Source organism: Rhinoraja longicauda, chromosome 27, assembly GCF_053455715.1.
Source record: "Rhinoraja longicauda isolate Sanriku21f chromosome 27, sRhiLon1.1, whole genome shotgun sequence".
NCBI classification, from domain to species: domain Eukaryota; kingdom Metazoa; phylum Chordata; class Chondrichthyes; order Rajiformes; family Arhynchobatidae; genus Rhinoraja; species Rhinoraja longicauda.
The window spans coordinates 24,656,468-24,727,512 of record NC_135979.1 but is presented as its reverse complement, the minus strand read 5'-3'; the positions used below and the strand labels follow the sequence as shown (position 1 = coordinate 24,727,512).

Genomic DNA, 71,045 nt, shown 5'->3' with positions numbered 1-71,045 from the left:
GTACAATTCAGAGGGAATAGATAGGATGAATGCAAAGAGTCTTTCACCCAGGGCAGGGGAATCAAGGACCAGAGGACGTAGCTTCAAGGTGATAACGGAAAGATTTAAAAGGAATCTAAGGAGTAACATTTTCACTCAGCAAGTGGTGGGGATATGGAAGGAGCTGCCAGAGGAAGTAGTTGAGGCAGGTACAATAATTGAATTTATAGGCAATTGAACAGGTACGTTGAGAGGAAATGTTCAGAGGTTCTAATGCAGGCAAATGGGAGCCGCTTAGATTGAGCATCTGGGTCAGCATGGACGAGATGGCCGAAGGGCCTGCTACCGTGCTCTATGACTTTGTGAGTTGTCAAAGGACATGACCACATCCTCAGAGCAAGAATAACCCAATACATAAACACTTGCCTCTCCCTGGACAAATGGCAGGTCCAGCATCCACTCCCTGGGGGTTTTAGAGGCTGGGGATTCAGGCTACAGAGTGGTGTTTTTTAATATTTTTAGAGATACAGTGCGGAAACAGGCTCTTCGGCCCACCGAGTCTGTGCCGCCCAGCAATCCCCGCACATTAACACTATCCTACACACACTAGGGACAATTTTTACATTTATCCAGTCAATTAACCTACATACCTGTACGTCTCCTGTCATAGAAACATAGACAATAGGCGCAGGAGGAGGCCATTCAGCTCTTCCAGCCAGCACCGCCATTCAATGTGATCATGGCTGATCATCTAAAATCAGCATCCCACATCCCTTGATTCTGTTAACCCTGAGAGTTAAATCTAATTCTCTCATGAAAACATCCAGTGACTTGGCCTCCACTGCTTTCTGTGGCAGAGAATTCCACAGATTCACAACTCTCTGGGTGAAAAGACTTTTCCTCATCTCAGTCCTAAATGGCCTACCCCTTATTCTTAAACTGTGACCCATGGTTCTGGACTCCCCCAATATTGGGAGCATTTTTGCTGCATCTAGCCTGTCCAATCCCTTAAGAATTTTATATGTTTCTAAAAGATCCCCTCTCATCCTTCTAAATTCCAGTGAATATAAGCCCAGTCGACCAATTATTTCATCATATGTCAGTCCTGTCATCCCCAGAATTAACCTGGTGAACCTACGCTGCACTCCCTCAATAGCAAGAATATCCTTCCTCAAATTAGGAGATCAAAACTGCACACAGTACTCCAGGTGTGGGCTCACCATGGGCCTGTACAATTGCAGTAGGACCACATTGCTCCTATAAGAAAATAACTGCAGATGCTGGTACAAATCGATTTATTCACACAATGCTGGAGTAACTCAGCAGGTCAGGCAGCATCTCGGGAGAGAAGGAATGGGTGACGTTTCGGGTCGAGACCCTTCTTCAGACTGATGTCAGGGGGGCGGGACAAAGGAAGGATATAGGTGGAGACAGGAAGATAGAGGGAGATCTGGGAAGGAGGAGGGGAAGGGAGGGACAGAGGAACTATCTAAAGTTGGAGAAGTCGAAGTTCATACCACTGGGCTGCAAACTGCCCAGGCGAAATATGAGGTGCTGTTCCTCCAATTTCCGGTGGGCCTCACTATGGCACTGGAGGAGACCCATGACAGAAAGGTCAGACTGGGAATGGGAGGGGGAGTTAAAGTGCTCGGCCACCGGGAGATCAGTTTTGTTAATACGGACCGAACGCAGGTGTTCAGCGAAGTGATCGCCGAGCCTGCGCTTGGTTTCGCCGATGTAAATAAGTTGACATCTAGAGCAGCGGATGCAATAGATGAGGTTGGAGGAGGTGCAGGTGAACCTTTGTCTCACCTGGAAAGACTGTTTGGGTCCTTGGATGGAGTTGAGGGGGGAGGTAAAGGGACAGGTGTTGCTCCTATACTCAACTCCTCTCGCTATGAAGGCCAACATGCCATTGGTATTCTTCACTGCCTGTTGTCCTGCATGCTTACTTTCAGTGACTGATGTACAAGGACACCCAGGTCTCGTTGCACCTCCCCTTTTCCGAATCTGACACCATTCAAATAATAATCTGCCTTCTTGTTCTTGCCACCAAAGTGGATAACCTCACATTTATCCACGTGATACTGCATCTGCCATGCACCTGCCCACTTACCCAACCTATCCAAGTCACCCTGCAGCCTTATAGCATCCTCCTCGCAGTTCACACTGCCATCCAGCTTCGTGTCATCTGCAAATTTGCTAATGTTACTTTTAATTCCTTCATCTAAATCATTAATGTATATTATAAATAGCTGCGGTCCCAGCACCGAGCCTTGCAGCACCCCACCAGTCACTGCCTGCCATTCTGAAAGGGACGCGTTAATCCCTACTCTTTGTTTCCTGTCTGCCAACCAATTTTCTATCCATGTCAATACCCTACCCCTAATACCATGTGCTCTAATTTTGCCCACTAATCTCCTGTGTGAGACCTCATCAAAGGCTTTCTGAAAGTCCAGGCACACCACATCCACTGGCTCTCCCTTGTCCATTTTACTTGTTACATCCTCAAAAGATTCCAGAAGATTTGTCAAGCATCATTTCCCCTGCGTAGGTCCATCCTGTTGCTGCTATCCAAATGTGCCGTTGTTACATCTTTGATAATCGCGGTACACTCCTAGTGGATGCATTAGTGATAAATTTTCAAAACTCTTTAGATTCTGGAGTAGTTCCTGAGGATTGGATGGTAGCTAATGTAACCCCACTTTTCAAAAAGGGAGGGAGAGAGAAAACGGGGAATTACAGACCAGTTAGTCTAACATCAGTAGTGGGGAAAATGCTAGAGTCAGTTATTAAAAATGGGATAGCAGCACATTTGGAAAGTGGTGAAATCATTGGACAAAGTCAGCATGCATTTATGAAAGGTGAAAAGAGTCTGACGAATCTTATAGAATTTTGAGGGGTCATAGAGTGGATAAGGGAGAACCAGTGGATGTGTTATATCTGGACTTCCAGAAGGCTTTCGACAAGGTCCCACATAAGAGATTCGTATGCAAACTTAAAGCACACGGTATTGTTAGGCGAGTGGGCAAATGCATGGCAGATGCAGTATAATGTGGATAAATGTGAGGTTATCCACTTTGGTGGCAAGAACAGGAAAGCAGACTATTACCTGAATGGTGGCCGATTAGGAGAAGGGGAGATGCAACGAGACCTGGGTGTCGTGGTACACCAGTCAATGAAAGTAGGCATGCAGGTGCAGCAGGCAGTGAAGAAAGCGAATGGTATGTTGGCATTCATAGCGAGGGGATTTGAGTATAGGAACAGGGAGGTTCTGCTGCAGTTGTACAGGGCATTGGTGAGACCACACCTGGAGTATTGCGTACAGTTTTGGTCTCCTAATCTGAGGAAAGCCATTCTTGCCATAGAGGGAGTACAGAGAAGGTTCACCAGATTGATTCCTGGGATGGCAGGACTTTCATATGAAGAAAGACTGGATAGACTCGGCTTGTACTCGCTGGAATTTAAAAGATTGAGGGGGAATCTTATGGAAACGTACAAAATTCTTAAGCGGTTGGACAGGCTAGATGCAGGAAGATTGTTCCCGATGTTGGGGAAGTCCAGAACAAGGGGTCATAGTTTAAGGATAAGGGGGAAGTCTTTTAGGACCGAGATGAGAACGTTTTTTTTCACACAGAGAGTGGTGAATCTGTGGAATTCTTTGCCACAGAAGGTAGTTGAGGCCAGTTCATTGGTTATATTTAAGAGGGAGTTAGATGTGGCCCTTGTGGCTAAAGGGATCAGGGGGTATGGAGAGAAGGCAGGTACGGGATACTGAGTTGGATGATCAGCCATGATCATATTGAATGGCGGTGCAGGCTCAAAGGGCCGAATGGCCTACTCCTGCACCTATTTTCTATGTTTCTATGTTACTACCTGTGGCTGCAATTCCTGGTTGTGATTGAGGGGCTCTCACAAGTAGTCCACCCCATTCATCGAGCCCTGGAAAATGCCACTGTCCAATGCCACATGGGTTTATCTGCTGGAAGGGGATGGAGAACAGTGGGGAGCAGGGACGGTCAGCCGTGCAGTGGAGGCTGTGTGTGGTCCACATACCCAAAAATAGACCAAAACACAGGGACACAACAGTCAGAGTGCTTAATTGTTGCATGTACCGACATGGGACAATGAAATTCTTACTTACAAAAGCCAGCACAGTGATAGAGCTGCTGCCTTTCAGCGCCAGAGACCCGGGGTCGCTCCTGACTGACTGCAGTCTGTACGGAGTTTGTACATGCTTTCTATGTGACCACGTGGGTTTTCTCCAGGTGCTCACGTTTCCTCCCACAATCCAAAGACTTACAGGTTTATAGGTTAATTGGGTTCGGTAAAAATGGTAAATTGTGCTAGTGTACAGGGTGCTCGATGGTCGGCGCGGTCTCAGTGAGCGGAGGGGCCTGTTTCTGCATTGTGGCTCTAAAGTCTAAAGCCTATAAAAGACAATATACATAGATAATCTGTAATACACAAAAGAATTAATAAATAGCCTAATATTAGCACAACAGTACTATTAGTACTCCAGCATTTTGTGAATAGATACTGCCATCAAGAAGAAGGTATGTGAGAACCATGACCACCAGGTTCAAGAACAGCTTCTTCCCAACAACCATCAAATTCTGCAACGCTACACAATACTAACCATAACTATGAACTATGATCTGTGACTCGTGTTGGGGTTATTAATTTACCAATTTTTTTTAATTTCTATTATGTTATCTATGAGTATCATATTTACAGAACTGATATGCTGCTGCAAGTGAGAATGTCATTGTTCCTTGCCGGTGCATATGACAATTAAATACTCTTGACTCGTATTTGTGTTTACTCCGCTTACTTTAAAGTGCAGAAACAAGGAACTTCACTTTGTCAACCTGTCACATTTATTCCCTACTCAGATGTTTAATATTTGTAAAATTGAAAAAAAATGAAATACAGATATTGCGCTCGTTTATGTTGTAACAGCTGATATCAGACAGAGTTCAGCCGTTCCTTGTGGTATCAGGTACCACGGGGAGGGCCGGTACTGATATCACGTTATCTGTGGCATGGACTGGCTCTGAGCCGCCGTTGGAGAGAGTTCAGTTCCGTGTTGTGCTGTGCTGCCTGCGAGCCGCGTCCAGTTTTATCCCGACCGCACGGCTTCAGGCTGAACCCGGGGAACAGGTGACGACCACCGACAAAGCTGCAAACCGACTGACAGTCCACGGGCTCTCATTCAGACAGGCGGGAAGAGAGAGGGGAAGGTATTGACTGGGCTCCAAGGTGCGGGGAGCCTGGGACCAGGAACACTGCTCCCAGGTCCCAAAGACACCATTGAGTGCACACCTTGCCCAGTGTTAGAGCAGACTGCAACCAAGCATCTGTGTACAATTCAGAGGGAATAGATAGGATGAATGCAAAGAGTCTTTCACCCAGGGCAGGGGAATCAAGGACCAGAGGACGTAGCTTCAAGGTGGTAACGGAAAGATTTAAAAGGAATCTAAGGAGTAACATTTTCACTCAGCAAGTGGTGGGGATATGGAAGGAGCTGCCAGAGGAAGTAGTTGAGGCAGGTACAATAATTGCATTTATAGGCACTTGAACAAATACATTGAGTGGAAATGTTCAGAGGTTCTAATGCAGGCAAATGGGAGCCATTTACATTGAGCATCTGGGTCAGCATGGACGAGATGGCCGAAGGGCCCGCTACCATGCTCTATGACTTTGTCAGTTGTCAAAGGACATGACCACATCCTCAGAGCAAGAATAACCCAATACATAAACACTTGCCTCTCCCTGGACGAAGGGCAGGTCCAGCATCCACTCCCTGTGGGTTTTAGAGGCTGGGGATTCAGGCTACAGAGTGGTGTTTTTTGTTTTTTTTAGAGATACAGCGCGGAAACAGGCCCTTCGGCCCACCGTGTCCGCACCGCCCAGCAATCCCCGCACATTAACACTATCCTACACACACTAGGGACAATTTTTACATTTACCCAGTCAATTAACCTACATACCTGTACATTTTCTGTCATAGGAACATAGACAATAGGTGCAGGAAGAGGCCATTCAGCTCTTCCAGCCAGCACCGCCATTCAATGTGATCACGGCTGATCATCTAAAATCAGCATCCCACATCCCTTGATTCTGTTAGCCCTGAGAGTTAAATCAAACTCTCTCTTGAAAACATCCGGTGACTTGGCCTCCACTGCTTTCTGTGGCAGAGAATTCCACAGATTCACAACTCTCTGGGTGAAAGGACTTTTCCTCATCTCAGTCCTAAATGGCCTACCACTTATTCTTAAACTATGACCCATGGTTCTGGACTCCCCCAATATTGGGAGCATTTTTGCTGCATCTAGCCTGTCCAATCCCTTAAGAATTTTATATGTTTCTAAAAGATCCCCTCTCATCCTTCTAAATTCCAGTGAATATAAGCCCAGTCGACTAATTATTTTATCATATGTCAGTCCTGTCATCCCCAGAATTAACCTGGTGAACCTACGCTGCACTCCCTCAATAGCAAGAATATCCTTCCTCAAATTAGGAGACCAAAACTGCACACAGTACTCCAGGTGTGGGCTCACCATGGCCCTGTACAATTGCAGTAGGATCTCATTGCTCCTATAAGAAAATAACTGCAGATGCTGGTACAAATCGATTTATTCACACAATGCTGGAGTAACTCAGCAGGTCAGGCAGCATCTCGGGAGAGAAGGAATGGGTGACGTTTCGGGTCGAGCCCCTTCTTCAGACTGATGTCAGGGGGGCGGGACAAAGGAAGGATATAGGTGGAGACAGGAAGATAGAGGGAGATCTGGGAAAAAGGAGGGGAAGGGAGGGACAGAGGAACTATCTAAAGTTGGAGAAGTCGAAGTTCATACCACTGGGCTGCAAACTGCCCAGGCGAAATATGAGGTGCTGTTCCTCCAATTTCCGGTGGGCCTCACTATGGCACTGGAGGAGGCCCATGACAGAAAGGTCAGACTGGGAATGGGAGGGGGAGTTAAAGTGCTCGGCCACCGGGAGATCAGTTTTGTTAATACGGACCGAGCGCAGGTGTTCAGCGAAGCGATCGCCGAGCCTGCGCTTGGTTTCGCCGATGTAAATAAGTTGACATCTAGAGCAGCGGATGCAATAGATGAGGTTGGAGGAGGTGCAGGTGAACCTTTGTCTCACCTGGAAAGACTGTTTGGGTCCTTGGATGGAGTTGAGGGGGGAGGTAAAGGGACAGGTGTTGCTCCTATACTCAACTCCTCTCGCTATGAAGGCCAACATGCCATTGGTATTCTTCACTGCCTGTTGTACCTGCATGCTTACTTTCAGTGACTGATGTACAAGGACACCCAGGTCTCGTTGCACCTCCCCTTTTCCGAATCTGACACCATTCAAATAATAATCTGCCTTCTTGTTCTTGCCACCAAAGTGGATAGCCTCACATTTATCCACGTGATACTGCATCTGCCATGCACCTGCCCACTTACCCAACCTATCCAAGTCACCCTGCAGCCTTATAGCATCCTCCTCGCAGTTCACACTGCCATCCAGCTTCGTGTCATCTGCAAATTTGCTAATGTTACTTTTAATTCCTTCATCTAAATCATTAATGTATATTATAAATAGCTGCGGTCCCAGCACCGAGCCTTGCAGCACCCCACCAGTCACTGCCTGCCATTCTGAAAGGGACGCGTTAATCCCTACTCTTTGTTTCCTGTCTGCCAACCAATTTTCTATCCATGTCAATACCCTACCCCTAATACCATGTGCTCTAATTTTGCCCACTAATCTCCTGTGTGAGACCTCATCAAAGGCTTTCTGAAAGTCCAGGCACACCACATCCACTGGCTCTCCCTTGTCCATTTTACTTGTTACATCCTCAAAAGATTCCAGAAGATTTGTCAAGCATCATTTCCCCTGCGTAGGTCCATCCTGTTGCTGCTATCCAAATGTGCCATTGTTACATCTTTGATAATCGCGGTACACTCCTAGTGGATGCATTAGTGATAATTTTTCAAAACTCTTTAGATTCTGGAGTAGTTCCTGAGGATTGGAGGGTAGCTAATGTAACCCCACTTTTCAAAAAGGGAGGGAGAGAGACAACGGGGAATTACAGACCAGTTAGTCTAACATCAGTAGTGGGGAAAATGCTAGAGTCAGTTATTAAAAATGGGATAGCAGCACATTTGGAAAGTGGTGAAATCATTGGACAAAGTCAGCATGCATTTATGAAAGGTAAATCATGTCTGATGAATCTTATAGAATTTTGAGGATGTAACTAGTAGAGTGGATAAGGGAGAACCAGTGGATGTGTTATATCTGGACTTCCAGAAGGCTTTCGACAAGGTCCCACATAAGAGATTCGTATGCAAACTTAAAGCACACGGTATTGTTAGGCGAGTGGGCAAATGCATGGCAGATGCAGTATAATGTGGATAAATGTGAGGTTATCCACTTTGGTGGTAAGAACAGGAAAGCAGACTATTACCTGAATGGTGGCCGATTAGGAGAAGGGGAGATGCAACGAGACCTGTGTGTCTTGGTACACCAGTCATTGAAAGTAGGCATGCAGGTGCAGCAGGCAGTGAAGAAAGCGAATGGTATGTTGGCATTCATAGCGAGGGGATTTGAGTATAGGAGCAGGGAGGTTCTGCTGCAGTTGTACAGGGCATTGGTGAGACCACACCTGGAGTATTGCGTACAGTTTTGGTCTCCTAATCTGAGGAAAGACATTCTTGCCATAGAGGGAGTACAGAGAAGGTTCACCAGATTGATTCCTGGGATGGCAGGACTTTCATATGAAGAAAGACTGGATAGACTCGGCTTGTACTCGCTGGAATTTTGAAGATTGAGGGGGGATCTTATAGAAACGTACAAAATTCTTAAGGGGTTGGACAGGCTAGATGCAGGAAGATTGTTCCCGATGTTGGGGAAGTCCAGAACAAGGGGTCATAGTTTAAGGATAAGGGGGAAGTCTTTTAGGACCGAGATGAGAACATTTTTTTTCACACAGAGAGTGGTGAATCTGTGGAATTCTCTGCCACAGAAGGTAGTTGAGGCCAGTTCATTGGCTATATTTAAGAGGGAGTTAGATGTGGCCCTTGCGGCTAAAGGGATCAGGGGGTATGGAGAGAAGGCAGGTACGGGATACTGAGTTGGATGATCAGCCATGATCATATTGAATGGCGGTGCAGGCTCAAAGGGCCGAATGGCCTACTCCTGCACCTATTTTCTATGTTTCTATGTTTCTATGTTACTACCTGTGGCTGCAATTCCTGGTTGTGATTGAGGGGCTCTCACAAGTAGTCCACCCCATTCATCGAGCCCTGGAAAATGCCACTGTCCAATGCCACATGGGTTTATCTGCTGGAAGGGGATGGAGAACAGTGGGGAGCAGGGACGGTCAGCCGTGCAGTGGAGGCTGTGTGTGGTCCACATACCCAAAAATAGACCAAAACACAGGGACACAACAGTCAGAGTGCTTAATTGTTGCATGTACCGACATGGGACAATGAAATTCTTACTTACAAAAGCCAGCACAGTGATAGAGCTGCTGCCTTTCAGCGCCAGAGACCCGGGATCGCTCCTGACTGACTGCGGTCTGTACGGAGTTTGTACATGCTTTCCATGTGACCACGTGGGTTTTCTCCAGGTGCTCACGTTTCCTCCCACAATCCAAAGACGTACAGGTTTATAGGTTAATTGGGTTCGGTGAAAATGGTAAATTGTGCTAGTGTACAGGGTGCTCGATGGACGGCGCGGTCTCAGTGAGCGGAGGGGCCTGTTTCTGCATTGTGGCTCTAAAGTCTAAAGCCTATAAAAGACAATATACATAGATAATCTGTAATACACAAAATAATTAATAAATAGCCCAATATTAGCACAAAGGTCATAAATCTTTAGTGCAACAATCCATTGTTTAGTTAGTGTTTATGTAGTTTTCAAGAGCCTGATGGTTGTTGGGAATAAGCTACTCTTAAACCTGGTTAAAGTTCTGTCTCCTGCACCTTCTTCCTGATGGTAGTTGTGAAATGCAAGTGTGGCCAGGTGGTGCGAGTCTTCGATGATGCTGGCTGCCTTTATGAGGCAGTGTCTCCTACAGATTCCTTCGATGGTGGGGGGACCAGTACCTGTGATGGACTGTACAATGTCCACCACTTTTCATAATCTTTGTACTCTGAATGCATTCAAGAGAGAGCTGGATAGAGCTCTTAAGGATAGTGGAGTCAGGGGATATGGGGAGAAGGCAGGAACGGGGTACTGATTGAGAATGATCAGCCATGATCACATTGAATGGCGGTTCTGGCTCGAAGGGCCGAATGGCCTCCTCCTGCACCTATTGTCTATTGTCTATTGTTCCTGGGCATTCAACTTGTCACACCAGGCCGCGATGCAGCCTACTAATATGCTCTTCCATGCATCTGTAGAATTTTACAGAGTATTTGTTGATATTCCGATTCTCTTCCATCTTCAAGTAGAGGCATTGAAGGGCTTTCTTTATGATTGCACTTTCTGATGTGCTGGGCCCAGGAAAGATCTTCAGATGTAGGCATGCCCAAGAACTTGAAGTTGTGGACTCTCTCCAACACCCACCTGCCCATGAAGACAGGTTCGTGGATCCACCGCTTCCCTCTTCTAAAGTCAACAATGATCGAGATTGCAGCTGCTGGAATCTGGAGCAAAGACCAAACTACTGGAGAAACTCAGCGGATCCAGTAGAATCTGTAAAGGCAGAGGGATAGTCGATGCTTCAGGTCAAGACTCTGCAGCAGGACCTGCAATAACCTGCCAATGCCAGGCATTGAGATCTATCCTGATATACTCTATATCAGGATTCCAAGCCATTGAAATCCCATTGAGTGCAATGGGCTCATTTCTTTACATAGACCGTATTACATATTGAGTCATAGCATTACACAGCATGGAATCAGGCCCTTCGGACCAACTGGCCCGACTTGTTCCTACATCTACTCTGACCAAATCCCTGGAATTGTCTCCCGATAGAGTGGGGGGAGGGCAGGGGAAGACCTGCCATTGGGTGGGGGTTGTTTCTCATCTCTCCCAGGAAGAGTGAATCAGATTGTCTTGTTCCACATCAACAGCCTCATATCTGATGCCAACAGAGCAAGCCGTTGATGTCGACACACAGAGCAGTGGCGGCTCTCTGAGTATCACCCCCTCAGTTCCTTCCTGCGATTGGCTGTGACTGGGTTCAGCAGGATATAAATTGCAGCAGCTTATGCCCAGGGTATTGGACCCACCTGAGGTGAGACCGGCTTGTTGGAGACGGACACAGTGAGTACCAGAGGAGCTGTTTGTGTGTTGCTGACACACGGGACTGGCTGCTGGCTCTCAGTTGCAATGGATTGACACCAAGTGAAATGAAATGAATTGGGGATTTTTTTGTTTCAACAGGTTGGAGACAGGATGAAGCCCTTCGTGACTATTGTGCTTGTGATGTGCATTTACCTATCAGGATCGGACAGTGCAGGTTAGTACTTGTTCTGATGTGAGGAGTTGCTGAGTGCAAGCATCAGTCATGGTGCACCTGAGGAAAGAGGTACTGAGGAGCATGCAGGGCAGGCGGAGATCAGATTCCATTCCCGACCTGTGCCGAGGCAGCAGGCCTCTCCTAGTGGCCCTGAGTCACTAGCAGGAAGACCCCAGGGTCTCCCCAAGCCTGTTTGATAGGACAGGAATGTGACAACACTTTGACAATACTTGGTGGGTGGGAGCCAGTGAACTCATTGAGTGCACTGTATGAAAAACGGTAAAGTGAATCATCAACTCCCAAAGTTTGTTGTTCTTCCCTGCACCAGATTATTTTGATCCTTGTACAGTTATTTCTGGTGGTGAAGAATGTCTGGTTTCATCTCTTTAGCACGGCGAGAATAGGAAGAGGGGACAGGTCGGGTGATACTAGGACAAACTGTGTCATATTTCAGGCAAACCATGAATCAATCACTTGACTCTGCAAAACTCCCCCTGGTCTCAAAATCGTGCCTTTGGTAAATGGCGTTTGTTGCTGAGGAGAAAGGTGGTGAGGGATAGAACATAAAAAAGTACTGCACGGGAACTACAGGCCTCCCTGCACATGGTCTGTAGCCCTCTACTCCTGCTGCCTTTCCCCTTGGCCCACCTCAGGCTCGCGGTTACCCGGTCACGTCCAGGCTCAGGCTCAAGGTCTGGCTGCTTCCCCTGGCACCAGGCCTGGCTCTCCCTCCCCCAAGAGACAGGCGGCCGTGCCCTGCTCAATGGGCCCCAACTGAGCAGGCGTGAATGCGTTTGTTCTACGCACGTGCGGATGCGGCGGCCATCTTACTTAACTACCAGATCAACGGAGCCCCAGCTGCGCATGCGCGGTTTTTTAAACTTTAAAATGTGAATACCTTCAAAAATATAACACCGATTTGAATGAAACTTCTTCCATTGGACCACGGGGTGACGGTGAGTCAGGTGGGCATACATTGTCGTGGTATCATGTACCGTTTTGGCTGTAGTTCAGGAACAAGGGAACAAACAAGAGTTTTAGTATATAGAAGATGAGGGCATAGATGGGGTGAATCAAGTAGATGGCATATGTTTAGGTTGAGAGGGGAACGATTTCATAGGAACCTGAGGGGCAACTGTTTTTTAAACAGAGGGTGGTGGATATATGGAATGTTACAGGAAGAAGTGGTTGAGGCCGGTAGGATGATGCACACAAAATACTGGAGTAACTCAGCGGGTCAGGGAGCATCTCGGTAGAGAAGGAATGAGTGACGTTTCGGGTCGAGACCCTTCTTCAGACCGAGGCAGGTATGATAGCATTTAAGAGACATTTGGACAGGTACATAGATAGGAAAGGTTTAGAGGGATATGGGACATTCTAGGCTTCAGAATATCCTAGCGAGGGAAGGCGATCAACCGGAAGTAGTTGTGCATGTGGGCACGAACGACATCGGGAGGAAGAGGAAGGAGATACTGCAAAGTGAGTTTAGAGAGTTAGGAAGAAGACTGAGAAGTAGGACATCGAGGGTGGTTATCTCTGGACTGTTACCTGTACCTCGTGCTGGTGAGGGCAGGAATAGAGAGATCGGGGATATGAATGTATGGCTGAGGGGCTGGTGCAGGGAGCAGGGATTGAGATTTCTAGACAACTGGGATCTCTTCTGGGGTAGGGGTGACCTGTACAAAAGGGACAGGTTACACCTTAACAGCAGGGGGACCAACATTCTGGCAGGCAGGTTTGCTAGTGCTACACGTGTGGCTTTAAACTAAGTAGTGGGGGGGAGGGGTTGACAAACTGGGAATATGAAGATGGAATTAAAGGGGAAGCGAATACAGGAGAAATTGCAAAGGACTCTCGAATAAATGGGGAGGGAAGTTCTAGATGGGATAAGAGGGTAAGGTCAGGGCCAATTGTGACCGGTGTGAGAGGGGAGGTGAATACCGAAGTTAAAGTGTTGTATTTAAATGCGCGAAGTATAAGAAATAAAGTGGATGAGCTTGAGGCTCAGTTAGACATTGGCAAGTATGATGTTGTGGGAATCACTGAGACATGGCTACAAGAGGACCAGGGCTGGGAACTGAATATTCAGGGGTACACAACATATAGAAAAGACAGACAGGTGGGCAGAGGGGGCGGGGTCGCTCTGTTGGTGAGGAATGATATTCACTCCCTTGCAAGGGGTGACATAGAATCAGGAGATGTAGAATCAGTATGGGTAGAAATGAGGAATTGTAAGGGTAAAAAGATCCTAATGGGAGTTATCTACAGGCCCCCAAACAGTAGCCTCGACATAGGGTGCAAGTTGAATGAGGAGCTAAAATTGGCATGTCGCAAATGTAATGCTACGGTGGTTATGGGAGATTTCAACATGCAGGTAGACTGGGAAAATCAGGTTGGTAATGGACCCCAGGAAAGAGAGTTTGTGGAGTGTCTCTGAGATGGATTCTTTGAACAGCTTGTACTGGAGTCTAACAGGGAGAAGGCAATTCTGGATTTAGTGTTGTGTAATGAACCTGATCTGATAAGGGGATTTGAGGTAAAAGAGCCATTAGGATGCAGTGATCACAATATGATAAGTTTTACTCTACAAATTGAGAGGGAGAAGGGAAAATCAGAAGTGTCAGTATTACAGTATAGCAAAGGGGATTACAGAGGCATGAGGCAGGAGCTGGCCAGAATTGACTGGAAGGAGGCCCTCGCAGGGAAGAAGGTGGAACAGCAATGGCAGGTATTCTTGGCAACAATGCAGAAGTTGCAGGATCAATTTATCCCAAAGAGGAGGAAAGATTCTAAGGGGAGTAAGAGGCACCCGTGGCTGACAAGGGAAGTCAAGGACAGCATAAAAATAAAAGAGCAGAAGTACAATAAAGCAAAGAAGAGTGGGAAGCCAGAGAATTGGGACTCTTTTAAAGAGCAACAGAAGATGACTAAGAAGGCAATACGGGGAGAAAAGATAAGGTACGAGGGTAAACTAGCCAATAATATAAAGGAGGATAGTAAAAGCTTTTTTAGGTATGTAAAGAGGAAAAAATAGTCAAGGCAAATGTGGGTCCCTTGAAGACAGAAGCGGGGGAATTTATTATGGGAAACAAGGAAATGGCAGACGAGTACTATGGATCTGTCTTCACTAAGGAAGATACAAGCAATCTCCCAGATGTTCTAGTGGGCAGAGATCCTAGGGTGACGGAGGAACTGAAGGAAATCCACATTAGGCAGGAAATGGTGTTGGGTAGACTGATGGGACTGAAGGCTGATAAATCCCCAGGGCCTTATGGTCTGCATCCCAGAGTACTTAAGGAGGTGGCGCTACAAATTGTGGACGCATTAGTGATCATTTTCCAATGTTCTATAGATTCGGGATCAGTTCCTGTGGATTGGAGGGTAGCTAATGTTGTCCCACTTTTTAAGAAAGGAGGGAGAGAGAAAACGGGAAATTATGGACCAGTTTGTCTGACATCAGTGGTGGGGAAGATGCTGGAGTCAATTATAAAAGACGAAATTGCGGAGCATTTGGATAGTAGTAACAGGATTGTTCCGAGTCAGCATGGATTTACGAAGGGGAAATCATGCTTGACTAATCTTCTGGAATTCTTTGAGGATGTAACCAGGAAAATTGACAGGGGAGAGCCGGTGGATGTGGTGTACCTTGACTTTCAGAAAGCCTTTGACAAGGTTCCACATAGGAGATTAGTGGGCAAAATTAGAGCACATGGTATTGGAGGTAGGGTACTGACATGGATAGAAAATTGGTTGACAGACAGAAAGCAAAGAGTGGGGATAAATGGGTCCCTTTCAGAATGGCAGGCAGTAACTAGTGGGGTACCGCAAGGCTCGGTGTTGGGACCGCAGCTATTTACAATATACATTAATGACTTGGATGAAGGGATTAAAAGTACCATTAGCAAATTTGCAGATGATACAAAGCTGGGTGGTAATGTGAACTGTGAGGAAGATGCTATGAGGTTGCAGGGTGACTTGGACAGGTTGTGTATGTGGGCGGATGCATGGCAGATGCAGTTTAATGTGGATAAGTGTGAGGTTATTCACTTTGGTGGTAAGAATAGGAAGGCAGAGTATTATCTGAATGGTGTCAAGTTAGGAACAGGGGACGTACAATGAGATCTGGGTGTCCTAGTGCATCAGTCACTGAAAGGAAGTATGCAGGTACAGCAGGCAGTGAAGAAAGCCAATGGAATGTTGGCCTTCATAACAAGAGGAAGAAGGGTCTCGAGTCTGAAGAAGGGTCTCGACCCGAAACGTCACCCATTCCTTTTCTCGTGTGATGCTGCCTGACCTGCTGAGTTACTCCAGCATTTTGTGAATAAATCGATTTGTACCAGCATCTGCAGTTATTTTCTTATAATAAGAGGAGTTGAGTATAGGGGAGAAGGCAGGAACGGGGTACTGATTGAGAATGATCAGCCATGATCACATTGAATGGCGATGCTGGCTCGAAGGTCCGAATGGCCTCCTCCTACACCTACTCCTGTCTATTGTCTATTGGGACAAACATGGGCAAATGGGACTAGCTTGGATGGGCATCTTGCTCAGCAGGGACAAGTTGGGCTGAAGGCCCTATTTCTGTGCTGTATGATTGTTGAAGGGGGGAGAAAGCTGGAAGAGAGGTGGGGGGTGGACAAAACCTGGCGTGATAAGTGGATACAGGAGAGGTGGGGGGGGGGGGGGGGGTCGATTGGCAGACGGGTGGGGAAAGGCCAGAGATGCTTTGTCCCACTTCCTCCACATTTCCAACTTTCCCCCCACCCCCACTTCAACCAGTCTGAAAAAGGGTCACCTATCAATTCCCTCCAGAGATGCAAGGGTTGGACAAGTCTGTGATAATGTTGGCTGCTTTCTATAGATGGAGTCGTTAGTGTGAAGTCTGTGTCTGTGGGATGGATTGGGCTATGCCTGCAACTCTCTCTGCAATTTCTTGCGGTCTTGGGCAGTGCTGCTCCCAGACCAAGCTGTGATGCAAGCCGGCTGTGTGCTCTATATGGCACATCTGTGAAAGTTACTCCTGAGATACTCCTGCACTTCGTGCTGCCCGCAAGGCTACTCGTCCATTAGGCCCACAAATTCCTCCTGATCACAAACTCCACCCTCTCTGAGGAAAAATACTTCTTCTTCCCTGAACACGGGTCACCCATTTCACATCTGATCCAACTCAGAAACACAAGTTCTTTTAGGAAGGAGATGAGGAGAAATCTCTTTCGTCAGAGGGTGGTGAATCTGTGGAATTCCTTGTCACAGAAGGCTGTGAAGGTCAGGTCAGTGGATATTTCTAAGGCAGAGATAGATAGATTTTTGCTTAGTACAGGTGTCACTGCTTATGGGGAGAAGGCAGGAGAATGCGGTTAGGAGGGAGAGATAGACCAGCCAAGATTGAATGGCAGAGTAGACTTGATAGGCCGAATGGCCTAATTCAACTCCTGTTTTTTATGACAAAGACAACCGGTTACATTTCAAATTCAATTAACTACATCCATATCCTCATGTTTTACAGGCTTGCAGGGGAAGTCCTTGATCTTTCCAAAAAGAACAGCTACCAGCTACATCAGAGTATTCCAACGTAATTTCTCCAAATTGACTGCCTTTACTATCTGCTTCAGGGTTGCATCAGATGCCAGCTGGGACTACAGTTTGATCTCCTATGCAACACCTCGCCACCACAACGAACTGCTGATTTGGCAAATGGCTAATGGCTGGGTCTCCCTGTATTTAGGGAATTATATTACTCAGTTTTCCCTCCCCAAAATGAATTCCTTATTGAGACATATCTGTATGACCTGGGAGTCGAGAAAGGGTGCGATAACAGTCTGGGTAAATGGGGAACGCAGTCTGCAGAAGATCGGCACCAAGGGTTTGCATGTGAAAGGTGGTGGTCAGTTTATTCTTGGTCAGGAGCAGGACAGAGTTGGTGGAGGTTTTGACTGCGGCCAGTGCCTTGTTGGGGAGATGAATGACGTTAACATGTGGAGTTATGTTCTAAAACCCAGGGAGATTATGCTGGTAAGTGACAGCTGTTGTGGAATCGGAGGTAACATCATCCACTGGGGAAAAACAAAATATACAGCTGGAGGGAGTGTAGTGATTGAAAACAATAAGGATTGCAAAATTTGAATACATTGGCTGCAAAAAGCATTAAAATGTGCAGAGGGGTGAACAATCTCCTCAAACTGCTCTCGCTGAATATGCTTTGCTTTGCAATCTTTCTTCTCTAAACCAGATCAGTAGTAGAAGTAGTGATGGTGATTCCAGATTAAAGGGGTGTTTATATCAGGGTAAGGGACCACTCACTGACTCCTTCCTGTTTCTCATCTCCCTCACTGACAGGGTAATGGCTTCAAACTCAATACACAAGAGTCTCGGCCATTCTCCGTCACACATTGAGAGAGGGACGGGATGTGGGGAACCATGGTGGATGTCTACAGGGATCAGCAGGGTGTAAACCCCAGGGCACTGCCCCACACACTGAGCCCTGACTGAAGCCCAGGGACTGCTCAGAACGGACAAGTCCGCCCTCTTTAACCTGACACCCTCCTAGTCCATTCTGCCGAAGCCCTTCATCCAATCCCACCGGGAGCAGTTGGGCATCCCAGTTAAAAGGTGCAGCAGTACAGAGCGGTGTCCAGGGCATTTGGTGCCATCTCTCTGACACACATCTCCTTGACACACATCCGTGCCATCTCCCCGTGTAGACAAGAAAGCGCCAGGGACATGGGGGTGGTGGTGATGGGCAGACACGGACTGTGGGAAAGTCCCTGTGGTGGAGGCTGATCCTGCTCTTGATTTAGATTGTGCTGATTGGAATTATTACTGTCTCTCTCTGTATTACCCTTTTGATTTCACATTGTTTGTTACACCAAGGTTTGGAAAGCTCACAATGTGTTCTGTGCTTCCAGTGATTGTGATTGAACTGTAACATTGCAGTTTCATCAGCTTAATAAATGAGCATCAAAACTGAAAGGATCTTGTTTGTGAAATCTGTGTATGTGTGTCTGGTCTCCAGTTAACACTCGGTGCACTCTCAGTGTCCATCACTAATTTGACTCATAATGCAGCCCAGTGTGGAGCTGATCTGCTCACAGGGCCTGTTTCCATGCTTTGTAGGTCCATGACTTTATGAATGAACTATGAAAAATAGGCTGTGATGAGAAAAGATGTGTTCATGCACTGACCAGCGTTGTGGAAATTACACTGAGCCACAGGAATCAATCAGCAGACCACATGTTGCTGACTGGAATCTTGTGTCTGCTGGTCTTCTCTGACCTCCGCACTCTGCCCCTTGACACACCTTATAATTCATGGAGAAATAACAGCCAGGTTACACCCAAGACAGGATTCATCCCTGGATGCCTTTGGAAAGGTCAATGCCCAACTCATTGTTGGAGTGAAGTCCGATCATCAGCCTTTGAGGCACCCAGAACCTCACCATCCAAAGCAACTTTGTGCCAAAATGAACCAAACATCAAACAGGATGGCTTTCTCTCGAGGGGAAAGTACGCTGATTAACTGGTGTAGGAGTGAGAAAGAATCATGTCACACAGTTCACAGAGTTATGCAGCCAAGAGTTAGGCATAGTTTGTGCAATGAAAAGAACGGGGCGGTAGTTTCTCCTGCTGCATCCTCTGGTTTTGACCAAACATCTACTTTCTTGAACAGTTAACCAATTCTACCTCATTCAAGCCCTGAGCACAAAGGCAGTCAACGTGAGGCATATTGAAATCACCTATTATTATTCATTCAGCTAACAGTGAACTCTCTACATGTTTTCTCGTCTAATTTTATTTACATTTGGCAGGTCTATAACACAATCCCATCAAATTGATCATCTGTTCTTATTTCTAAGTCCACATACTGGATGATCCTCCAGGAATATCCTCTCTAAATGCTGCCATGATGTAGTCCCTAATCAAAAACGCATCACTCCCTCATCCCTTACCACCACCTCTATCAAAGTGGTGACATCAGAATCCCGGATTATTGAGCTGCCAGTCCTGCTCTTCGATAAACCACTACTTTAATTAATTTAGAAATCCAGGATGGAAACACGACTGGTCCACTGAGTCCACGCTGACCATTAATCACTTGTTCACACTAGTTCTCTGTTTTCTCACTTTCTCATCAACTCTCTACACGGGGTCAATTTATCGAGGTCAATTAACCTGCAAACCTGCACGTCTTTGGGATCTAGGAGGAAACCGGAGCACCAAGAGGAAACCCACATGGTCACAGGGAGAACTTGCAAACTCCACACAGACACACCCAAGGTCAGGATCGAACATGTGCTTCTGGCGCTCTGAGGCAACAGCCTCTACCAGGTGCTCCACTGTGTCGTCTTGTTTCTGTAATAGCTATAATTCCGTAATAGCTATAATTAAATTACTGTTAAAACACAAAGTTCGTGTTTTAACACCAAGGTAAGAGCTCAACCAAGCAAGCCCATTGCTAAATAAGCATCTAAATTGCTTATGCACATTTATGCTAAGGGACAATAATTAACTCCATATTCAGTAATAAGCTGTCGACATGTTTACAAACATAGCCACCAAATGTTTAACCATGAGAAACCCAATCCCAAGGACATATGAAAATCTAAGATGCCTTTGCACAAGTTATCAAGACCTCTCTTCACTGGTGTTTTGTTGAGTTAGGCCCACAACACATTGGGAAGGCTCAACAGTTACTTCTGGCATCCCAGAACCACCCCCCTCAATACCAGTTCTCACCAACTATGCTACCAGTATGCACTGCTAAGTAACTATGTAAATATCTACCATGTAAAAGAAACTACAGAAGATTACTTCAACACTCAAACAAATGCTAAACACTCGTATCCTGTCTTACACTTATTTTAACCCTCCATCACACAATCGTAGCATCACTAATATAATATTCCTATCTCTTGCACCAATCAATGCTGAGTTTATCTGCCCTGTCTGTCAGGAATCTTGCATTAAAATCAATGCAGTTCAGTCCCTCAGACCTTCCTCACTCCCTGTTTAGCCCCTGCCTGTTCTGTCTACTGACCTCAGTTGCTTTAACATTTATATTTGCCTCACCCTGCCCATCTGCCACACGACTGCCTTGTCTTCTCGCTCCCAGTTTAAACCCTCCCGAGCAGCACCGGCAAATCTTCCCACTGTTACCAGCCAGTTGTGGTACAACCAGGCCCTCTTGTACAGGTCACCTGTGCAACAGACGAGGTCCCGCTGGACCAAGAACCTGATCCTTTCCCTCCTGCACCAGCTCCTCAGCCACACATTCACCCCCCCCCCCTATTCCTATCCTCACTAACATGGGCATTGGGAGAAATCCAGAGATTCCACTGCCTCTCCCTGTTTAGCCCCTGCCTCTGCCTAACCTTTCCACATTCTCTCTACTGGACTTCATCCCATGGCGTTGGTCCTGATGTCTGCAACAACCTCTGGCTGCTCACCCTCCCCATTGAGAATTTTGGAGTTCAGACACACAACATGGAAACAGGCCCTTTGGTCCACGCCAACCATTAATCCTCCATGCACACTAGTTCTCTGTTATCCCACTTTCTCATCAAATCCCCACACACTAGTCACAATTTACAGAGGGTTAATTAACCCACAAGCCCAAACATCTTTGGGGTGTGGAAGGAAACCGGAGCACCCGGAGGAAATGGATGCGGTCGCAGGGAGAACGTGCAAACTCCACACACACAGCCCCGAAGGATAGGATCGTACCCGGGTGTCTGGGGTCATGAGGCAGTAGCTCTACCAGCTCCGCCACTGTGCTGCCCTGCAGAATGTTCTGAAACCACTTGGAGAAGCCCCTGGCAGGCAACACATCACCCTGAAGTCTCCAGCATCTCCCCTCTGTCCCCTGACCATCACGGCCCCAGTCACCATGGTCTTGCTTATTTCTATGTACTGTACATCAGGGCATGTTGTTGTGCCACAGAACCTCTGCTGCCACTCTCTGAAAGGCCACCCACTCACAACAGAAAGCAAAACGTGACACTTGTGAATGATGGGAATAGCCACATTGGAGTCCTGCCCTGTCTGCCTACTCCCTCTGCTCTCCTGGTGGCCGCCCAACTGTCTGCACCTGCCCCTTTGGTGTTCCCACCTGCCTAAAGCTCCTGTCTACACTGCCCTCATTGTCACCGATGTTCCTCAGTGAGTTCAACTGCAGTTTCACCAAACACAATATGGTCGGTCGGCTCAGGAACTAGTTGGACATTCTTGCCGCAGGGTGGTCTCCAGGGATGCTGGCAGTTTCTCCTGCAGGAGGAGTCTCTGACCGCCGTCTCTCAACCGCGAGGACCACAGAGGAAAGGTGCCTCATCTGACCACCGCTCAGATTCCTCGGCAAAGCCCCAGCATTCTCACTATGGCCACTCCACTGTTGCTCAGCTGCTGTAGAAACCCCTCTCCAGGGACCGCTCACTCTGCATGTCCGGACTAAAGGAATGGGACGATGCAATCATAAAGAAAGGCCAGAGACGCCCCTACATCCTGAGAAGATTGAGGGGGTTTGGTAAGCCGACGGATGCTTGCTTAAACGTCTACAGGGGTACGTACAGTAGACCATATGGACCGGTTGCATCACGGCCTGGTTCAGCAACTCGAATGCCCAGGAATGAAGGAGATTACAAAAGGTGGTGGGCACTGCCTTCTCCATCATGGATGCTGACCTCCACGCCATTGAAGGGAGCTACAGGAGGCACTGCCTCAAAAAGGCAGCTAGCATCATCAACGACACACACCATCCTGGCCAAGCTGTCAGTTCATTACCATCAGGAACAAGGTCCAGGCGTCTTGGAAACTATGATCACCTTGTTCAATAGCATCTTCCTAACCAGCCTCTTGAATGCCATGAAACTCCAACTAAACTATGAACTGTCTCTGGTTGCTCTGTACTTGGGGCTATTTTGTACTAGTTCGGGAGGATATTCATTTATTGATTTTTCCCCTTAATTATTTTCCCTCTGTATTGTGCCTTTTCTGTAGCTGCAAGAATTTAATTGTTCCGTTGTACATATGACAATTAAACAGTCTTGAGTTTTTTTATATTGCTTCACTTTGTCAACCTGTCACATTTATTCCCTAGGTATTTATTCACAAAATGCTGGAGTAACTCAGCAGGTCAGGCAGCATCTCGGGAGAGAAGGAATGGGTGACATTTCGGGTCGAGACCCTTCTTCAGACTGGTCTGGGTCAGACTGGTCTGGGTCAGACTGGTCTGGGTCAGACTGGTCTGGGTCAGACTGGTCTGGGTCAGACTGGTCTGGGTCAGACTGGTCTGGGTCAGACTGGCCTGGGTCAGACTGGTCTGGGTCAGACTGGCCTGGGTCAGACTGGTCTGAAGAAGGGTCTCGACCCCAAACGTCACCCATTCCTTCTCTCCCGAGATGCTGCCTGACCTGCTGAGTTACTCCAGCATTTTGTGAATAAATCGATTTGTACCAGCATCTGCAGTTATTTTCTTATACTTCTCTCCTGAGATGCTGCCTGACCTGCTGAGTTACTCCAGCATTTTGTGAATAAATACCTTCGATTTGTACCAGCATCTGCAGTTATCTTCTTATACATTTGTTCCCTATTCAGATGTTTAATATTTGTAAAATTGAAAAAAAAAGAAATACAGATATTGCGCTCGTTTATGTTGTAACAGCTGATATCAGACAGAGTTCAGCCGTTCCTTGTGGTATCAGGTACCACGGGGAGGGCCGGTACTGATATCACGTTATCTGTGGCATGGACTGGCTCTGAGCCGCCGTTGGAGAGAGTTCAGTTCCGTGTTGTGTTGTGCTGCCTGCGAGCCGCGTCCAGTTTTATCCCGACCGCACGGCTTCAGGCTGAACCCGGGGAACAGGTGACGACCACCGACAAAGCTCCAAACCGACCGACAGTCCACGGGCTCTCATTCGGACAGGCGGGAAGAGAGAGGGGAAGGTATTGACTGGGCTCCAAGGTGCGGGGAGCCTGGGACCAGGAACACTGCTCCCGGGGGGAGACTCCAGGTCCCACAGACGCCACTGAATGCACACCTTGCCCAGTGCGAATCCAAACTTCATGTTTTAAATCAGCCGTCAAAGGCCAAGACCACCTCCTCATGCCAAGAATCCTTTAATTAAACATTTGACTCTCCCTCTCTATGGTCATGTACTGTCACAGACCAGAGTTCCAAGGGCCAAGCTAGAAGACCATGTGTGTGTGGAGTGTCCCGTCTAGGGGGAGGGGGGGGGGGGCTGGTGGTGGGGATGGGGGTTGGTGGTGGGGATGGGGGAGGTAGTGGGGAGGGGGGTTGGTGGTGGGGATGGGGGGTGAGGGGGGTGGGGATGGGGGGGGAGGGGGTTGGTTGTGGGGATGGGGGGTTGGTGGTGGGGATGGGGGGTGAGGGGGGTTGGTGGTGGGGATGGGCGGTGAGGGGGGTTGGTGGTGGGGATGGGGGGTGAGGGGGGTTGGTGGTGGGGATGGGGGGTGAGGGGGGTTGGTGGTGGGGATGGGGGTTGAGGGGGGTTGGTGGTGGGGTTGGGGGGGATGTCGGCCTGTGGATGGGGAAGTGATCGATTTCCATCTTTCAGGTGGGTCACCTGCTGCGGGTGGCATCTGCAGTCAGCAGGGAGAGCCAGGATTGAACGTGGGTGTCCGGGGCTGAGGCTGCAACTTTAATGCACATACACTCTCTGCACTCCCCACATGAAGTGCTCAGGCATTACAGAAAGCAACCTGGGCACGGCTTCCCAGTGTCAAAGCAAATGTGAACACTTGGACTCTCACAGGACACACTCGAGAGATGATGTGACCAGAGTCCAGGAGACATGGGAAGGAAGGAGATGATCTCCTGGACTCTACTTGCTGATTATTCCCGGGAGTGAATCAGTGGGACGAGGGGCCAATCTCCACCCTTTCATTTCCTTCCTGTGATTGGCTGTGACTGGGTTCAGCAGGATATAAATTGCAGCAGCTTGTGCCCAGAGTATTGGACCCACCTTAGGTGAGACCGGCTTGTTGGAGACGGACACAGTTAGTACCAGAGGGGCTGTTTGTGCGTTGATGACACACGATACTGGCTGCTGGTTTTCATTTTCAATGGATTGACACCAAGTGAAATGAAATGAATTGGTGATTCTGTGTTTCAACAGGTTGGAGACAGGATGAAGCCCTTCGTTACAATTGTGCTTGTGATTGGCATTTACCTGCCGGGATCGCACAGTGCAGGCTAGTACTTATTCTGATGTGAAAAGTTGCTGATGCAAGCATCAGTCATGGTGTATCTGAAGACAGAGGTACCTTGGAGCACGCAGGGCTTTAGGATCCCAGGTTCCATTCCCGGTCTGTGCCGAGACAGCCGATCTCTCTTTGTGGTTCTGAAACTCACTATCAGGAAAACCCGTGTCTTACCAAGCCTATTCGATACGGCAGGAATGGGACACACCCATTAAACACACCTGGTGGGCGGGAAGATTGTGACTTCAGAACACTGAGATGTATTCCAATTATGCTTGCAAAGTGCATTTATCTGCACTGCCAGATGCAGCATTGATAGTGGTCATTTAATAATAATAATAATAATACATTTTATTTGTCATATGTAGGTTGACACAGGGTCTACGGTACAATTAAATGTAATTGACAAGACAACGGGTCACCTCAGCAGTAATATTCCAAGGATAAATAAGATTTTAAAAATGACATTAGTAAGGTAAAAAGACAATATTAAAAATAGGATAAAAGACAATATTAAAAATAATCAACATATATGATTTGAAATGTGTTTATGAGTTCAGAAGCCTGATGGCCTGATGGTAGAAACTGTTCTTAAGTCTGGTGGTACGCGCAGCCATACTCCTGTATCGCCTGTATCGTCTGAAGAAGGGTCTCGACCCGAAACGTCACCCATTCCTTCTCTCCCGAGATGCTGCCTGACCTGCTGAGTTACTCCAGCACTTTGTGAATAAATCGATTTGTACCAGCATCTGGTTATTTTCTTATACTCCTGTATCGCCTGCCTGACGGTAACAAGAACAGTTGCAACAGTAGCCCATTAATATTCTCCCAGCTCCATGTAAGTGCACTTTTGCTAGTCCCTCTCGAAGGCCCCGCAGGTGCATCTGAATGCAGATTTGTATCTGCTGCTCCCGATACCTGTCTCAGTATCTCCTCCACCCCATCCAATCCCTGCATCAGCACAGTGTTCCTCGTCACTTCCATTCTCCTTTGCAGGATTCTAAAGAAGGTTGGGGAGAATGTGCTGGAAGCCCGAACTTCTGAAGTTGGTCAAGATCTTCCTCTGACCATTCCCAGACCTGGCCTTTCATTTTCTTACCTTCTTCCCTCTTGGGAAAGTAGCAGCAACCTCTGTTTCAAGGCAGGGACCTGCATCCTATGTTAACTCTTGGGATGCTGTGATCTCTGGTTTCACAGTGCTACATGGCTTGCTGCACCAGCTCTGACTAATTCATAGAAACATAGAAAATAGGTGCAGGAGGAGCCACCACCGCCATTCATTGTGATCATGGCTGATCATCCCCAATCAATACCCCGTGCCTGCCTTCTCCCCATATCCCTTGATTCCACTAGCCAGAACAATTCATCAGAACAATTTCAGCAAAGCTCCATTCTAATTGAACTAGAAACAGACTTCAAAGCAGGTTCTGCAGAACACACTACTGAAACCTCCCCCACTCTGTCTTTCAGATTTAAATAAAACATCCCTTTGCAGAAAACTGCTCACTAGTTACCCTGTGCTCCATCTCAGATGGTAAAGTTGCAACTTTAAACTGACATGTGACAATCTTAACTCTTCACATTTTACAGGATTGGATGCAAAATCAGTGATCTTCTCAAGCAAAACATCCCACAGCTTTGTCAGGTTGCATGCAGCGCACTTTGCCAGTTTGACCGCCTTTACTGTCTGTTTCAGGGCAGCCTCTGAAGCGACTCACTCTTACAGTTTGCTCTCCTACGCAACAAACTCTTCCGACAACGAACTGCTGATTTGGGAAGAATCTAAAACACAACTCTGGGTGTATTTAGGAAATGTTGTAACTGAGATTTACATCCCAGAAATGAATGCTTTACTGAGACACATCTGTGTGACCTGGGAGTCTCAAAGGGGCGAGATAACAGTGTGGGTCAATGGGAGACGCAGTCTACGGAAGGTTGGTGGAAAGGGTCAGGTTGTGAAAGGGTCTGGTCAGTTCATTCTAGGTCAGGAGCAAGACTCAGTCGGTGGAAGGTTTGATGCCAGTCAGTCCTTTGTGGGAGAGATAACTGATGTTCACCTGTGGGATCATATTCTCCAACCCAATGACGTAGAGATGATCAGTCAGGGTTGTTTCAGTAAAGGAGGGAACATCATTGACTGGAGAATAACAATGTTTATATCACACGGGTACGTAAGAATTGAAGATAATAATGATTGCACGTTTTGAATTTTCTGGCTACAAAAACCATGAAAATGTGCAGAGGGAAACACAATGTCCTCAAACTGCACTTGTTGAGTATGACCTTGCATTGCGATCTTTACTCTCTAAACCAGATCAGCAGGAGTAGTGTTGCTGATTCCAGAATAAAGGGCTGTTTACGTCGAGGTAACGGACAACTCACTGAGTCCAGGGACTGCTCATAACAGACAAGTCTGCCCTCTTTAACCAGACACCCCTCCTCGTCCATTCTGCTGGAGCCCTTCCTCAAATCCCACCGGGAACAGTTGGGCATCCCAGTTAAAAGGTGCAGCAGTACAGAGCGGTGTCCAGGGCATTTGGTGCCATCTCTCTGACACGCACATGTAGACAAGAAAGTGCCAGGGGCAGGGGGGTGGTGGTGATGGGCAGACACGGACTGTGGGAAAGTCCCTGTGGTGGAGGCTGATCCTGCTCTTGATTTAGATTGTGCTGATTGGAATTATTACTGTCTCTCTCTGTATTACCCTCTTGATTTCACATTGTTTGTTACACCAATGTTTGGAAAGCTCACAATGTGTTCTGTGCTTCCAGTGATTGTGATTGAACTGTAATATTGCAGTTTCATCAGCTTAATAAATGAGCATCAAAACAGAAAGGATCTTGTGTGTGAAATCTGTGTGTGTGTCCAAAATCCAGTTAATGCTCTCAGTGCACTCAGTGTCCATCACTAAACCAACTCATGGCACAACCCAGTGTGGAGCTGATCTGCTGGCAGTAAGATTACTGTAGCCTGAGAGATGATGAAACAGCCCCGGTGAATGTGAATCCGTGGGGAACTGGGGAGAACTCCACTGGCTGGTGTAAGATGTAGCACCCAGGAGATAGTGATCTCAATTCCATAAGTTTGAAGATTGTTTTGAATAAGTGTATGTCAGGACTTTGGGGAAGGCACTAAACAGGAGTAAGGGAAACTGCAACATTATTGGGCAGGAACTAAGGAGAGTAAATTGAGAGCAGTTGTTTTTGGGTAAATCCACATCTGACATGTGAGTCGTTTAAAGACCATCTGATCAGAGCTCAGGATAAGCATGTTGCAGTAAGGAGGAAAGATAAGGGAACCTTGGACGACCAAATAGGCTGTACATTTGATCAAAGTATAAAAGTTAAAAATAAGTATTAAGAGGATGACACCAGCTTTAGACAAACCAATTCAGCTCAATTTGATGTCATTGGGAACTAGGTAGAAATAACACTTGGCTGGTGCCGTACATTGGAAAGTTATTTCTACCTAGTTCCCAATTACATCAAATTGAGCTGAAATGGTTTGTCTAAAGCTGGTGTCATCCTCTTAATTCTTATTTTTAACTTTTACACTTCGATCAAATGTACACTCGCAACAAGGACAGAATCCCCCTCGTTCTCACCTTCCACCCCACCAGCCAGCGGATCCAACAAATCATCCGTCAACATTTCCGTCACCTACAACGGGACCCCACCACTGGCCATATCTTCCCATCCCCTCCCCTCTCTGCGTTCCGCAGAGACCGTTCCCTCCGTAACTCCCCAGTCCACTCGTCTCTTCCTACCCAAACCACCCCAACCCCGGGCACTTTCCTCTGCAACCGCACGAGATGCAACACCTGTCCCTTTACCTCCCCCCTCAACTCCATCCAAGGACCCAAACAGTCTTTCCAGGTGAGACAAAGGTTCACCTGCACCTCCTCCAACCTCGTCTATTGCATCCGCTGCTCTAGATGTCAACTTATTTACATCGGCGAAACCAAGCGCAGGCTCGGCGTTCGCTTCGCTGAACACCTGCGCTCGGTCCGCATTGACCAAACTGATCTCCCGGTGGCCGAGCACTTCAACTCCCCCTCCCATTCCCAGTCTGACCTTTCTGTCATGGGCCTCCTCCAGTGCCATAGTGAGGCCCACCGGAAATTGGAGGAACAGCACCTCATATTTCGCCTGGGCAGTTTGCAGCCCAGTGGTATGTACATCGACTTCTCCAACTTTATAGTTCCTCTGTCCCTCTCTTCCCCTCCTCCTTCCCAGATCTCCCTCTATCTTCCTGTCTCCATCCTTCATTTGTCCCGCCCTCCTGACATCAGTCTGAAGAAGGGTTTCGACCCGAAACGTCACCCATTCCTTCTCTCCCGAGATGCTGCCCGACCTGCTGAGTTACTCCAGCATTTTGTGAATAAATACATTGGAAAGTGTTGATGGTTCCTTTTGTTCCTGGACAATAATCTTAATTCCAGATCATTCCTTATGTTGGAATTCTTGACCCAATCGTCTTCACCAATTTATTTGTTGATCCTCCTCTCATGAATATGGGAAATGCTGGTCATTGTTAAGTTTTGCTCAATTCTAATAAATTAATACACACAGCAGTTCATGCTTTGGGCAACATTCAGAATTGGCTGCTAATTCGTAAGTAATATTTATATTACAATATAGGAGGAATGATTGGTGAGTTTGTACATGACACAAAAGATGATGGTACTGTGGATCGAAGGTTGTCTGAACTTACAGCAGGATTTCAATCAGATGAAAAGTTGGGCAGAACATTGGCAGATGGAATTTATACCCGCCGAGTGCAAGGTGAATGCATTTTGGGAAGTCCAATGGGGTAGGACCTACAGTAAATGGCAGGGCATTAAGGAATGTCGATGAACCGAGGGGTCGGGGATCAAGTGTACAGGTCGCTGAAGTGGCAACATGGGTATATAGGGTGGTGAATAAAGGAAATGCCACACTTGCTATCATAGGTTAGAAAGTGGGTAGTTTATATTGCAACTTCACAAACCCTGGTCAAACCACACTTGGAGCATTGTGTGCAGTTCTGGTTGCCACCTTACAGGACAGATGTGATTACACTGGACAGGATACAGAGGACATTCACTGGGATGTTGTCTGGACTGGCAGACTTCAGTGACGGGAAGTGATTAAGAGGCTGGGCTTATTGTGCCTGGAAAGACAATGATTGAGGAGTTTCCTGATATATATATAATATATCGTAGAGGCAAGCTTTTTGCCCATGGGGGTGGTATAAAAAACAGGCCAGAGGTTTAAAGTGATTTCCAAGGGGATTGGGAAGAATGTTTTTATATACGGAGATTGTTTGATATCTGGAATGTTGCCAGAGGAGGCAGAATCAGATACTATAGAATTTCAGAGCAGCTAGACAAGTAGGGGGCAGCATGGTGGCGCAGCAGTAGAGTTGCTGCCTTACAGCATCGGAGACCCGGGTTCAATCCTGACTATGGGTGCTGTCTATACGGGGTTTGTACGTTCTCCCCGTGACCTGCGTGGGTTTTCTCAGGGATCTTCGATTTCCTCCCACACTCCAAAGACGTACAGGTTTGTAGGTTAATTGGCTTGGTAAATGTAAAAGTTGTCCCTAGTGCGTGTAGGATAGTGTTAATGTGCAGGGATTGCTGGTCGGCGCAGACCCGGTAGGCCAAAGGGCCTGTTTCCACGCTGTATTCTCTAAAGTACTTAAATAGACAAGGCAGGGAAAGTATAAGGACCTGATTTGAGCAAATGCAATTAGTGTGGATGGGTAAAAAGGTTGTGAAGGGTGGTTCTGTGCTGTATGACTCTAATTCTATAATCAGGTAATGACCATCTCTAACAAAAGAGATTTGTAACACTTTTCTAACAACATTCATTAGTAAGGCAGAATTAGATAGATTCTAGATATGTAAGGGTGAATGGTTACTGTAGCAAGCAGGAATGCAGAGTTGAAGTTAGTCAGACCAGTCATGATCCTATTGTGGAGACTCATGGAGACAAGTGGTCTATGCCTATCCCTATGACTGTCTGACCATATGCAAACTCTATGCTGTTGCTGATGGTTACTGCCTGGTGATAAAGATATTTCAATTTTAGCTTTTGTGCAGGTGCATGGATTGTTTCATTCTCTGAGAAATTGCAAATGGAACTGAATGCTGCACAACCGTCAGTGGTCTTACACTGGAAAATACAACAGGGAAGTAGCAGCAGAAAATGGTTGTGCCTAGCACCCTGCTCTGACAATGTCATTGATCTGAGGAGGCAGGCCCCCAACAAGCTTCACTATCTTCCGTTGTGCTGGGTATAACTGCAGCAAGCTGAGAGTTTCCTCTAATGCCATTAACTCCTGCTTCATGGTTCAGTACCTGATCACTGCTTGCCTTTATTGCCCATCCCAAAATTCTCTCTGAAATAAAGTAGTCCTTTCAAAGGCACTTCAGAGTTCAATAGTACTTCGTCACATGCACTTAGATGTAGTGAAATGCTTTGTTTTGCACACAATCCAGTGAAATCATACTGTAAATATCCACAATCATACATGTACAAGAGTACAATTGGTCCAGATCATGCTGGATATTACACAAGGCAGAATTATGGAGGTCACAGAAGCTCGACGAGGATTGTGGTCTCCTTGCCACTGGTGTTTCTTTGGCTCCTTGACTACAGGGTGAAGAGTAGGTTGTTCATGTGTTGAATTACCCCTCTCTCTCCCTTCCTTCCCACAGTTGTCATCATAACAACAAAAATTAGGAATTATCAGGAGTGCCTGCAACTCCACAGAAAGGTGTGCACACCAGAGTTTTACTGCATCTTTGTACAGACATATCTGTACCTTCAGCATGTTTCAAATTGTTCCATCTCCCAGATGGTAAAATAATTGTTACTTTGGCATCTTTGACCTGCACCGTTCAGGCCCTTCAGCCCGCAATGTCCGTGCCGAACATAATGCCAAGATAAACTAATCTCATTTACCTGGACACGATCCATCTCCCTCAATTCCCTTTATAGATGCCTTTATAAAGGCCTCTTAAACACTACTATCATCTCAGCCTCCATCTATTCCTCCTGTGAAGAACAGCTTAAAGACAAAGGGTTAGAGAATAAATCATAAGAGTTTTGTACTACGTTTACCAATGGCACAAACCGAGCTGTATTGCAAAGCACAAGTATAAAATTAAAGATATTGCCTTGGTTTAAAAAAAGCCTTGATAAACCGGAGGCAGGATCTACAAAGGATAAAGCAGGCTGCTTTCTGAATTGTGAAAATTAAGCAAGATATGTAAAAAGACGAAGAGATCTACATGTAATATATAAAATATTTAGGACAAGTGGAGAAAGTGGAACTACAAATGGTTAGAAATTAAATGTCTGAAGAAGTGTACCAACCCAAAATGTCACCTATCCATTCCGTCCACAGACATTGCTTAACTCGCTGAGTTACTCCAGCACTTTGTGTTTTACTTGACATTCCATTATCAGCAGTTCGTGTCTCCTGGTTAGAAATTATGGCACAGCTCCAAAAGCCTTGGTAAGACCACATCTTGAATACTATGATCACACCCATGAAAAGATATACTGACCTTGGAGGAAGTACAGGGCTGATATTCCAGAATGAAACATGAAAATTAATTTCCAAGGATACGCACATTAGGGTGGTGGGAATTTTAAATCGGTACTAAATTATTGTGATTCTGCAGCTGTTTGACTGTAGCTGACAAGCCTCTCCAGCAGGGGGAATTTTAACCTACAGATGGTGGGATCTTGTAAAGAACATTCATCAAAAGTTTGAGACACGCAGAACATAAATGGACAATTAAAGCAGAAACATTCAATGGAAACCATGCCCTAGATTTCTATTGCGTGTTTACACCCATTTTATAGAATTCCCTTCATGTTACTATCGTCGAACAATCTAATCCTTGTGACAGCTATCATTCTCCACATGGAGCATGGAGCATACAGCATACCATCCCTTGGGAGAAGTCATCTTTAAGGAATGAGCGCCACCTTCCAGTTGTGCGGCACGATGGCGCAACAGTAGAGTTGCTGCTTTACAGCGAATGCAGCGCCGGAGACTCAGGTTCGATCCTGACTACGGGTGCTGTTCTGTAAGGAATTTGTACGTTCTCCCCGTGACCTGCGTGGGTTTTCTCAGAGATCTTCGGTTTCCTCCCACACTCCAAAGACGTACAGGTATGTAGGTTAATTGACTGGGTAAATGTAAAAATTGTTCCTAGTGTGTGTAGGATAGTGTTAATGTGCGGGGATCGCTGGGCGGCGCGGACTCGGTGGGCCGAAAAGGCCTGTTTCCGCGCTGTATCTGAAATATGAAATAAAAATATAATATGAATTACTGGCCATCGTACAGAACTTGTGGGTACAGGCATGTGAAGTGTTGCCCTGGACAAACCTCAACTCCAAGCATCCCTTCTTTCAAATCATGTTTGCTCTGTTAACCGATGACTGATTTCAGGTCATGATTGCTAATTCTACAGAGTTACCAATATCTTCAGGATACCCCAGAAAGCAAACCATGCAGAAACATTCACTGGATCGTTAAAAAAATATACATCTTTTAATTCTACTTCAACACTCTTCCAAGTTAAAAATATTGAAGATGGTGAACACGGATAACGCGACTGAATGTGGAGGTTAGAGGCAAGAGATGTGGCTTCACTTCCGGGACTACATCCAACCACGTTCAGCAAACCTATGTCAATTGATTCCACCTTTCAAAAGATACAAAATGTTTATCCTATAAACGATCCATTGTGACAGCTCCCAGGATACAACCTAGAATATCAACAACAAATTCTTTGTTGATTGGTTGTAGGAACAAAGAGAGGAAAGGAGGCAGAGTACAGCTATTCTGCATTGTCTCCAATGGGCAAGAGCTTCAGGCCAGCTATTGTCATGGACCATCCATACCAGCTGGTTCACATCTTCGGGCAAGTTCCTGTGATATTAATGCAGACTGGAGGAAGCCTCTACACTTCTTGTGGAGTGTTTACAGTGTCAGGGGAAGTGCATGTGCTCAACTGCGCCTCAGCCCACTTCTTCCTCTTCCAGTGGTACTGATGATTCTTGGATTTCAGGTGAGCTGCAAGATAAGCAGTCAGAGTTCATTCAGCGATCATTCTCAATCTGGCACCCAGATAATGTCTTCACCCCAGCATCCTCAACACTCCTTCACTTCATCTCATTCATGCAGCCTGGGTTATTGTCCTTATATGGTCTAATTCTTCTTACCTTTCCATTCCTGATCACCAAGAATGATTTTATCGCACAATTCACATACTCGCCGGTTCCTCTTCCCATCAGTCTGATCATGAGCCATGGTTAGTGGCAATGCTGCAGGTTGCTCTCCCTGTAAACATGGACACAGTTATCAAATAAGATTCACAGTACAAACACACGAATCATATCACCAGTAAAACTAAAAGAGATTGAAATCACCAATCTGAATAAAATAATCATCTTTTATTCACCAGAAATGCCAATACGTTTTGAAAGAGTTATAATTTCAATCCATCAAAGCATACTTAAATTATTTGCCACCTTGTTCATAGGTGGGGGTTAGTTTAATTTTAGTTTCAGAGACGCAGCAGGGAAACAGGCCTTTCGGCCCACCGTTCACGCTGACCATTGATCACCCGTTCACACAAGTTCGATGTTATCCCACTTTGCCCACCCAATCCTAGTTAGGGTTGAAAGAAATTACATGGGCTATCTTCGTTTCAGAGTGCCCCAAGGTGTTCCACAGCCATCACATAACAGTCACAACAACGTAGACAAGAGCCAGCAAATGTGCACACAACAATATGCACGTAACATATTATAACATAACACCTGACCAGATTAGCAATGTTGGTTGATAGTTCGACCAGGACACTGTGATACCTTGTTTTATCTGAATCGTGCCACTAGATCCTTTGCAGTAACCTTAGAAAGCAGTGTAACCTTGCATTGCACATGGGTTTAATGTGGATTTATAGCTATGTATCTGTATTGCTATGGCCCCATAGCAGAAGCGTCCAGGTCGCAGGGCTGGAAACTGGAAGCGTCCTGAGCTAATTCTGCTACCACCATCGTCTACTGTACAAGTGAGGCTCCCACTGATTGTCGCCGGAAGCTTGCGCCCTTTTCAGGACAGACGATGACAGTGATGTAACATTTGAATGATGGACACAAAAGAAGAAGTATTGCTATAACCAGTATGGGCGGACAGCATTTAAACAACGTAGCCAGAAAAAAAACCCTGCTGAGTGCCACTGATCATGAAAGTTTATGGTCGGAGTCTAAACGACTGAATGCATCACGTGCATGCATCAGGACTACAGGAGACGTGCAAACATGCATCACGTTTGGCCCAGCGTTCTGTACCTTTAAGAAGCTCTCGACAATCTGCAGAGCAGGTTGCAACACCGTCTCCTCCCATTGGTTGACAAAAGTCACATCCAGGCCATACACTGGTGGAATGTTCGCTCCTGGTCCTTTAGAAACAAAATCATCCAGGAAAGCAGTCAGAAAGTACCCACTGATAGTTCACTGGGAGATAGAGGATGGATTCCATAAGCCTGCATATCTTTCCAGGAACTTTCACTGCTATTTTACTTTGTTAGCTTCACATGGTCCTTTCCACCCAGTATCCCACCACACACCTCCTTCAAATTCTCCCGTTATATTTTCCAATACCACTTCCTCCATTTAACCATTTACAACAAATACCGTTTTAAAAAGAAACACACGTTATAACTTCAAAATAATAAATGACAAGCAGTGGTTAATCACAACTAGCATTAGACTATTTAAAATGTCCCATACTGTGTTCCCTCAGAATGTCATTTCCCAGCTTGGCCTCTTCACCCAACAGTTTGCCCTGATTTTTCTGTTTCTCACCCTCTCCCTATCGTGGTTACCGGTGTTCAAAATGAAGCAGATGACACGGAGAATTCTTCAAGAAGTTAAAAGCCTTTATTTGCAAACAACGGCTGGAACAATCAGGATGTCAACCATCTGACTGCCCACTTAGTACACCGGGCAGCCTATTTTTATAGGGTTACTAGCACAAGTGTGCCCGTTGGGCCCGTCCTCGTAGGGTTTCCATTGTAGCTGGGAGGGGAGTGGGGGGGAGGAAAGGGGGAGGGAAGGAGGAGGGAGGTGTGGAGGGGGGAGGGGGGAGGGGAGGGGGAGGGGAGGGGGAGGGAAGGGGGAGGGGAGGGGGGAAGGGGGGAGGGGGGAGGGTGAGGGGAGGTAGGGGGAGGAGGAGGGAGGGGAAAGGGGAGGGAGGGGGAGGGAGGGGGGAGGGAAGGGGGACCTCCCCTTTTCCCAGTACCCCTCTTTGCCCGTTGGGCCCGTCCTCGTAGGGTTTCCATTGTAACCGGGAGGAGGGGAGGGAGGGAAGGGGGAGGGAGGGAGGTGTGGAGGGAGGAAGGGAGGGGGTGGGGGAGGGGGAGGGGGAGGGGAGGGGGAGGGGAGTGGAAGGAGGGGGGAGGGAGAGGGGAGGGAGGGGGAGGGGGGGAGGGAGGGGGGAGGGAGGGGGAGGGGAGGCGGGAAGGGGGAGGGAGGGGGACCTCCCCTTTTCCCAGTACCGCTCTTTCCCCGTTGGGCCCGTCCTCGTAGGGTTTCCATTGTAACCGGGAGGGGAGTGGGGGGGAGGGAAGGGAGGAGGGAGGTGTGGAGGGGGAGGGGAGGGGGAGAGAGGGGGAGGGGAGGGGGGAGGGGGGAAGGGGGGAGGGGAGGGAGGGGGTATGGGGGAGGGAGGGGGGAAGGGGGAAGGGGGGAGGGAGGGGGACCACCCATTTTCCCAGTACCCCTCTTTCCCCTTTGGGCCTGTCCTCGTTGGGTTTCCATTGTAACTGGGAGGCGGGGAGGGAGGGGGGAGGGAGGGAGGAGGGAGGTGTGGAGGGAGGAGGGGAGGGAAGGGGGTGGAGGGGAGGGGGAAGGGGGAGGGGGGAAGGGGGGGAGGTGGAAGGAGGGGGGAAGGGGGGAGGGAGGGGGACCTCCCCTTTTCCCAGTACCCCTCTTTCCCTGTTGGGCCCGTCCCTGAGGGGTGAGGGAGGTGGGGAGGGAGTTGGGGAGGAGGGGGGGAGGGAGTGGGGTTGGAGGTGGGAAGGAGTGGGGAGGAAGGGGTTGAGGGGGGAAGGGGGACCTCCCCTTTCTTTTTTCGAAACACTTGCCCCGGTGGCCCACGAGCATAGGGGCCCCATGTTGATCTGTGTATGTTAAGTGACTTGCAATAAAAAACACAACTTTAAAAAACAATCAGCTGCTTCACACAAGCATTGTGACGTCACAAGCTGAAGACCTTGAAAAAAAAGGTTAAAAATAAAAAGATGTAAATTTGTAAACAGCAGACACCCAATAGCAGCTGCTTGTCCATTGTGACATCACACGCTGAAGGGGGGGGGGGAAAGGGGGGTCAGCTCGAGCTCATCTCACAGGGGCATTGTGACATCACAAGCTGAAGACTAAATCCGCGCTGCAGCGCACCCCTGAAAAGGGGGGGGGGGGCAGCGCTTTATAAACCTCTGTAACTTAAAAAAACATGCGACAACATCAAATGAAAATATCACGGCCGGTCGTTTGGGAGGTTGGCGATTAAGGCGGTGCGAAAACCGTCGCGCTACGGTTCACCGTTTTGCCGCAATCGCTATTATTTAAGAGTAAATTGGATAGGTATATGGATAGGAGGGGATTGGAGGGTTATGGTCTGAGTGCAGGTAGATGAGACTAGGTCAGGGAGAATGGTCGGCGTGGACAGGTAGGGCCGGACAGGCCTGTTTCCATGCTGTAGTTGTTATATGTTATATGTTATATGTTACGTGCATACACAGGCCAAACCCCCAAAAAATATATACACAAGATCTGAGTTTTAATATTATACTAGCACAAGTGTGCCCGTTGGGCCCGTCCTCGTAGGGTTTCCATTGTAACCGGGAGGGGAGTGGGGGGTAGGGAAGGGTGAGGGATGGAGGAGGGGAGTGGGAGGGAGGGGGGGAGGGGAGGGGGGAAGGGGGAAGGGGGGAGGGTGGTAGGGGAGAGGGGGAGGGAGGTGGGAGGGAGGGGGGAGGGGAGGGGGGAGGGGAGTGGGGAGGGAGAGGGGAGGGAGGGGGGTGGGGGGGGAGGGGGGAGGGAGGGGGAGGGTAGGGGGGGAGGGGGGAGGGGAGGGGAGGGGGGGAGGGAGGGGGACCTCCCCTTTTCCCAGTACCCCTCTTTCCCCGTTGGGCCCGTCCTCGTAGGGTTTCCATTGTAACCGGGAGGAGGGGAGGGAAGGGGGAGGGAGGGAGGAGGGAGGTGTGGAGGGGATGTGGAGGGAGGGGGGAGGGGAGGGGGGGAAGGGTGGGGAGGGAGAGGGGAGGGAGGGGGGTAGGGGGGGGAGGGGGGAAGGGGGGAGGGAGGGGGGCCTCCCCTTTTCCCAGTACCCCTCTTTCCCCGTGTGCCGGGAGGAGGGGAGGGAGGGAAGGGGGAGGGAGGGAGGAGGGGAGGGGGAGGGAGGGGAGGGGGGAAGGGGGGGAGGGGGAGGGAGAGGGGTAGGGGGAGGGGGAGGGAGGGGGAGGGAGGGGGGAAGGGTGAGGGAGGCGGACCTCCCCTTTTCCCAGTACCCCTCTTTCCCCGTTGGGCCCGTCCTCGTAGGGTTTCCATCGTAACCGGGAGGAGGGGAGGGAGGGAAGGGGAGGGAGGGAGGAGGGAGGTGTGGACGGAGGAGGGGAGGGGGAGGGAGGGGGAGAGGAGGGGGGAAGGGGGGAGGGGGGAGGCAGAGGGGAGGGAGGGGGGTAGGGGGGAGGGCGAGGGAGGGTGGAAGGGGGAGTGAGGGGTCCTCCCCTTTTCCCAGTACCCCTCTTTCCCCGTTGGGCCCGTCCCCGTAGGGTTTCCATTGTAACCGGGAGGGGGGAGGGAGGGTGGAAGGAGGGGGGAGGGGGAGAGGGATGGAAGGGTGCAGGGATTGGGGGAGGGAGGGATGGAGGGAAGGAGGATGGGGGGGTAGATAGGGGGAGGGTTGAGGGAGGTGGGGAGGGAGTTGGGGAGGGAGGGGGAGGAGGGGGGAGGGAGTGGGGATGGAGGTGGGAAGGAGGGGGGAGGAAGGGGTTGAGGGGTGAAGGGGGACCTCCCCTTTTCCCAGTACCCCTCTTTCCCCCACCACCAAGCCCCCTCCGCAACGACCCCTGTTGTCCCCCTCCCCAGTCCCCATTCTCAGACCCCCCCCCATTCTCTCTTTCCCCCAGACACACTCCAAGTGCTGTTTCGCAACACTTGCCCCGGTGGCCCACGAGCATAGAGGCCCCATGCTGATCTGTGTATGTTAAGTGGCTTGCAATAAAAAACACAACTTTAAAAAACAATCAGTTGCTTTTCGCTACAATGTAGCAAAAGCATTGTGACGTCACAAGCTGAAGACCTTGGAAAAAAAAGGTTAAAAATAAAAAGATGTAAATTTGTAAAGAGTAGTCACCCAATAGCAGCTGCTTGTCCATTGTGACGTCACACGCTGAAGACTAAATCCGCACCACAGCGCCCCCTATAGAAACTTCAATAAGGGGGGGGGGGGGGGGGGCAGCGCTTTAAAACCTCTGTAACTTAAAAAACATACGAACAAATTAAATGAAAATATCGCGGCCGGTCAGCCGGGAGGTTGGTGATCAAGGCGGTGCAAAAACCGTGGCGCCACGGTTTACCGTTTTGCTGGAATCACTGATATATACACAAATCCTGATACAAACCTACAAGATCTGAGTTTTAATAGTATACTAGACAAAGTGGGCCCGTTGGGCCCATTCCCCGCTCCCCCATTCTCTCGTGCCCCATCCCCACTCTTACACTCCCCACACTCTCCCCTTTGGCCCGTCCTCTTAGTGTTTCCATTGTATCCGGGTGGGGGTGTTGGAGTGAAGGGGGGAGGGAGGGGGGGAGGGTGATGAGAGATGGGGTGGTATTTGTGTAGGGAGGGAGGGGTGGGGAGAGAGGGGTGGAGGGAGGGATGGGGGAGAGTGGAGGGATATGGACCTCCCCTTTTCCCAGTACCCCTCTTTCCCCCACCACCAATTCGAGGGGGTGTTTGAGTGAAGGGGGGAGGGAGGGGGGATGGTGATGAGAGATGGGGTGGTATTTGTGGATGGAGGGAGGGAGGGGGGGGGGAGGGAGGGATGGGGGAGAGGGGAGGGATATTGACCTCCCCTTTTCCCAGTACCCCTCTTTCCCCCACCACCAATTCCCCTCCGCACTACCCCTGTTGTCCCATTCCCCATTCTCAGCCCCTCCCCAATTTTCTCTTCCCCAGACACACTCTTAGCATCAGTTAAAGGCCCGGGGGGGGGGGGGGTGCGGGTGATCGGATCAGTGAAAAGTCCGGTGGGGGGGGGCTTCGTGAGATCGCATCATTCAAAGGCCCGGGGGGGGGGGGGGATAGCGGGGAGATGTTCTCCCGGGTGTTTGGAGAGAGGAGGGAAGCAAGGGGAGAGAGGAGAGGTGAGCCGGTGATCGCGGGCTGGCGCCGCTAACGGCGTCCATTGTTTTGGTGCGAGTGAGGAGATGCCGCGCATGCGTGCTGAGTACAGAGTGAGGAGATTCCGCGCATGCGTACTGAGCACTGCCGGACCGCAGCGCCCCCCTTCTGTCAAAACCTCGATAAATGAGGGGGGGCAGCACTTTTAAACCTCTGTAGCTTTAAAAAAATGCGTCCGAATTAAATAAAAATATCATTTTCCAGCAGCGAACCGCATGCTGATTAAGGCGGTACAAAAATCGTGGCGCTACGGTTCACCGTTTTGCCGGAATTGCCGTATTCAGCCGACATCAGTGGAATATATATATATATACACAACATCTGAGTTTTAATAGTATATAGATACTAGCACAAGTGTGCCCGTTGGGCCCGTCCTCGTAGGGTTTCCATTGCAACCGGGAGGATGGGAGGGAGGGAAGTGGGAGGGAGGGGGGGAGGGGAGGGTGGAGTGGAGGGGGGAGGGGAGGGGGAAGGGGGGGAGGGGGATGGGGAGGGAGAGGGGAGGGAGGGGGTTGGGGGGGAGGGTCTATTTTACTTTAAAATAAACAGCGTTCTTTGTTGAAAAGGAAATAAACTTATCTATAGAGCATCAGCTTTTTTTAAATAAATAAAATCAAACTTAATGAAAATCACATTCCTCATTTTAAATAAATGTCTTTGTTATAAATGAAATCAAACAGCGGGAGAGGCGATGGCGACTACACCTCCCGGCGGTCAGCGCTGCTGGGACGGGAGGGAGGGAGGGATGAGGGAGGGAGGAGAGTGGGGAGGGAGGGGTACCTCCCCTTTTCCCAGTACTCTTCTTTCCCAAACCACCAAGCCCCCTGTTGTCCCCCTCCCCAGTCCCCATTCTCAGACCCCCCCATTCTCTCTCCCCCAGATATACTCTTACTCTCCCCCCCCCTTTCCCCAGCACACCCCTTTCCCCGTTGGGCCCGTCCTCGTAGGGTTTCCATTGTAACCGTGAGGCAGGGAGGGAGGGGGGAGGGAGGGAAGAGGGAGTTGTGGAGGGAGGAGGGGAGGGGGAGGGAGGGGGAGGGGGGAGGTGGAGGGAAGGGGGAGGGAGAGGGGGAGGGGTGGGGGAAGGGGGGAGGGAGGGAGGGTGGAAGGGGGAGGGAGGGGGACCTCCCCTTTTCCCAGTACCCCTCTTTCCCCGTTGTGCCCGTCCTCGTAAGGTTTCCATTGTAACTGGGAGGGGAGTGGGGGGGAGGGAAGGGAGGAGGGAGGTGTGGAGGGGGGAGGGGAGGGGGAGGGGGGAAGGGGGAAGGGGGAGGGGAGGGAGGGGGTAGGGAGGGGGGAAGGGGGGAGGGAAGGGGGGAGGGAGGGGGACCACCCGTTTTCCCAGTACCCCTCTTTCCCCGTTGGGCCCGTCGTCGTAGGGTTTCCATTGTAACCGGGAGGCGGGGAGGGTGGGGGGAGGGAGGGAGGTTTGGAGGGAGGAGGGGAGGGAAGGGGGGGAGGGGAGGGGGGAAGGGGGGGAGGTGGAGGGAGGGGGGAGGGAGGGGGGAAGGGGGAGGGAGGGGGACCTCCCATTTTCCCAGTACCCCTCTTTCCCCGTTGGGCCCGTCCTCGTAGGGTTTCCATTGTAACCGGGAGGCGGGGAGGGAGGGGGGAGGGAGGGAGGAGGGAGGTGTGGAGGGAGGAGGGGAGGGAAGGGGGGAGGGGAGGGGGGAAGGGGAGGGGGGAAGAGGGGGAGGTGGAGGGAGAGGGGAGGGAGGGGGGAAGGGAGGAGGGAGGGGGACCTCCCCTTTTCCCAGTACCCCTCTTTCCCCGTTGGGCCCGTCCTCGTAGGGTTTCCATTGTAACCGGGAGGTGGGGAGGGAGGGGGGAGGGATGGAGGAGGGGAGGGGGATGGAGGGGGGTGAGGGGAGGGGGGAAGGGGTGGGATGGGAAGGGGGGGAGGTGGAGGGAGGGGGAGGGAGGGGGGAGGGAGGGGGAAGGGGGGAGGGAGGGGGACCTCTCCTTTTACCAGTACCCCTCTTTCCCCGTTGGGCCCGTCCCCGAGGGGTGAGGGAGGTGGGGAGGGATGGGGAGGGAGTTGGGGAGGAGGGGGGGAGGGAGTGGGGATGGAGGTGGGAAGGAGTGGGGAGGAAGGGGTTGAGGGGGTAAGGGGGACCTCCCCTTTCTTTTTTCGTAACACTTGCCCCGGTGGCCCACGAGCATAGGGGCCCCATGCTGATCTGTGTATGTTAAGTGACTTGCAATTAAAAACACAACTTTAAAAAACAACCATTTGCTTTTCGCAACAATGTAGCACAAGCATTGTGACGTCACAAGCTGAAGACCTTTGAAAACAAAGGTTAAAAATTAAAAAATGTAAATTTGTAAAGAGCAGACACCCAATAGCAGCTGCTTGGCACAGGGGCATTGTGACATCACAATGAAGATTAATCTGCACCGCAGCGCCCCCCTTCTGTCAAAACTTCGATAAATCAGGGGGGGGCAGCGCTTTAAAACCTCTGTAACTTAAAAAATATATGACCAAATTAAATGAAAATATCGCGGCCGGTCAGACGGGAGGTTGGTGATCAAGGCGGTGCAAAAACCGTGACGCTACGGTTTACAGTTTTGCCGCAATCAGTGATACATACACAAACCCAGGATACAAACATATTTATAAACAAGAAGTGAGTTTTAATAGTATACTAGAAAAGAGGGACGTTGGGCCCGTCCCCACACCCCCCATTCTCTCCTCCCCCAGCCCCACTCTTACTCTCCAAGTGTGCCCGTTGGGCCCGTCCTCCTGATCTGTGTATGTCAAGTGACCACTATAGCCTTCTTTTTTTTTTTTTTTCCTAATCGGATGTGCAGTACTTTGGTCAACATGGGTTGTTTTTAAATGTGCTATACAAATATAATTGACTTGACTTGACTTGACTTGACTTGCAATAACAAAACAATCAGTGCTTTTCTGGAAACTTTTCGAAACAATGTAGCCGTCACAAGCTGAAAACTAAATCCTTTTCTGTCTGTCAAGTGACCACTATAACTGTCTTTTTTTTTTTTTTCCTAATCAGATGTGCAGCACTTTGGTCAACGTGGGTTGTTTTTAAATGTGCTATACAAATAAAACTGACTTGACTTGACTTGACTTGACTTGCAATAACAAAAAAGACTACTTGGAAGCTTTTCGAAACAATGTAGCCGTCACAAGCTGAAAACTAAATCCTTTTCTGGAAACTTTTGGAAACAAATGTAGCCGTCACAAGCCACAAGCTGAAAACTAAATCTGCACCGCAGCGCCCCCCTGAAAAAGGGGGGGGGGGCAGCGCTTTAAAACCTCTGTAACTTAAAAAACACGCGACCAAATTAAATGAAAATATCACGGCCGAGCGAGCGCGAGATTGGCGATTGAGGCGGTGTGAAAACCGTCGTGCTACGGTCGGCCGTTTTGCTGCAATCGCTGTTACGTATAAATATACGGTATATTCAGGTCAAACCCAAAAAAAATATATAAACAAGATCTGAGTTTTAATAGTATACTAGAAAAGAGGGCCCGTTGGGCCCGTCCCCACACCCCCCATTCTCTCCTCCCCCAGCCCCACTCTTACTCTCCAAGTGTGCCCGTTGGGCCCGTCCTCCTGATCTGTGTATGTCAAGTGACCACTATAGCCTTCTTTTTTTTTTTTTCCTAATCAGATGTGCAGCACTTTGGTCAACGTGGGTTGTTTTTAAATGTGCTATACAAATAAAACTGACTTGACTTGACTTGACTTGACTTGCAATAACAAAAAAGACTACTTGGAAGCTTTTCGAAACAATGTAGCCGTCACAAGCTGAAAACTAAATCCTTTTCTGGAAACTTTCGAAACAAATGTAGCCGTCACAAGCCACAAGCTGAAAACTAAATCTGCACCGCAGCGCCCCCCTGAAAAAGGGGGGGGGGGGCAGCGCTTTAAAACCTCTGTAACTTAAAAAAACACGCGACCAAATTAAATGAAAATATCACGGCCGAGCGAGCGCGAGATTGGCGATTGAGGCGGTGCGAAAACCGTCGTGCTACGGTCGGCCGTTTTGCTGCAATCGCTGTTACGTATAAATATACGGTATATTCAGGTCAAACCCAAAAAATATATATAAACAAGATCTGAGTTTTAATAGTATACTAGACCAAGTGGGCCCGTTGGGCCCATTCCCCACTCCCCCATTCTCTCGTCCCCCATCCCCACTCTTACTCTCCCCACACTCTCCCCTTTGGCCCGTCCTCTTAGGGTTTCCATTGTATCCGGGAGGGGGTGAGGGAGTGAAGGGGGGAGGGAGGGAGAGGGAGGTTTGGGGGAGGGAGGTGTGGAGTGATCGAGGGTGAGGGAGTGGTGGAGGGAGGGATGTGTTGAGGATGGAGGGTGGAGGGAGGTGGGGAGGGTGATGAGAGATGGGGTGGTATTTGTGGAGGGAGGGGGGGGGGGGGGAGAGAGGGGTGAGGGAGGGATGGGGGAGAGGGGAGGGATATGGACCTCCCCTTTTCCCAGTACCCCTCTTTCCCCCACCACCAATTCCCCTCCGCACTACCCCTGTTGTCCCATTCCCCATTCTCAGCCCCCCCCCTCCATTTTCTCTCCCCCAGACACACTCTTAGCATCAGTTAAAGGCCCGGGGGGGGGGGGGGGGGGTGCGGGTGATCGGATCTGTGAAAAGTCCGGTGGGGGGGGGCTTCGGGAGATCGCATCATTCAAAGGCCCGGGGGGGGGGGGGGATAGCGGGGAGATGTTCTCCCGGGTGTGGGAGAGAGGAGAGAAGCAAAGGGAGAGAGGAGAGGTGAGCCGGTGATCGCGGGCTGGCGCCGCTAACGGCGTCCATTGTTTTGGTGCGAGTGAGGAGATGCCGCGCATGCGTGTTGAGTACAGAGTGAGGAGATTCCGCGCATGCGTACTGACAACTGCCGGACCGCAGCGCCCCCCTTCTGTCAAAACTTCGATAAATGAGGGGGGGCAGCACCTTTAGACCTCTGTAACTTAAAAAATATGCGTCCGAATTAAATAAAAATATCATTTTCCAGCAGCGAACCGCATGCTGATTAAGGCGGTTCAAAAATCGTGGTGCTGATTAAGGCGGTTCAAAAATCGTGGCGCTACGGTTCACCGTTTTGCCGGAATTGCCTTCAGCCGACATCAGTGGAATATATATACAAACATCGCTACAAGATCTGAGTTTTAGTAGTATATAGACTAGAAAAGAGGGCCCGTTGGGCCCGTCCCCACACCCCCCATTCTCTCCTCCCCCAGCCCCACTCTTACTCTCCAAGTGTGCCCGTTGGGCCCGTCCTCCTGATCTGTGTATGTCAAGTGACCACTATAGCCTTCTTTTTTTTTTTTTCCTAATCAGATGTGCAGCACTTTGGTCAACGTGGGTTGTTTTTAAATGTGCTATACAAATAAAACTGACTTGACTTGACTTGACTTGACTTGCAATAACAAAAAAGACTACTTGGAAGCTTTTCGAAACAATGTAGCCGTCACAAGCTGAAAACTAAATCCTTTTCTGGAAACTTTCGAAACAAATGTAGCCGTCACAAGCCACAAGCTGAAAACTAAATCTGCACCGCAGCGCCCCCCTGAAAAAGGGGGGGGCAGCGCTTTAAAACCTCTGTAACTTAAAAAAACACGCGACCAAATTAAATGAAAATATCACGGCCGAGCGAGGGCGAGATTGGCGATTGAGGCGGTGCGAAAACCGTCGTGTTACGGTCGGCCGTTTTGCTGCAATCGCTGTTACGTATAAATATACGGTATATTCAGGTCAAACCCAAAAAAAATATATAAACAAGATCTGAGTTTTAATAGTATACTAGAAAAGAGGGCCCGTTGGGCCCGTCCCCACACCCCCCATTCTCTCCTCCCCCAGCCCCACTCTTACTCTCCAAGTGTGCCCGTTGGGCCCGTCCTCCTGATCTGTGTATGTCAAGTGACCACTATAGCCTTCTTTTTTTTTTTTTTCCTAATCAGATGTGCAGCACTTTGGTCAACGTGGGTTGTTTTTAAATGTGCTATACAAATAAAACTGACTTGACTTGACTTGACTTGACTTGCAATAACAAAAAAGACTACTTGGAAGCTTTTCGAAACAATGTAGCCGTCACAAGCTGAAAACTGGAAGCTTTTCGAAACAAATGTAGCCGTCACAAGCCACAAGCTGAAAACTAAATCTGCACCGCAGCGCCCCCCTGAAAAAGGGGGGGGGGGGCAGCGCTTTAATTCCTCTGTAACTTAAAAAACACGCGACCAAATTAAATGAAAATATCACGGCCGAGCGAGCGCGAGATTGGCGATTGAGGCGGTGTGAAAACCGTCGTGCTACGGTCCGCCGTTTTGCTGCAATCGCTGTTACGTATAAATATACGGTATATTCAGGTCAAACCCAAAAAAAATATATAAACAAGATCTGAGTTTTAATAGTATACTAGAAAAGAGGGCCCGTTGGGCCCGTCCCCACACCCCACATTCTCTCCTCCCCCAGCCCCAGTCTTACTCTCCAAGTGTGCCCGTTGGGCCCGTCCTCCTGATCTGTGTATGTCAAGTGACCACTATAGCCTTCTTTTTTTTTTTTTTCCTAATCAGATGTGCAGCACTTTGGTCAACGTGGGTTGTTTTTAAATGTGCTATACAAATAAAACTGACTTGACTTGACTTGACTTGACTTGCAATAACAAAAAAGACTACTTGGAAGCTTTTCGAAACAATGTAGCCGTCACAAGCTGAAAACTAAATCCTTTTCTGGAAACTTTCGAAACAAATGTAGCCGTCACAAGCCACAAGCTGAAAACTAAATCTGCACCGCAGCGCCCCCCTGAAAAAGGGGGGGGGCAGCGCTTTAAAACCTCTGTAACTTAAAAAACACGCGACCAAATTAAATGAAAATATCACGGCCGAGCGAGCGCGAGATTGGCGATTGAGGCGGTGCGAAAACCGTCGTGCTCCGGTCGGCCGTTTTGCTGCAATCGCTGTTACGTATAAATATACGGTATATTCAGGTCAAACCCCAAAAAAATATATAAACAAGATCTGAGTTTTAATAGTATACTAGAACAAGTGTGCCCGTTCAAAGCGGGCCCGTTGGGCCCGTCCCCACACCCCCCATTCTCTCCTCCCCCAGCCCCACTCTTACCTGTTGGGCCCGTCCTCCTGATCTGTGTATGTCAAGTGACCACTATAACTTCCTTCTTTTTTTTTTCCTAATCAGATGTGCAGCACTTTGGTCAACGTGGGTTGTTTTTAAAATATAATTGACTTGACTTGACTTGACTTGACTTGACTTGCAATAACAAAAAACAGCACTTTAAAACAATCCTGGAAACTTTCGAAACAATGTTCGAAACAATGTAGCCGTCACAAGCTGAAGACCAAATCTGCACTGCAGCGCCCCCCTGAAAAGGGGGGGGGGCAGCGCTTTAAAACCTCTGTAACTTAAAAATCACGCGACCAAAGTAAATGAAAATATCACGGCCGAGCGAGCGCGAGATTGGCGATTGAGGCGGTGCGAAAACCGTGGCGCTACGGTCCGCCTTTTTTCCGCAATCGATGTTACGTACGGTTCAGGTCATTCTCAAAAATTTACACAAGATCTGAGTTTTAATAGTATACTAGCACAAGTGTGCCCGTTGGGCCCGTCCTCGTAGGGTTTCCATTGTAACCGGGAGGGGAGTGGGGGGTAGGGAAGGGTGAGGGATGGAGGAGGGGAGTGGGAGGGAGGGGGGGAGGGGAGGGGGGAAGGGGGAAGGGGGGAGGGTGGTAGGGGAGAGGGGGAGGGAGGTGGGAGGGAGGGGGGAGGGGAGGGGGGAGGGGAGGGGAGTGGGGAGGGAGAGGGGAGGGAGGGGGGTGGGGGGGGAGGGGGGAGGGAGGGGGAGGGTAGGGGGGGAGGGGGGAGGGGAGGGGAGGGGGGGAGGGAGGGGGACCTCCCCTTTTCCCAGTACCCCTCTTTCCCCGTTGGGCCCGTCCTCGTAGGGTTTCCATTGTAACCGGGAGGAGGGGAGGGAAGGGGGAGGGAGGGAGGAGGGAGGTGTGGAGGGGATGTGGAGGGAGGGGGGAGGGGAGGGGGGGAAGGGTGGGGAGGGAGAGGGGAGGGAGGGGGGTAGGGGGGGGAGGGGGGAAGGGGGGAGGGAGGGGGGCCTCCCCTTTTCCCAGTACCCCTCTTTCCCCGTGTGCCGGGAGGAGGGGAGGGAGGGAAGGGGGAGGGAGGGAGGAGGGGAGGGGGAGGGAGGGGAGGGGGGAAGGGGGGGAGGGGGAGGGAGAGGGGTAGGGGGAGGGGGAGGGAGGGGGGAAGGGTGAGGGAGGCGGACCTCCCCTTTTCCCAGTACCCCTCTTTCCCCGTTGGGCCCGTCCTCGTAGGGTTTCCATCGTAACCGGGAGGAGGGGAGGGAGGGAAGGGGAGGGAGGGAGGAGGGAGGTGTGGACGGAGGAGGGGAGGGGGAGGGAGGGGGAGAGGAGGGGGGAAGGGGGGGAGGGGGGAGGCAGAGGGGAGGGAGGGGGGTAGGGGGGAGGGCGAGGGAGGGTGGAAGGGGGAGTGAGGGGTCCTCCCCTTTTCCCAGTACCCCTCTTTCCCCGTTGGGCCCGTCCCCGTAGGGTTTCCATTGTAACCGGGAGGGGGGAGGGAGGGTGGAAGGAGGGGGGAGGGGGAGAGGGATGGAAGGGTGCAGGGATTGGGGGAGGGAGGGATGGAGGGAAGGAGGATGGGGGGGTAGATAGGGGGAGGGTTGAGGGAGGTGGGGAGGGAGTTGGGGAGGGAGGGGGAGGAGGGGGGAGGGAGTGGGGATGGAGGTGGGAAGGAGGGGGGAGGAAGGGGTTGAGGGGTGAAGGGGGACCTCCCCTTTTCCCAGTACCCCTCTTTCCCCCACCACCAAGCCCCCTCCGCAACGACCCCTGTTGTCCCCCTCCCCAGTCCCCATTCTCAGACCCCCCCCCATTCTCTCTTTCCCCCAGACACACTCCAAGTGCTGTTTCGCAACACTTGCCCCGGTGGCCCACGAGCATAGAGGCCCCATGCTGATCTGTGTATGTTAAGTGGCTTGCAATAAAAAACACAACTTTAAAAAACAATCAGTTGCTTTTCGCTACAATGTAGCAAAAGCATTGTGACGTCACAAGCTGAAGACCTTGAAAAAAAAGGTTAAAAATAAAAAGATGTAAATTTGTAAAGAGTAGTCACCCAATAGCAGCTGCTTGTCCATTGTGACGTCACACGCTGAAGACTAAATCCGCACCACAGCGCCCCCTATAGAAACTTCAATAAGGGGGGGGGGGGGGGGGGGGGCAGCGCTTTAAAACCTCTGTAACTTAAAAAACATACGAACAAATTAAATGAAAATATCGCGGCCGGTCAGCCGGGAGGTTGGTGATCAAGGCGGTGCAAAAACCGTGGCGCCACGGTTTACCGTTTTGCTGGAATCACTGATATATACACAAATCCTGATACAAACCTACAAGATCTGAGTTTTAATAGTATACTAGACAAAGTGGGCCCGTTGGGCCCATTCCCCGCTCCCCCATTCTCTCGTGCCCCATCCCCACTCTTACACTCCCCACACTCTCCCCTTTGGCCCGTCCTCTTAGTGTTTCCATTGTATCCGGGTGGGGGTGTTGGAGTGAAGGGGGGAGGGAGGGGGGGAGGGTGATGAGAGATGGGGTGGTATTTGTGTAGGGAGGGAGGGGTGGGGAGAGAGGGGTGGAGGGAGGGATGGGGGAGAGTGGAGGGATATGGACCTCCCCTTTTCCCAGTACCCCTCTTTCCCCCACCACCAATTCGAGGGGGTGTTTGAGTGAAGGGGGGAGGGAGGGGGGATGGTGATGAGAGATGGGGTGGTATTTGTGGATGGAGGGAGGGAGGGGGGGGGGAGGGAGGGATGGGGGAGAGGGGAGGGATATTGACCTCCCCTTTTCCCAGTACCCCTCTTTCCCCCACCACCAATTCCCCTCCGCACTACCCCTGTTGTCCCATTCCCCATTCTCAGCCCCTCCCCAATTTTCTCTTCCCCAGACACACTCTTAGCATCAGTTAAAGGCCCGGGGGGGGGGGGGGGGTGCGGGTGATCGGATCAGTGAAAAGTCCGGTGGGGGGGGGCTTCGTGAGATCGCATCATTCAAAGGCCCGGGGGGGGGGGGGGATAGCGGGGAGATGTTCTCCCGGGTGTTTGGAGAGAGGAGGGAAGCAAGGGGAGAGAGGAGAGGTGAGCCGGTGATCGCGGGCTGGCGCCGCTAACGGCGTCCATTGTTTTGGTGCGAGTGAGGAGATGCCGCGCATGCGTGCTGAGTACAGAGTGAGGAGATTCCGCGCATGCGTACTGAGCACTGCCGGACCGCAGCGCCCCCCTTCTGTCAAAACCTCGATAAATGAGGGGGGGCAGCACTTTTAAACCTCTGTAGCTTTAAAAAAATGCGTCCGAATTAAATAAAAATATCATTTTCCAGCAGCGAACCGCATGCTGATTAAGGCGGTACAAAAATCGTGGCGCTACGGTTCACCGTTTTGCCGGAATTGCCGTATTCAGCCGACATCAGTGGAATATATATATATATACACAACATCTGAGTTTTAATAGTATATAGATAGATAGATAGATAGATAGATACATAGATAGACTAGAACAAGTGTGCCCGTTCAAAGCGGGCCCGTTGGGCCCGTCCCCACACCCCCCATTCTCTCCTCCCCCAGCCCCACTCTTACTCTCCAAGTGTGCCCGTTGGGCCCGTCCTCCTGATCTGTGTATGTCAAGTGACCACTATAAACTTCTTTTTTTTTTTTTTTCCTAATCAGATGTGCAGCACTTTGGTCAACATGGGTTGTTTTTAAATGTGCTATACAAATATAATTGACTTGACTTGACTTGACTTGACTTGCAATAACAAAACAATCAGTGCTTTTCTGGAAACTTTTCGAAACAATGTAGCCGTCACAAGCTGAAAACTAAATCCTTTTCTGGAAACTTTTCGAAACAAATGTAGCCGTCACAAGCCACAAGCTGAAAACTAAATCTGCACCGCAGCGCCCCCCTGAAAAAGGGGGGGGGGGGGGCAGCGCTTTAAAACCTCTGTAACTTAAAAAACACGCGATCAAATTAAATGAAAATATCACGGCCGAGCGAGCGCGAGATTGGCGATTGAGGCGGTGTGAAAACCGTCGTGCTACGGTCCGCCGTTTTGCTGCAATCGCTGTTACGTATAAATATACGATATATTCAGGTCAAACCCAAAAAAAAAATATATATATATTCACAAGATCTGAGTTTTAGTATTATATAGATAGATAGATAGATAGATAGATAGATAGATAGATAGATTCTAAACCTTATCTCCTTTGTATTACCTCATACCCACACTCTCTTTCTCCCACACTCCCTTTCTTCAGTCCTTCATTGCTTTGTAGTACCTGTTTGTCCCGCCACCATTAAATCCCATTTAGTAATATATCCTTATCTCAATGCTCACATCCCTTCATATTTCGCCTCCCTTATTTCCTGCTAGTTCATCCCTCACATCTATCCATCCTCCCAAGGCCTATGTTTTTCCTTATCTCTTCTCTTGCCACCATTAAATCCTACTCATTGATGAATGTCCGCATCCCTTCGGATTCTGCTACCCTTATCATCAAGGCTAAAGCAAAGGTACAAGCTGCAAAGGAGTGTTATACAAAGGAGTGTTATGTTACAGAGATGTGTCAAGGGCACGGAATGTCTAGAGCGCCTTAATTAGTTACAAAGAGGCGCCTAATGCCTAAGCAGTTACAAACCTTAAACAACAATGTATAAAATAATGCCGTAACAATGTCTAATGTATAAAATACTAGCAAATAATATCATGCATAAAATAATATTCTCCCATATCCCCTGTACTTTTAACACCCCTCCTAATACATCTCTCCCAGCCACACCTTCCCCTAAAAGTTTGCTACCCATCTCAGTTGATCCCCAAGTTCTGTACATTGCTGCTGGCCTGTCTACACCAGCAGCTGTCAATCTCCCTCCATGTTGCTGCTTCTGGCATCTGGCCACCTCTGGTGCACCAACACCATCTCAGTTTTAATGTAACGGATTTGCCCGCGAAAAGTATAATTCAGGTTATGTACTGTAAGTCGTGCTGCGTGAATGCCAGATTTTTTCCGTCAGACTTTATAAAAATTGTGAAACACCACATCGTCTCTCTCTCTCTCACTGTGAGCTGTGCCAGGAAATGCCTGTCCATTCCCTTCCTAGATGCTGCCTAACCTGCTGAGCTTCTCCAGCATCGCATTTTACTCATGATTCCAGCATCTGCAAATTCCTATGTCTCCTGTAGTCCTAATCCTTTCTTCGTTCCCACGGTCTGACAAATCATTCCTATTTAAAGTAAATATCATATTTCTTATACCAAGTTCCTATTTAATCGACTTCCAAAACCCCGTGGAGTAGTGAATTTTGGTCAAAGCCTAGGTGGTTGCGCAGGTTTTAAACATGCCCATGTAGGAATGATAGCACATTATGATTACAGAACCCCATAGAAGTCCTGAATACATACTTGATCTTTAATACAGCACACTGCGCTCAGGGGTTTTGCTCCTCAAACATTCTGTTACTTACTTTTCAAGAAACGATTGCGAACCCATTTGTTCTGTTTCCTTGCATAACGCTTTGTGACTTGTTTCAGCGCAGTGATACCTGCCGAGAGTAGAACAGCATGTAAATAATAATAAGCATACTCACTCACCACTCCAAGGACATAGATGTGTCAGAAGAATGGTTTGCGGATGCTCTGAAAACATGATTTGCTAGATACAGTAATGCACTGATTCATACATTTGGAATTCTCTACTCAGAATAAGAGGAATGTACTTGCACACATTTCAAATCAACACAAGTATAAGAAATATACGAGTTGCAGCCACTGCAACTTTTAAATCAACTTTTAAAAAATCAGCATCTATCTTCAAGCATCTCTACTGTCGAGACCATGCCCTCTTCTCGCGGTTACCATCGGGCAGGAGGTACAGAAGCTTGTACTGCTATTTTCTCCACTCTGGAGGTCTGTGGAGGGTCATTCATCCTCATTCAAAGCAGAGATTAATAGATTTCTAGATATAAAGAGAATAAAGAGGTATTAAACAGAATTTAAGGAAGAAATGAGCCATGGGCTAGTGGAAGAGCAGAAGGACCAGAGAGGGAGAGAGCAGATGGTCTTCTCCTGCTCCTCTTTATGTTCAGAGAGGGGACTAAATTTTAATCAGTTTATACCATGAAACCTGCTAGTGATCAAAGCAGTGGGAGTATCTTCACCAGAGGACGACTGTGGTTCAGAGGCTCTCAGCCGTCTACTAAACAGCAATTTAGGATGGGGAATAAATGCTAATATGCTCTCATGATACATACACACTCCTATGTAACTGGTTTCGTTGGAGCATGGTTCCCATATTCACTGCTATTTGCCTAGCCCAGTATTGCTGAACACTAATATTACAACATGTGAGATAGTATGGTACCTTGGGTCAACAGTTTTTCCCTCATTTCAATGGAGCTAGTTTTGGAGATCAGATATTCGTGGAATTCCTTGAATCCAATGGATTGGAAAATGCCATGCTGATAGTCCTGGCTGTGTCTCAATGGAAAAAAGATGAACATAAATTAACAAATGTTCTCCCACTGAAATTCCAATCACCTGGTCAAACTCATTTCTCATAACAAGGTGTGGTATGGTCTGTTCCCTCGTTGAATGTAGAAATAGATATGGTAGACAGTCAAAACCTTTACCCCAGGGAGGAAATGTCAAAGTCTAGAGGGCATAGCTTTAAGTGAGAGGGGTAACGTTTAAAAGAGACACACGCAGAGCAATATATATATATAGGCAGCTATCACCTGTTAAAAAAAAATATATATATATATATATATATATTTTTTTTTTTAACAGGTGATAGCTGCCTGGATTGCGTCACCAGGGGTGGTGGTGGAAGCAGATGCATTAGTGCCATTTAAGAGGTTTTTAGATAGGCACGTGGATAAGCAGGGAATGGAGGCTAATGGATCATGTGTAGGCAGACGAGGTTAGTTTATATTGGCATTATGTTCCGCACAGTATGTTCGGCACAGACATTGTGGGCAGAAAGGCCAGTTCCTCTGCTGTACTTTCCATGTTTTATATAAAAGGACTTAAATTTCCAATGCATCGAAGGCATTGTTGTTAAACATGATAAGCATATAGAGGTATTTGATGGTCGGCATGAAGATGATGGGCTGTTTCTATGTTGTATGATTCTCTACAATTCGTGTAATGTCTTGAAAGGATAGATTTTCCGACTTGATTATATCCTTAACGGGACTACATCTGACCTGTTGTTGGCTACTTTCTGTTGGTTGTACTGGTTGTGAAAACTCGTCAGCTCTTCCAGAAGACCAGTGGAGAGCATGTCGTCAACGCGCCGATCCAAGCGCTCATCGAGGACTAGAGAATGTGCTATACAAATAAAATTGACTTGACTTGACTAGTGTGTGTAGGGTATTGTTAATGTGTGGGGATTGCTGGTCAGTGTGGACTCTGTATCTCTAAACTAAACTAAATAGTTAAAGCTGTGTTCGAGTACAGAGATCACAGTGGTCATGGTATTTTGTAATAGTTGATATCGTAGAAAGTTCAGCCGTTCCTTGTGGTATCCGGTACCACAGGGAGGGCCGGTACTGATATCACGTTATCTGTGGCATGGACTGGCTCTGAGCCACCGTTGGAGATAGTTCATTGCCGTGCCGTGCTGCCTGTGAGCTGTGTCCAGTTTTATCCCGACCGCATGGCTTCAGGCTGAACCCGGGGAACAGGTGACGACCGTCGACAAAGCTGCAAACCGGCTCACAGACCACAGGCTCTCATTCAGACAGGCGGGAAGAGAGAGGGGAAGGTATTGATTGGGTTACCAGGGACCTTGGGACCAGGAACACTGCTCCCGGGTCCCACCGACACCACTGAGTGCACACCATCCCCAGTGTTAGGGCAGACTGCAACCAAGCACCTGCATTCAATCCAGAGGGAATAGATAGGATGAATGCAAAGAGTCTTTCACCCAGGGCAGGGGAATCAAGAACCAGAGTTTTTGATCAGTCTGAAGAAGGGTCTCGACCCAAAACGTCACCCATTCCTTCTCTCCTGAGATGCTGAGTTACTCCAGCATTTTGTGAATAAATACCTTCGATTTGTACCAGCATCTGCAGTTATTTCCTTATAAGAACCAGAGGGCGTGGTTTTAAGGTGATAACAGATCCTGGCCATGCTCTCAGTTCATTACCATCAGGAACAAGGTCCAGGCGTCTGAAAACTATGATCACTTTGTTCAATAGCTTCTTCCTAATCACTATCAGCCTCTCGGATGCCATGAAACTCCAACTAAACTGTGAACTGTCACTGGTTGCTCTATACTTTGGGCTATTTTGTACTAGTTCGGGAGGTTATTTGTTTATTGATTTTCCCCCTTAAGTATTTTCTCTCTGTGAGTATTGTGCTTACATTCCTTTTACGTATTCATTTCCACCCGCCTAGACTACTGCAACTCCCTATACACTGGGATCAGCCAATCATCCCTGTCCCGCCTGCAATTGGTCCAAAACGCCGCAGCGAAACTCCTGACGGGTACCCGTAAAAGGGACCTCATCACCCCGATTATGGCCTCTCTCCACTGGCTCCCAGTATGGTACAGAATCAACTTGAAGCTCCTCCTATTCACATACAAAGCACTAAACGGGCTTGCCCCCCTACCCCATGTCAAAAATCTTCTAACCCACCACTCTATCTCCAGGTCCCTCAGGTCGGCCGACTTGGGGCTACTCACTATCCCGCGGTCTAGGCTTAAGCTCAGGGGTGACCGCGCTTTTGCGGTTGTAGCTCCTAGACTGTGGAACAACATCCCTCTCCCCATCAGAACTGCCCCCCTCCATCGACTCCTTTAAGTCCAGGCGCAAAACCTATTTCTACTCCCTAGCGTTTGAGGCCCTCTGAGGGGGCGCTCTGAACTGTTTATGTATGTGCTGTTATGTTTGTGTGCCATTGTATGTTCGTTCTTATTACCTGAACTGATGTACAGCACTTTGGTCAGCGTGGGTTGTTTTTAAATGTGTTATACAAATAAAATTGACTTGACTTTTCTGCAGCTGCAAGAATTTAATTGTTCCGTTGTACATATGACAATTAAACAGTCTTGAGTTTTTTATATTGCTTCACTTTGTCAACCTGTCACATTTATTCCCTATTCAGATGTTTAATATTTGTAAAATTGAAAAAAAAAAGAAATACAGATATTGCGCTCGTTTATGTTGTAACAGCTGATATCAGACAGAGTTCAGCCGTTCCTTGTGGTATCCAGTACCACGGGGAGGGCCGGTACTGATATCACGTTATCTGTGGCATGGACTGGCTCTGAGCCGCCGTTGGAGAGAGTTCAGTTCCATGTTGTGCTGTGCTGCCTGCGAGCCGCGTCCAGTTTTATCCCGACCGCACGGCTTCATGCTGAACCCGGGGAACAGGTGACGACCACCGACAAAGCTCCAAACCGACTGACAGTCCACGGGCTCTCATTCAGACAGACGGGAAGAGAGAGGGGAAGGTATTGACTGGGCTCCAAGGTGCGGGGAGCCTGGGACCAGGAACACTGCTCCCAGGTCCCAAAGACATCATTGAATGCACACCTTGCCCAGTGTTAGAGCAGACTGCAACCAAGCATGTGTGTACAATTCAGAGGGAATAGATAGGATGAATGCAAAGAGTCTTTCACCCAGGGCAGGGGAATCAAGGACCAGAGGACGTAGCTTCAAGGTGGTAACGGAAATATTTAAAAGGAATCTAAGGAGTAACATTTTCACTCAGCAAGTGGTGGGGATATGGAAGGAGCTGCCAGAGGAAGTAGTTGAGGCAGGTACAATAATTGAATTTATAGGCAATTGAACAGGTACGTTGAGAGGAAATGTTCAGAGGTTCTAATGCAGGCAAATGGGAGCCGCTTAGATTGAGCATCTGGGTCAGCATGGACGAGATGGCCGAAGGGCCTGCTACCGTGCTCTATGACTTTGTCAGTTGTCAAAGGAAATGACCACATCCTCAGAGCAAGAATAACCCAATACATAAACACTTGCCTCTCCCTGGACGAATGGCAGGTCCAGCATCCACTCCCTGGGGGTTTTAGAGGCTGGGGATTCAGGCTACAGAGTGGTGTTTTTTAATATTTTTAGAGATACAGTGCGGAAACAGGCTCTTCGGCCCACCGAGTCCGTGCCGCCCAGCAATCCCCGCACATTAACACTATCCTACACACACTAGGGACAATTTTTACATTTATCCAGTCAATTAACCTACATACCTGTACGTCTTCTGTCATAGAAACATAGACAATAGGCGCAGGAGGAGGCCATTCAGCTCTTCCAGCCAGCACCGCCATTCAATGTGATCATGGCTGATCATCTAAAATCAGCATCCCACATCCCTTGATTCTGTTAACCCTGAGAGTTAAATCTAATTCTCTCATGAAAACATCCAGTGACTTGGCCTCCACTGCTTTCTGTGGCAGAGAATTCCACAGATTCACAACTCTCTGGGTGAAAAGACTTTTCCTCATCTCAGTCCTAAATGGCCTACCCCTTATTCTTAAACTGTGACCCATGGTTCTGGACTCCCCCAATATTGGGAGCATTTTTGCTGCATCTAGCCTGTCCAATCCCTTAAGAATTTTATATGTTTCTAAAAGATCCCCTCTCATCCTTCTAAATTCCAGTGAATATAAGCCCAGTCGACCAATTATTTCATCATATGTCAGTCCTGTCATCCCCAGAATTAACCTGGTGAACCTACGCTGCACTCCCTCAATAGCAAGAATATCCTTCCTCAAATTAGGAGATCAAAACTGCACACAGTACTCCAGGTGTGGGCTCACCATGGGCCTGTACAATTGCAGTAGGACCACATTGCTCCTATAAGAAAATAACTGCAGATGCTGGTACAAATCGATTTATTCACACAATGCTGGAGTAACTCAGCAGGTCAGGCAGCATCTCGGGAGAGAAGGAATGGGTGACGTTTTGGGTCGAGACCCTTCTTCACACTGATGTCAGGGGGGCGGGACAAAGGAAGGATATAGGTGGAGACAGGAAGATAGGGAAGACAGGGAGATCTGGGAAGGAGGAGGGGAAGGGAGGGACAGAGGAACTATCTAAAGTTGGAGAAGTCGAAGTTCATACCACTGGGCTGCAAACTGCCCAGGCGAAATATGAGGTGCTGTTCATCCAATTTCCGGTGGGCCTCACTATGGCACTGGAGGAGGCCCATGACAGAAAGGTCAGACTGGGAATGGGAGGGGGAGTTAAAGTGCTCGGCCACCGGGAGATCAGTTTTGTTAATATGGACCGAGCGCAGGTGTTCAGCGAAGTGATCGCCGAGCCTGCGCTTGGTTTCGCCGATGTAAATAAGTTGACATCTAGAGCAGCGGATGCAATAGATGAGGTTGGAGGAGGTGCAGGTGAACCTTTGTCTCACCTGGAAAGACTGTTTGGGTCCTTGGATGGAGTTGAGGGGGGAGGTAAAGGGACAGGTGTTGCTCCTATACTCAACTCCTCTCGCTATGAAGGCCAACATGCCATTGGTATTCTTCACTGCCTGTTGTACCTGCATGCTTACTTTCAGTGACTGATGTACAAGGACACCCAGGTCTCGTTGCACCTCCCCTTTTCCGAATCTGACACCATTCAAATAATAATCTGCCTTCTTGTTCTTGCCACCAAAGTGGATAGCCTCACATTTATCCACGTGATACTGCATCTGCCATGCACCTGCCCGCTTACCCAACCTATCCAAGTCACCCTGCAGCCTTATAGCATCCTCCTCGCAGTTCACACTGCCATCCAGCTTCGTGTCATCTGCAAATTTGCTAATGTTACTTTTAATTCCTTCATCTAAATCATTAATGTATATTATAAATAGCTGCGGTCCCAGCACCGAGCCTTGCAGCACCCCACCAGTCACTGCCTGCCATTCTGAAAGGGACGCGTTAATCCCTACTCTTTGTTTCCTGTCTGCCAACCAATTTTCTATCCATGTCAATACCCTACCCCCAATACCATGTGCTCTAATTTTGCCCACTAATCTCCTGTGTGAGACCTCATCAAAGGCTTTCTGAAAGTCCAGGCACACCACATCCACTGGCTCTCCCTTGTCCATTTTACTTGTTACATCCTCAAAAGATTCCAGAAGATTTGTCAAGCATCATTTCCCCTGCGTAGGTCCATTCTGTTGCTGCTATCCAAATGTGCCATTGTTACATCTTTGATAATCGCGGTACACTCCTAGTGGATGCATTAGTGATAATTTTTCAAAACTCTTTAGATTCTGGAGTAGTTCCTGAGGATTGGAGGGTAGCTAATGTAACCCCACTTTTCAAAAAGGGAGGGAGAGAGAAAACGGGGAATTACAGACCAGTTAGTCTAACATCAGTAGTGGGGAAAATGCTAGAGTCAGTTATTAAAAATGGGATAGCAGCACATTTGGAAAGTGGTGAAATCATTGGACAAAGTCAGCATGCATTTATGAAAGGTAAATCATGTCTGATGAATCTTATAGAATTTTGAGGATGTAACTAGTAGAGTGGATAAGGGAGAACCAGTGGATGTGTTATATCTGGACTTCCAGAAGGCTTTCGACAAGGTCCCACATAAGAGATTCGTATGCAAACTTAAAGCACACGGTATTGTTAGGCGAGTGGGCAAATGCATGGCAGATGCAGTATAATGTGGATAAATGTGAGGTCATCCACTTTGGTGGCAAGAACAGGAAAGCAGACTATTACCTGAATGGTGGCCGATTAGGAGAAGGGGAGATGCAACGAGACCTGGGTGTCTTGGTACACCAGTCATTGAAAGTAGGCATGCAGGTGCAGCAGGCAGTGAAGAAAGCGAATGGTATGTTGGCATTCATAGCGAGGGGATTTGAGTATAGGAGCAGGGAGGTTCTGCTGCAGTTGTACAGGGCATTGGTGAGACCACACCTGGAGTATTGCGTACAGTTTTGGTCTCCTAATCTGAGGAAAGACATTCTTGCCATAGAGGGAGTACAGAGAAGGTTCACCAGATTGATTCCTGGGATGGCAGGACTTTCATATGAAGAAAGACTGGATAGACTCGGCTTGTACTCGCTGGAATTTTGAAGATTGAGGGGGGATCTTATAGAAACGTACAAAATTCTTAAGGGGTTGGACAGGCTAGATGCAGGAAGATTGTTCCCGATGTTGGGGAAGTCCAGAACAAGGGGTCATAGTTTAAGGATAAGGGGGAAGTCTTTTAGGACCGAGATGAGAACGTTTTTTTTCACACAGAGAGTGGTGAATCTGTGGAATTCTCTGCCACAGAAGGTAGTTGAGGCCAGTTGATTGGCTATATTTAAGAGGGAGTTAGATGTGGCCCTTGCGGCTAAAGGGATCAGGGGGTATGGAGAGAAGGCAGGTACGGGATACTGAGTTGGATGATCAGCCATGATCATATTGAATGGCGGTGCAGGCTCAAAGGGCCGAATGGCCTACTCCTGCACCTATTTTCTATGTTTCTATGTTTCTATGTTACTACATGTGGCTGCAATTCCTGGTTGTGATTGAGGGGCTCTCACAAGTAGTCCACCCCATTCATCGAGCCCTGGAAAATGCCACTGTCCAATGCCACATGGGTTTATCTGCTGGAAGGGGATGGAGAACAGTGGGGAGCAGGGACGGTCAGCCGTGCAGTGGAGGCTGTGTGTGGTCCACATACCCAAAAATAGACCAAAACACAGGGACACAACAGTCAGAGTGCTTAATTGTTGCATGTACCGACATGGGACAATGAAATTCTTACTTACAAAAGCCAGCACAGTGATAGAGCTGCTGCCTTTCAGCGCCAGAGACCCGGGATCGCTCCTGACTGACTGCGGTCTGTACGGAGTTTGTACATGCTTTCCATGTGACCACGTGGGTTTTCTCCAGGTGCTCACGTTTCCTCCCACAATCCAAAGACGTACAGGTTTATAGGTTAATTGGGTTCGGTGAAAATGGTAAATTGTGCTACTGTACAGGGTGCTCGATGGTCGGCGCGGTCTCAGTGAGCGGAGGGGCCTGTTTCTGCATTGTGGCTCTAAAGTCTAAAGCCTATAAAAGACAATATACATAGATAATCTGTAATACACAAAATAATTAATAAATAGCCCAATATTAGCACAAAAGGTCATAAATCTTTAGTGCAACAATCCATAGTTTAGTTAGTGTTTATGTAGTTTTCAAGAGCCTGATGGTTGTTGGGAATAAGCTATTCTTAAACCTGGTTAAAGTTCTGTCTCCTGCACCTTCTTCCTGATGGTAGTTGTGAAATGCAAGTGTGGCCAGGTGGTGCGAGTCTTCGATGATGCTGGCTGCCTTTATGAGGCAGTGTCTCCTACAGATTCCTTCGATGGTGGGGGGACCAGTACCTGTGATGGACTGGACAATGTCCACCACTTTTCATAATCTTTGTACTCTGAATGCATTCAAGAGAGAGCTGGATAGAGCTCTTAAGGATAGTGGAGTCAGGGGATATGGGGAGAAGGCAGGAACGGGGTACTGATTGAGAATGATCAGCCGTGATCACATTGAATGGCGGTTCTGGCTCGAAGGGCCGAATGGCCTCCTCCTGCACCTATTGTCTATTGTCTATTGTTCCTGGGCATTCAACTTGTCACACCAGGCCGCGATGCAGCCTACTAATATGCTCTTCCATGCATCTGTAGAATTTTACAGAGTATTTGTTGATATTCCGATTCTCTTCCATCTTCAAGTAGAGGCATTGAAGGGCTTTCTTTATGATTGCACTTTCTGATGTGCTGGGCCCAGGAAAGATCTTCAGATGTAGGCATGCCCAAGAACTTGAAGTTGTGGACTCTCTCCAACACCCACCTGCCCATGAAGACAGGTTCGTGGATCCACGGCTTCCCTCTTCTAAAGTCAACAATGATCGAGATTGCAGCTGCTGGAACCTGGAGCAAAGACCAAACTACTGGAGAAACTCAGCGGATCCAGTAGAATCTGTAAAGGCAGAGGGATAGTCGATGCTTCAGGTCAAGACTCTGCAGCAGGACCTGCAATAACCTGCCAATGCCAGGCATTGAGATCTATCCTGATATACTCTGTATCAGGATTCCAAGCCATTGAAATCCCATTGAGTGCAATGGGCTCATTTCTTTACATAGACCGTATTACATATTGAGTCATAGCGTTACACAGCATGGAATCAGGCCCTTCGGCCCAACTGGCCCGACTTGTTCCTACATCTATTCTGACCAAATCCCTGGAATTGTCTCCCGATAGAGTGGGGGGAGGGCAGGGGAAGACCTGCCATTGGGTGGGGGTTGTTTCTCATCTCTCCCAGGAAGGGTGAATCAGATTGTCTTGTTCCACATCAACAGCCTCATATCTGATGCCAACAGAGCAAGCCGTTGATGTCGACACACAGAGCAGTGGCGGCTCTCTGAGTATCACCCCCTCAGTTCCTTCCTGCGATTGGCTGTGACTGGGTTCAGCAGGATATAAATTGCAGCAGCTTGTGCCCAGGGTATTGGACCCACCTGAGGTGAGACCGGCTTGTTGGAGACGGACACAGTGAGTACCAGAGGAGCTGTTTGTGTGTTGCTGACACACGGGACTGGCTGCTGGCTCTCAGTTGCAATGGATTGACACCAAGTGAAATGAAATGAATTGGGGATTTTTTTGTTTCAACAGGTTGGAGACAGGATGAAGCCCTTCGTGACTATTGTGCTTGTGATGTGCATTTACCTATCAGGATCAGACAGTGCAGGTTAGTACTTGTTCTGATGTGAGGAGTTGCTGAGTGCAAGCATCAGTCATGGTGCACCTGAGGACAGAGGTACTGAGGAGCATGCAGGGCAGGCGGAGACCAGATTCCATTCCCGACCTGTGCCGAGGTCTCCCCAAGCCTGTTTGATAGGACAGGAATGTGACAACACTTTGACAATACTTGGTGGGTGGGAGCCAGTGAACTCATTGAGTGCACTGTATGAAAAATGGTAAAGTGAATCATCAACTCCCAAAGTTTGTTGTTCTTCCCTGCACCAGATTATTTTGATCCTTGTACAGTTATTTCTGGTGGTGAAGAATGTCTGGTTTCATCTCTTTAGCACGGCGAGAATAGGAAGAGGGGACAGGTCGGGTGATACTAGGACAAACTGTGTCATATTTCAGGCAAACCATGAATCAATCACTTGACTCTGCAAAACTCCCCCTGGTCTCAAAATCGTGCCTTTGGTAAATGGCGCTTGTTGCTGAGGAGAAAGGTGGTGAGGGATAGAACATAAAAAAGTACTGCACGGGAACTACCGGCCTCCCTGCACATGGTCTGTAGCCCTCTACTCCTGCTGCCTTTCCCCTTGGCCCACCTCAGGCTCGCGGTTACCCGGTCACGTCCAGGCTCAGGCTCAAGGTCTGGCTGCTTCCCCTGGCACCAGGCCTGGCTCTCCCTCCCCCAAGAGACAGGCGGCCGTGCCCTGCTCAATGGGCCCCATCTGAGCAGGCGTGAATGCGTTTGTTCTACGCACGTGCGGATGCGGCGGCCATCTTACTTAACTACCAGATCAACGGAGCCCCAGCTGCGCATGCGCGGTTTTTTAAACTTTAAAATGTGAATAACTTTAAAAATATAACACCGATTTGAATGAAACTTCTTCCATTGGACCACGGGGTGACGGTGAGTCAGGTGGGCATACATTGTCGTGGTATCATGTACCGTTTTGGCTGTAGTTCAGGAACAAGGGAACAAACAAGAGTTTTAGTATATAGAAGATGAGGGCATAGATGGGGTGAATCAAGTAGATGGCATATGTTTAGGTTGAGAGGGGAACGATTTCATAGGAACCTGAGGGGCAACTGTTTTTTAAACAGAGGGTGGTGGATGTATGGAATGTTACAGGAAGAAGTGGTTGAGGCCGGTAGGATGATGCACACAAAATACTGGAGTAACTCAGCGGGTCAGGGAGCATCTCGGTAGAGAAGGAATGAGTGACGTTTCGGGTCGAGACCCTTCTTCAGACCGAGGCAGGTATGATAGCATTTAAGAGACATTTGGACAGGTACATAGATAGGAAAGGTTTAGAGGGATATGGGACATTCTAGGCTTCAGAATATCCTAGCGAGGGAAGGCGATCAACCGGAAGTAGTTGTGCATGTGGGCACGAACGACATCGGGAGGAAGAGGAAGGAGATACTGCAAAGTGAGTTTAGAGAGTTAGGAAGAAGACTGAGAAGTAGGACATCGAGGGTGGTTATCTCTGGACTGTTACCTGTACCTCGTGCTGGTGAGGGCAGGAATAGAGAGATCGGGGATATGAATGTATGGCTGAGGGGCTGGTGCAGGGAGCAGGGATTGAGATTTCTAGACAACTGGGATCTCTTCTGGGGTAGGGGTGACCTGTACAAAAGGGACAGGTTACACCTTAACAGCAGGGGGACCAACATTCTGGCAGGCAGGTTTGCTAGTGCTACACGTGTGGCTTTAAACTAAGTAGTGGGGGGGAGGGGTTGACAAACTGGGAATATGAAGATGGAATTAAAGGGGAAGCGAATACAGGAGAAATTGCAAAGGACTCTCGAATAAATGGGGAGGGAAGTTCTAGATGGGATAAGAGGGTAAGGTCAGGGCCAATTGTGACCGGTGTGAGAGGGGAGGTGAATACCGAAGTTAAAGTGTTGTATTTAAATGCGCGAAGTATAAGAAATAAAGTGGATGAGCTTGAGGCTCAGTTAGACATTGTCAAGTATGATGTTGTGGGAATCACTGAGACATAGCTACAAGAGGACCAGGGCTGGGAACTGAATATTCAGGGGTACACAACGTATAGAAAAGACAGACAGGTGGGCAGAGGGGGCGGGGTCGCTCTGTTGGTGAGGAATGATATTCACTCCCTTGCAAGGGGTGACATAGAATCAGGAGATGTAGAATCAGTATGGGTAGAAATGAGGAATTGTAAGGGTAAAAAGATCCTAATGGGAGTTATCTACAGGCCCCCAAACAGTAGCCTCAACATAGGGTGCAAGTTGAATGAGGAGCTAAAATTGGCATGTCGCAAATGTAATGCTACGGTGGTTATGGGAGATTTCAACATGCAGGTAGACTGGGAAAATCAGGTTGGTAATGGACCCCAGGAAAGAGAGTTTGTGGAGTGTCTCTGAGATGGATTCTTTGAACAGCTTGTACTGGAGTCTAACAGGGAGAAGGCAATTCTGGATTTAGTGTTGTGTAATGAACCTGATCTGATAAGGGGATTTGAGGTAAAAGAGCCATTAGGATGCAGTGATCACAATATGATAAGTTTTACTCTACAAATTGAGAGGGAGAAGGGAAAATCAGAAGTGTCAGTATTACAGTATAGCAAAGGGGATTACAGAGGCATGAGGCAGGAGCTGGCCAGAATTGACTGGAAGGAGGCCCTCGCAGGGAAGAAGGTGGAACAGCAATGGCAGGTATTCTTGGCAACAATGCAGAAGTTGCAGGATCAATTTATCCCAAAGAGGAGGAAAGATTCTAAGGGGAGTAAGAGGCACCCGTGGCTGACAAGGGAAGTCAAGGACAGCATAAAAATAAAAGAGCAGAAGTACAATAAAGCAAAGAAGAGTGGGAAGCCAGAGAATTGGGACTCTTTTAAAGAGCAACAGAAGATGACTAAGAAGGCAATACGGGGAGAAAAGATGAGGTACGAGGGTAAACTAGCCAATAATATAAAGGAGGATAGTAAAAGCTTTTTTAGGTATGTAAAGAGGAAAAAATAGTCAAGGCAAATGTGGGTCCCTTGAAGACAGAAGCGGGGGAATTTATTATGGGAAACAAGGAAATGGCAGACGAGTTGAACCGGTACTTTGGATCTGTCTTCACTAAGGAAGATACAAGCAATCTCCCAGATGTTCTAGTGGGCAGAGATCCTAGGGTGACGGAGGAACTGAAGGAAATCCACATTAGGCAGGAAATGGTGTTGGGTAGACTGATGGGACTGAAGGCTGATAAATCCCCAGGGCCTTATGGTCTGCATCCCAGAGTACTTAAGGAGGTGGCGCTACAAATTGTGGACGCATTAGTGATCATTTTCCAATGTTCTATAGATTCGGGATCAGTTCCTGTGGATTGGAGGGTAGCTAATGTTGTCCCACTTTTTAAGAAAGGAGGGAGAGAGAAAACGGGAAATTATGGACCAGTTTGTCTGACATCAGTGGTGGGGAAGATGCTGGAGTCAATTATAAAAGACGAAATTGCGGAGCATTTGGATAGTAGTAACAGGATTGTTCCGAGTCAGCATGGATTTACGAAGGGGAAATCATGCTTGACTAATCTTCTGGAATTCTTTGAGGATGTAACCAGGAAAATTGACAGGGGAGAGCCGGTGGATGTGGTGTACCTTGACTTTCAGAAAGCCTTTGACAAGGTTCCACATAGGAGATTAGTGGGCAAAATTAGAGCACATGGTATTGGAGGTAGGGTACTGACATGGATAGAAAATTGGTTGACAGACAGAAAGCAAAGAGTGGGGATAAATAGATCCCTTTCAGAATGGCAGGCAGTAACTAGTGGGGTACCGCAAGGCTCAGTGTTGGGACCGCAGCTATTTACAATATACATTAATGACTTGGATGAAGGGATTAAAAGTACCATTAGCAAATTTGCAGATGATACAAAGCTGGGTGGTAATGTGAACTGTGAGGAAGATGCTATGAGGTTGCAGGGTGACTTGGACAGGTTGTGTATGTGGGCGGATGCATGGCAGATGCAGTTTAATGTGGATAAGTGTGAGGTTATTCACTTTGGTGGTAAGAATAGGAAGGCAGAGTATTATCTGAATGGTGTCAAGTTAGGAACAGGGGACGTACAACGAGATCTGGGTGTCCTAGTGCATCAGTCACTGAAAGGAAGCATGCAGGTACAGCAGGTAGTGAAGAAAGCCAATGGAATGTTGGCCTTCATAACAAGAGGAAGAAGGGTCTCGAGTCTGAAGAAGGGTCTCGACCCGAAACGTCACCCATTCCTTCTCTCGCGAGATGCTGCCTGACCTGCTGAGTTACTCCAGCATTTTGTGAATAAATCGATTTGTACCAGCATCTGCAGTTATTTTCTTATAATAAGAGGAGTTGAGTATAGGAGCAAAGAGGTCCTTCTACAGTTGTACAGGGCCCTAGTGAGACCGCACCTGGAGTACTGTGTGCAGTTTTGGTCTCCAAATTTGAGGAAGGATATTCTTGCTATTGAGGGCATGCAGCGTAGGTTTACTAGGTTAATTCCCGGAATGGCGGGACTATCATATGTTGAAAGACTGGAGCGACTAGGCTTGTATACACTGGAATTTAGAAGGATGAGAGGAGATCTTATCAAAACGTATAAGATTATTAAGGGGTTGGACACGTTAGAGGCAGGAAACATGTTCCCAATGTTGGGGGAGTCCAGAACAAGGGGCAACATTTTAAGAATAAGGGGTAGGCCATTTAGAACTGAGATCCGGAAAAACTTTTTCAGTCAGAGAGTTGTGAATCTGTGGAATTATCTGCCTCAGAAGGCAGTGGAGGCCAATTCCCTGAATGCATTCAAGAGAGAGCTGGATAGAGCTCTTAAGGATAGCGGAGTCAGGGGGTATGGGGAGAAGGCAGGAACGGGGTACTGATTGAGAATGATCAGCCATGATCACATTGAATGGCGATGCTGGCTCGAAGGGCCGAATGGCCTCCTCCTGCACCTATTGTCTATTGTCTATTGTCTATTGTCTATTGGGACAAACATGGGCAAATGGGACTAGCTTGGATGGGCATCTTGCTCAGCAGGGACAAGTTGGGCTGAAGGCCCTATTTCTGTGCTGTATGATTGTTGAAGGGGGGAGAAAGCTGGAAGAGAGGTGGGGGGTGGACCAAGCCTGGCGTGATAAGTGGATACAGGAGAGGTGGGGGGGGGGGGGGTCGATTGGCAGATGGGTGGGGAAAGGCCAGAGATGCTTTGTCCCACTTCCTCCACATTTCCAACTTTCCCCCCACCCCCACTTCAACCAGTCTGAAAAAGGGTCACCTATCAATTCCCTCCAGAGATGCAAGGGTTGGACAAGTCTGTGATAATGTTGGCTGCTTTCTATAGATGGAGTCGTTAGTGTGAAGTCTGTGTCTGTGGGATGGATTGGGCTATGCCTGCAACTCTCTCTGCAATTTCTTGCGGTCTTGGGCAGTGCTGCTCCCAGACCAAGCTGTGATGCAAGCCGGCTGTGTGCTCTATATGGCACATCTGTGAAAGTTACTCCTGAGATACTCCTGCACTTCGTGCTGCCCGCAAGGCTACTCGTCCATTAGGCCCACAAATTCCTCCTGATCACAAACTCCACCCTCTCTGAGGAAAAATACTTCTTCTTCCCTGAACACGGGTCACCCATTTCACATCTGATCCAACTCAGAAACACAAGTTCTTTTAGGAAGGAGATGAGGAGAAATCTCTTTCGTCAGAGGGTGGTGAATCTGTGGAATTCCTTGTCACAGAAGGCTGTGAAGGTCAGGTCAGTGGATATTTCTAAGGCAGAGATAGATAGATTTTTGCTTAGTACAGGTGTCACTGCTTATGGGGAGAAGGCAGGAGAATGCGGTTAGGAGGGAGAGATAGACCAGCCAAGATTGAATGGCAGAGTAGACTTGATAGGCCGAATGGCCTAATTCAACTCCTGTTTTTTATGACAAAGACAACCGGTTACATTTCAAATTCAATTAACTACATCCATATCCTCATGTTTTACAGGCTTGCAGGGGAAGTCCTTGATCTTTCCAAAAAGAACAGCTACCAGCTACATCAGAGTATTCCAACGTAATTTCTCCAAATTGACTGCCTTTACTATCTGCTTCAGGGTTGCATCAGATGCCAGCTGGGACTACAGTTTGATCTCCTATGCAACACCTCGCCACCACAACGAACTGCTGATTTGGCAAATGGCTAATGGCTGGGTCTCCCTGTATTTAGGGAATTATATTACTCAGTTTTCCCTCCCCAAAATGAATTCCTTATTGAGACATATCTGTATGACCTGGGAGTCGAGAAAGGGTGCGATAACAGTCTGGGTAAATGGGGAACGCAGTCTGCAGAAGATCGGCACCAAGGGTTTGCATGTGAAAGGTGGTGGTCAGTTTATTCTTGGTCAGGAGCAGGACAGAGTTGGTGGAGGTTTTGACTGCGGCCAGTGCCTTGTTGGGGAGATGAATGACGTTAACATGTGGAGTTATGTTCTAAAACCCAGGGAGATTATGCTGGTAAGTGACAGCTGTTGTGGAATCGGAGGTAACATCATCCACTGGGGAAAAACAAAATATACAGCTGGAGGGAGTGTAGTGATTGAAAACAATAAGGATTGCAAAATTTGAATACATTGGCTGCAAAAAGCATTAAAATGTGCAGAGGGGTGAACAATCTCCTCAAACTGCTCTCGCTGAATATGCTTTGCTTTGCAATCTTTCTTCTCTAAACCAGATCAGTAGTAGAAGTAGTGATGGTGATTCCAGATTAAAGGGGTGTTTATATCAGGGTAAGGGACCACTCACTGACTCCTTCCTGTTTCTCATTTCCCTCACTGACAGGGTAATGGCTTCAAACTCAATACACAAAAGTCTCGGCCATTCTCCGTCACACATTGAGAGAGGGACGGGATGTGGGGAACCATGGTGGATGTCTACAGGGATCAGCAGGGTGTAAACCCCAGGGCACTGCCCCACACACTGAGCCCTGACTGAAGCCCTGGGACTGCTCAGAACGGACAAGTCCGCCCTCTTTAACCTGACACCCTCCTCGTCCATTCTGCCGAAGCCCTTCATCCAATCCCACCGGGAGCAGTTGGGCATCCCAGTTAAAAGGTGCAGCAGTACAGAGCGGTGTCCAGGGCATTTGGTGCCATCTCTCTGACACACATCTCCTTGACACACATCCGTGCCATCTCCCCGTGTAGACAAGAAAGCGCCAGGGACATGGGGGTGGTGGTGATGGGCAGACACGGACTGTGGGAAAGTCCCTGTGGTGGAGGCTGATCCTGCTCTTGATTTAGATTGTGCTGATTGGAATTATTACTGTCTCTCTCTGTATTACCCTCTTGATTTCACATTGTTTGTTACACCAAGGTTTGGAAAGCTCACAATGTGTTCTGTGCTTCCAGTGATTGTGATTGAACTGTAACATTGCAGTTTCATCAGCTTAATAAATGAGCATCAAAACTGAAAGGATCTTGTTTGTGAAATCTGTGTATGTGTGTCTGGTCTCCAGTTAACACTCGGTGCACTCTCAGTGTCCATCACTAATTTGACTCATAATGCAGCCCAGTGTGGAGCTGATCTGCTCACAGGGCCTGTTTCCATGCTTTGTAGGTCCATGACTTTATGAATGAACTATGAAAAATAGGCTGTGATGAGAAAAGATGTGTTCATGCACTGACCAGCGTTGTGGAAATTACACTGAGCCACAGGAATCAATCAGCAGACCACATGTTGCTGACTGGAATCTTGTGTCTGCTGGTCTTCTCTGACCTCCGCACTCTGCCCCTTGACACACCTTATAATTCATGGAGAAATAACAGCCAGGTTACACCCAAGACAGGATTCATCCCTGGATGCCTTTGGAAAGGTCAATGCCCAACTCATTGTTGGAGTGAAGTCCGATCATCAGCCTTTGAGGCACCCAGAACCTCACCATCCAAAGCAACTTTGTGCCAAAATGAACCAAACATCAAACAGGATGGCTTTCTCTCGAGGGGAAAGTACGCTGATTAACTGGTGTAGGAGTGAGAAAGAATCATGTCACACAGTTCACAGAGTTATGCAGCCAAGAGTTAGGCATAGTTTGTGCAATGAAAAGAACGGGTAGTTTCTCCTGCTGCATCCTCTGGTTTTGACCAAACATCTACTTTCTTGAACAGTTAACCAATTCTACCTCATTCAAGCCC

General features: G+C 48.4%; 4 protein-coding genes across 4 annotated transcripts; 3 read left to right on the top strand and 1 right to left on the bottom strand.

Annotated features, from left to right (window-relative positions):
• Positions 1-11,373: 11,373 nt before the first annotated feature.
• On the top strand, positions 11,374-17,566 carry LOC144606804 (C-reactive protein-like). Its single transcript, XM_078423184.1, has 2 exons — positions 11,374-11,443; positions 16,950-17,566. The coding sequence occupies exons 1-2, from the start codon at positions 11,380-11,382 to the stop codon at positions 17,564-17,566; spliced, it is 681 nt and encodes a 226-aa protein (XP_078279310.1). The 5' UTR covers positions 11,374-11,379.
• A 6,827-nt stretch (positions 17,567-24,393) lies between these two features.
• On the top strand, positions 24,394-27,227 carry LOC144606703 (serum amyloid P-component-like). The gene is given in 4 exon segments (XM_078423012.1): positions 24,394-24,450; positions 24,570-24,645; positions 26,245-26,741; positions 26,744-27,227. Coding segments are annotated over 3 exon segments (591 nt in total). The 5' UTR covers positions 24,394-24,450; positions 24,570-24,581; the 3' UTR covers positions 26,774-27,227.
• A 6,392-nt stretch (positions 27,228-33,619) lies between these two features.
• On the bottom strand, positions 33,620-54,523 carry LOC144606847 (tRNA dimethylallyltransferase-like). The gene is made up of 6 exons (XM_078423269.1): positions 54,416-54,523; positions 53,572-53,681; positions 52,676-52,753; positions 35,016-35,125; positions 33,882-33,999; positions 33,620-33,732 (listed from the first exon to the last, which is right to left on the bottom strand). Exons 1-6 carry the CDS (start codon positions 54,490-54,492, stop codon positions 33,620-33,622), a joined length of 606 nt encoding a protein of 201 aa, XP_078279395.1. The 5' UTR covers positions 54,493-54,523.
• An 8,306-nt stretch (positions 54,524-62,829) lies between these two features.
• On the top strand, positions 62,830-69,480 carry LOC144606747 (C-reactive protein-like). Its single transcript, XM_078423088.1, has 2 exons — positions 62,830-62,899; positions 68,864-69,480. Exons 1-2 carry the CDS (start codon positions 62,836-62,838, stop codon positions 69,478-69,480), a joined length of 681 nt encoding a protein of 226 aa, XP_078279214.1. The 5' UTR covers positions 62,830-62,835.
• The last annotated feature ends 1,565 nt before the right edge of the window (positions 69,481-71,045 follow it).

Bases quoted from the DNA above. Each gene is read 5' to 3' on its own strand.
- LOC144606804 (XM_078423184.1), top strand. From the start codon at position 11,380: ATGAAGCCCTTCGTGACTATTGTGCTTGTGATGTGCATTTACCTATCA. The intron at 11,444-16,949 runs GTTAGTACTTGT...CATGTTTTACAG, and splicing joins ATCAGGATCGGACAGTGCAG to GCTTGCAGGGGAAGTCCTTG.
- LOC144606847 (XM_078423269.1), bottom strand. From the start codon at position 54,492: ATGCTCTCCACTGGTCTTCTGGAAGAGCTGACGAGTTTTCACAACCAG. The intron at 53,682-54,415 runs GTCAGATGTAGT...ATTGAGACACAG, and splicing joins CAGAAAGTAGCCAACAACAG to CCAGGACTATCAGCATGGCA. The intron at 52,754-53,571 runs GTACCATACTAT...TACTCTCGGCAG, and splicing joins GGAAAAACTGTTGACCCAAG to GTATCACTGCGCTGAAACAA.
- LOC144606747 (XM_078423088.1), top strand. From the start codon at position 62,836: ATGAAGCCCTTCGTGACTATTGTGCTTGTGATGTGCATTTACCTATCA. The intron at 62,900-68,863 runs GTTAGTACTTGT...CATGTTTTACAG, and splicing joins ATCAGGATCAGACAGTGCAG to GCTTGCAGGGGAAGTCCTTG.